The sequence below is a fragment of the Natator depressus genome, chromosome 7 (genome assembly GCF_965152275.1).
Source record: "Natator depressus isolate rNatDep1 chromosome 7, rNatDep2.hap1, whole genome shotgun sequence".
Lineage (NCBI taxonomy): Eukaryota > Metazoa > Chordata > Testudines > Cheloniidae > Natator > Natator depressus.
In genome coordinates, this window is record NC_134240.1 from 23,355,754 (window position 1) to 23,427,470 (window position 71,717).

Genomic DNA, 71,717 nt, shown 5'->3' on the forward strand with positions numbered 1-71,717 from the left:
GGTTGGATACAAATTTGTACGTCTGACCCAAGGCACCTGCCTTCCCTGAAGCTGTGGTTTCTTGTGGCCCCCTCAATGGAAGCACAGATTAAAGTGGATGTGGTTTTCACTATGTTGTTGAGGGTAAAAAGGCCACACTGTCAATGTTTGCAGGGTCTCTCAGATGACCATGAGCCAGACCTGAGGTTCAGATAAGCTTCTAGACATTTTGGTGTTTATCTATGGACCTTATTAAGTTCTCTGATTACTTTCCAAAATTGGGTCTTCTTGCTTCACCAGAAACACTCAGTTTTCATTTTTAAAAATTTTCTGCAGATGCACCTATCGTATGTATATTAAGCCATGGACTTGCAGATTTGGCCACATTCATCCTCTGTTGACTGTCTCTCTGCTTAAATGAGAAGAGTGCCAGGTGGCAAAATGAGTCCTGTCCTTTTATGTATATATTTTTACATCAAAAAGATTACATTGTTAAGAGTTCAGGTAGCCAGACGTCCACGTTGGGAAATTGTTTTTGTCCCTCCAAAGTTTGGTTATATGTTTCTTTATCCTTATCAGAGAGGTTTGTTCCATATCCAGGTATTGTTTAGAAGCCAGTATCGTTGCATGTTTTGGACCTAAGAAAAAGCCATCTGAATCTCCACCTTTTCTCTCACCCTTTTGCTGAGAGCCTTGATGATACCCTTCCAAAAACCTTTAACATCTAGCACAGTTCTGAGATATATATATCATGGATCGCGTCAGGAAATGGCATCTCCACCAGATCCAGCCAGAGGCTTGGGTCACATGTTTTGAGTTTAACGAGAATATTGAGTAAATTATATTGGAAGGAGAAATTAATGGAAATTGTTGACATTAGATATGGGTCAAAGCCCAAACCTTGAATCTGAGTATCACAGAATGGGGAACAAATTCAAATCTCCAGATCTGAACTCACCTCTGTAGTTTTGGTCCTGGGTTAGATCCTGTGCCAGTGCTAGCACATTGGAGGCCCTAAGAAGGAATATTCCTCCCCCTCTCCCCCAAATGCATACTAATAATTAATAAGGGGCCCCCTTGGCTGCTTGGGGCCCTAAGCAATTGCTTGGCCTGCTTAAACCTAGCGCTGGCTCTGGCTGGACCCCAAGTTGGAAGGAACCTGTTTTCCAGTTCAGATTCAGATGTAGAATAAATCTCATGAGAACAGCTATTCTCATGTGATTTCAGCCCCAAATGGTGGCAATCCCATGAAAACAGCTAATCCCATAAAATTTTCACCATTCAAATCTAAACCCAAAATCTAACCTTGATGTAGCCATTACTGAGTTGTGAAACAGTGACAGGAGTCCGTCATGAGCATCATGATAAAGTGTGTGTGTGACAGAAACAGTATGTAAGACGAGAAAACCAGGGAAAATATCACAGAGGTTCACTTTGTTCAGATAGGTGTCTGTCAGAGAACTTGTAACACAAATTCTGTGAGTCCAGGTACCATTGATTTATGATTCCTATATCATCTGAGAACTGGACCAGGAAAGACCACTAGGATCACCCACTATAATTCTCACACTTTCACCAGCACCATGCCTCCAATTAATCCATCATTCTTACAAATGTCATATCTGCCCTGTTCTTGAATGTCTGGAGTAATGGTGCCTTAATTGCCTCCCTAGGTTGTTGGCTCCATTTCCCAGTTGTAGGATTTTTTCTTAACCTCTCATCTAAACTCTAGTCCAAGGTTAAACTCCTTAGCTTTTGGCCACTGGTCCTTGTCCAAACATCTTCAGAAACAAAATAAATTCCCCTTCATACATATTGTTTCCTTAAAAGGAAGAAATGCCATCATGTCCTCCTGAATCTTCTCTTTTCTAAACTATATAAATTGTGCTCCATCCATCTCTGTACAAGTTACCCTCCAATCTGGCTTTATTGTAGTTATTTATAATGACAGGTTTCAGAGTAGTGGCCATGTTAGTATGTATTCGCAAAAAGAAAAGGAGTACTTGTGGCACCTTAGAGACTAACCAATTTATTTGAGCATAAGCTTTCGTGAGCTACAGCTCACTTCATCGGATGTCACCAGTACTCCTTTTCTTTTTGTAGTTATTTAGTTTTTCTACAATTAGATGCTCCTGAAATGTTTCAGTTCAGCAAAACGTCCAACTACAAAGGATGAGGCAGCGTCTGCGTGTCTATCCAAGTTACTCTACTCAGAATGAGGACAGATTTTCTTTAAGTCTCAACCCCATTAATCCCAGATGAGCCTGCACTACAGTTCGATGTGGGGTAAACACGGTCTCCTGGTCCCTTCCACATGGCCAAGTAAAAGGGCTCTAAAATTTGAGGACTGAATCACCAGAATAGATGCTGGAATGACCATTCTGAGTGCATGGAATGCTGCACAGAAACACAGCTTACAGTCAGAATCCATTCTAAATCTTCCTCAGCGTCCCAAATCCTCTTTTATATGAGTTCCACTCGAACACAAACAAATTAAAGAATTTCATCTTCTCCTAGTGTGGTGGGAAAGCCTGGACCCTCAGCTGTGGTCTCTGAAACTGTAATAAATGTCACCAGTATCTTCCCCAGCTGAGGGTCCTATTTGGCTCAGAATAACCAGTATCTTAGCACTGATGGGAGTTAATTGGTGCTGATGCCAACTGGCAGTGAGAGAAGAGTGAAACAGCACATTCTGTTACAAACAAGGCGAGTGCTCATCCTTGTCTTCTGCTCATCTGATTTGGTTTGTCTACATGACGTGGCAAAGTGCGCCAGAGGGGTGTGATTGGTAAAGCACGCTAACATGTTGCTCTCTATCTGCCCCATGTGGACCCTGCTGGCATTCTCTAAGAGGTACCTAATTCATGTTAGCATAGTCCTAACGTGACCCAGGGAACTTTTAGAGCATGCCAACAGAGTCTACACAGGGCAGTTAGCACACAAGACGTTACAAATCACACCTCTCCAGTGTGCTTTGCCAGCACTGTATAGGCAAGCCCTTGTGGCAGTTTGCAGAGATACCATTGTGGGTCATTGCACTTCTCTGATTAACTTATCTGCCTCAATTGACATTTGCTTCTTCTAGGCACAGTATTGATGACAACTTTCAAACTCAAGAAACAGCTGTTCTGATTAGCAACATGCCTGTAGGAACTGGAGCTTTGAGATACACTTTTCAGGGTTTTATCCCACGAATCACAACGGATTGAGTAGAATGCGGAGGTCTTTTAGCACATGCCTTAGCCAGACTTTATTTAGGTGACATTGCTCAGCCACCAGAACTAGTATCCTAATATCCTGCTGACTCACATTTTGCAAGTTAATGTCAACACCATTTGTCCCACTAGTGCAAATACGGCCTTGCCACATGTCTGCCAGTCTCCTTGTTGCATTGGGTCTGAAGCAGCCATTTTTTGTCAGTCCTTGACCAGAACAGATGGCTGAGCTTCGTGTCAGGATTCCAAAACCCTCTTGCGAGCTGAGAGACACAGGTGTTTTCTTTAACAATTGAATTAAGCTGTAGAAGGAATTTCCCTGAGAGCTTGTGTGATAGCTGGAGTAAAAATTATTCTCTTTCCCCATCTCTACCCCTCGGGACTCAGAATGCTCTCCAGAGATTCTTTAGGATCCATTTCTCCTTTCCTCTGCTCCCATTCTGGATTTGAGTTACTTTATGCCAAGAAAATCTGATGACATTTACCTCTCGAATGCTAATAAATGTTCCAAGTATGTCCAGCTAGACTTCGCCTGCTGGGTCATTAAGTGTACTGAGAACAACCCAGGTTAAATAGAGCAGTTGTACTGCGGAATGCTCCCGCTTTCTATGCTACCAAGTGTTCCAGGTACATCCCAGGTAGAAAGTGCTTGCCGCATTGCTGACCGTTGTTGTTGTTTATTGACTGATTTACATAGGATCCCAATCTGTTCTAGAAGTCTTGCAAGAATGTAAGAAAGCAGGTTCCTCCCTACAGAGCTTAAGTTCTAAAGACACAACATGCAGATTGGGGTGTGAAAAGAGGGGATTCAATGTGAACTGCTTAAGTAGCCTTTGGGCCAGACTCACAAAGGTATTTATGCGCCTATGTCTGCAATGGGAGTTAGGTGCCTAACCTGCTTAGGGGGTTCTGTGAGTCCCACTGGATGTGTGTCTGTATCTTTAGACAACTGAATGCCTTGGTAAATCTAACACTTTGACTCTTTATCACATTCTGTTGGTTTTCTTTGTCTATTTATTTGTATTGTGGTAACACCCGGGGGCACCAGTCAAGGACCAGCACCCCATTTTGCTAGGCACTGCACAAACACAGAACAACAACAACAAAAAAAAGAGTACTTGTGGCACCTTAGAGACTAATCAATTTATTTGAGCATAAGCTTTCGTGAGCTACAGCTCACTGCATCGGATGAAGTGAGCTGTAGCTCACGAAAGCTTATGCTCAAATAAATTTGTTCGTCTCTAAGGTGCCACAAGTACTCCTTTTCTTTTTGCGAATACAGACTAACATGGCTGTTACTCTGAAACAGAACAAAAAGACCCTTGCCTGCTTTTTCTCCCCCTCCCCCACCCTTTTCTTTAAATAGCCCTTGCCAGTTTTCTTTCTTTTTCCCCCCCTGTTCCTGACATATCCCAGGTACAACACCCCTACTGTGCTGCTGAAGGTACAATGTACATGCCAGGTGCAACATACCTGCTGGGCTATGTCGCTTGAGTCCGAGGTAGAATGCGTGCCACTCAGAAGGGGGTCTGGAGTTTGCATTCTGCTTCTCCACCCCCACATTAAGGTGATCCGTGTTTTGGGAGTGGTAAGTGTGTGATACAATGAATTGGAGAAGGCCAAATAAAGGTGAATTCAATGCCCTATAGCCATGTTGGACATACCATAAGAATACCTTTGCTTGCAGTATTTCAGTGGTTCCACTGGGGACATAAAGAGAGAGAGAGACACACAATTATAAAAACTACATTAAATAAAAGATTAAAAACATTGAGCATTAAATATCCTGGTTCAAGTTTTGAATGAAGATTCCCGCCCATTCTTGGGTGAACTAAGTCTATTCCTTAATATTTTGGAGAAAAATGCACCCTGTAGAAACAATAGTTTCTGGGCACCTTGATGCGTCTCAAATTCATTTTCTGGAATCTTAATTTTGTGGCAGATGGGTCTTCTCTCATTCTGCATTTCCAGGGCAAACTTCCATTGATATCAGTGGGAGCAGAATTTAGGTCCAAAGCTGTTATTTAATAATAGGACACAACGGTGCCTGACCTTTTCTTTTCTTTTTGTTTTGTTCTCCTGGGGTCCGAGCGTGTGTGCATCCCATCAGTTCTGTCCTCTCGGCTCCCAAGATGTCTCGCACGAATGACTTTATTTATTTTTTGTAAGAAAATATATTTTACTAGGCAGCTTTATGAGACCTGACAAAATGCCTCATAAATAACCCAGCAGGAAATATGGGGTAAATAAAATTTTTACAACTTTATGATAAACCTGAGAAGTCTTTGGTTCCTTTGCAAAAGAAATGAGCAGGGTATTGCATTAAGGAAAAGGACATGCTTGCTAAAGCCCAACAGTTACAGACATGATGCCTTTTAACCTGTAATTCAGTCAAACAGGTTTGGTGGAAGTGGAAAATGTAAAGGGTCCTGTTTTGACTTCTTGGGTCATGCTCCCCATGGATCTCTTTGTGCTGTAGATATTTTACACAGCGAGACTGATGCATTGATGCTTCTCACATATCTGCCCGCAAAACATCCAGAAACTACTAGGTCCAGATGAATCTCCTCAGATGCACTAAGAACAGAACTCAGAGTAACAGCCATGTTAGTCTGTATTCGCAAAAAGAAAAGGAGTACTTGTGGCACCTTAGAGACTAATTGGTTAGTCTCTAAGGTGCCATAAGTACGCCTTTTCTTTTTAAGAACAGAACCAGTTCTTTACCCAAAACCTGACACGAACCCTATTGCAGGTTCAAAAATTTTTGATCATTACAAAAATAATCATTCATTTTGCACAACTCTGTGCTTCCTGGTTTAGAAAAAATTGAAAGTGCCAAAATAACATGAGAAAAGTTTTCCTTGGAGTATAGCTGGTCAATCAGGAAGTCCCGGAGTTGTCATAAGAAAGCCTGTTGTCTCAAGAGTTGTGTCCTAGTGCTGCAGACCCAAGAAGTTTAGATCAGCCTCCAAACTATTAGGTATTCAAATATTAATAAAAATTGCATAGCCCCGCTTCAACATCTGAGCAGTGTTTGGCCAATAAGGTATTGGAATGCAAATGAGGATTTCCTTTTTTCTCCATTTGAGAGACCAGGACTAGACATAATATACAGTGACCACATCAGGTGGAATTCAACTGCAAAGGAAGCATCTCTGGTAGTAGGAAGTACACAGGAGCTGCTTCAGCTCATGGAGAATAGGTGGCAGATATTGTCTCAACAGAGTGTCTACACCAACACTCCTGCATGACAAAGCACTAGAGAAAAATCGTGCAGGGAAGAAATCTGCACTTTTGAGTGAAAGATTGCCAGGATAACGTAGCCTTTTCTATCTCTATAATTTCTATGGTTCTCTGATCCACCAAATTATTTCTGTAGTTTTGTTGAAAACTGGGAGAGAGAAAGGTGGGAACAGGAGGCTGCTGTTGAGTGGAAGGCTGTGTTTAGCAAAAGAATTAGAAAAATTAGTACTTGTTTGTTGTCATCAGTGTGTTCAGAGCTCCACACAGCTTAGGGTGGGGACTCTCACACTCTTCATAGAGAGATTGGACTATGGGTCACCTCACCCCCCATTCACTATTGCCTGGACCTCATCAATTCTCCCATTCCTGATCAGATGGCATCTCTGTGATAACTGCAGCAACTTCTTTAATGGAAAAGTGTTTAATGGAAGTGTTTGTAGCTGTCGTTAAAGTGATTTATTCAAGCCAGGTAGGAAGGATATACCATGGGTCTGGTCCAAAGTCCATTGAAGTCAGTGGGTCTACATGACCCACCAGTTCTCCATAGACCACCAGCAATTGCTCTCTGGGCCATGGTTTGGGAACCTCTGACATAAAGAAACACATAATCCTTGAACCAACGAGCTTGCAATCTAGTGGCCTGATCCTGAAAGACACTGAAAGCTCTCAGCTCTCATTGAAGCAGGGTTCAGCAAGACGTCACTGGGAGCGTTGACTGAATAAGGGCTTCAGGCTCTGGCCTGTGGTCCCGTAAAGCCTTTGGGGTTAAAGGCACTGTATAAAAGGAAGATGCAGTAATTATCCTCTTTCAGAAGGAAACTCCTTGTTCACACAAAGCATTACACTGTGATCACAATGATCTGCAGTCCTGTAGGAGCAGCCTGGGTTGTGTTAGGTTCTCCACACTCAGTCCCTGAAAGTGACTGACAGCATGTCAGGGGCAATTGGCTTTTTGGTGGTAAATGCTGCTTTAATGAAAGCCCATATGTTGCTGAGTTATCTGTTCTGAATCCCATGGTATTATCCCTGTGACTCTGTCACTGGCCCCCTTGATGCAGAGGTTAAATAAAATACCATTTTCTTCTGATTTAGCTTTTGTCTTTGGCAATCAAAATGCCCTTCAGGGCCCGGTGCATTCAACCTTCCAGTCAGAGCAGGACATGGGAAACCCCTTCCCAGGCATTTCACTGTAGATAATGTCCTGGCTGATTCACGAGATTATTCAAAGCACTGCCTTCTGCTGCGGCTGCTGCTGCAGCTGATGGTTCTTGGCTTGGGTGCTTTCTCCTTTTTCCCAACACCTCTTCTTCTTTTCAAATTGCCAAAGAGATTCTTGTCTGAGCAGTTTGGAAATTATAAGGACAATGCTCAAAATTTGCGGAAAAGAAGAGAGGAGCACTGCATGCTGCAGCCTGAGCCTGATCTGCGGGGTGGCGCACACAGCGTGAGATGGGAAAGCAGGGGAACTCTTTTAATGCTACAGGCTGGGCTGAACCAGGGAGACAGGGGAAAGCAGGGGAACTCTTTTAATGCTACAGGCTGGGCTGAACCAGGGAGACAGGGGAAAGCAGGGGAACTCTTTTAATGCTACAGGCTGGGCTGAACCAGGGAGACAGGGGAAAGCAGGGGAACTCTTTTAATGCTACAGGCTGGGCTGAACCAGGGAGACAGGAAATACGGGGAGCTACAGCACAAGTTTGAGCCACAAGAGAGGGAAAGCAGAGGTGCTCCTGTAATACAGCAGAGCCAGAAAATGGAGCATAACAAGAGACAGTAAAATAGATACATCCCCCATAAGTGATCTCCACCCATCACCATCAGCAATATGTGCTAAACATAGATCCCACTCACCAGACTAAGGGAACTGAAAATTCATCTTGTTTTCTTATAGACCCTGTGACATCCTGCCTCACCCAACCTGGAGACGCCAAAGCCGATGCGACATCCTAACACTCATCCTACTGGGAACATCAACACCCCCTATTGGAGCATGGGGCAGGCCTAGGAGCGTGGGGCAGGCCTAGGATGGATCAGGTACATCTCCTTTTACCATGAGCACACGGTTTTGCAACCTTGCCTTTCATTTGTGATTTCATGCCTTTTGGTGTCAAAAAAGAAGGTGAAAAAGATAACACAACAGAGTTGTTCAATCATATGTTGAAGATAGTAACCACATAACGTGTTTATTTGGACGTATGATGTGAAGCTCATATAATCTGATGGGGTCTATTAGCCAGCTTACTTATTTTTAAGTTTTCTGATGTACATAGGATCCGTGATGAAATAAAAGCTGCAGTGTCGGTGTTCAGATATCCAGAGCTTGCACACACAACCTCAGTACGGTAATAATGTGCATGCATTCAGATGACTACATTTCCACATGCACTTACCCATCTGCGCATACCATCACAGTATTTCGATATATAGATACCTGTTTGCACATATAGCTGAGACAATAGTGTGCATCTATAACCACACAAATCTGTACAAGGTTTACACATGCAAGTGACCCTCACCTGGGGTTTGCCATTTTATCTTGATAAAGTTATTAAAATCCAAGTTCTGACTTCAGATTGGATCTTGGTGAAAGATCATGCTATGTGGGAAGACAGGGTTTTTAATTATTCAATGGAAAGATGAAAATATCCCTGTAAATGGAGATATGTTGGAGAAAATTGCCAGCATGTTTGTAGTACTAGTCCTGAGAATGGGATCTCTTGGAATGGTACAGTTAGCATCAGAACTGCTGACTGGCTGCAACATCTTTCTTCTGGATACTGCCTTCCAGAAGAGGGACTTAAGAGGGTGACCCACTCATATCCTGGCTGTTCATCCTAGCCATGGGTGAGATGCAGGGAGGTCCTTGGGCATGGGGGCTGGCACCAGCTGGTTCTGGTTTTGACTGTAAAAACAATCCTTGACTTCTCCAGTGAAATGGAACCATTTTTCAATCTGATGAAAATAAAACTTTCAAAGTCAAGCTGAAGAGGAGAAGAAGGAGAGATCTGAGAATTGCAGGGCGAAAGAGGAGGCGGCAGGAATGAAAGGAAAGCCTCTCAAAGCTGGGAGGGAGGACAAAAGGCCAACACCCCAGCAGTGATCACAGCCCCTCATTGCCACATTAGCAACATTATTCCGTTTAGTAAACAGAGCCAGACCTGTTGGCACCTTCTCTCCTGGGACAATACAGCCAGTGCTTTGTTTTGGGTTGTGAGTCCCAAGCACACAGGGGGTGGCCTGAGGGTATGTCTGTTCATACAAAGACAGCAGTAGTATACAGAACACACCCACTGAATCCAGAAAGGGTACTGTCTTCTTCTCCTGTGAAAGGTTGGGTTTAACAGCTTCCATGTTCTGACAACTGTGTTTAATTTTCGCCTCTTTTTTTTTTTGCTAAAATAATACTTGATGATATTGCTATTGCACTGTCCAGCAAATAGGCCTGTATCAAGACCCTTAATCTGGAGCCAGACTTTATCTCTGTAATGGGCAGAAACAAAAGACCAGATCCAAACGCACTTGGCCTGAAGATTTATAATCCAAATTCAAACTTTCCTAAAGTTTGTGGAGTTTGAATCCTGGCCCACTATACAGCAAAACGCAGACTGTGAGTGGTTCTGATTCACTCCCATCTCCGCTGTTTCCTGGAGATCCGCTGGATCTCAAAGTGTGTTATCAAGGTTTATTATTATTATCTGCATTTTACAAATGGGGACACTGAGGTGGAGAAGAAAATCAGCTTGGCCAAGTGACAGCAAGGCCTGGATCCACTTAAAAGTTAGATTGATATAGCTAAGTCGATCAGAAGTGTGAAAAATACACACACCCTGAGCATACAGGGGGAGGGATAGCTCAGTGGTTTGAGCATTGGCCTGCTAAACACAGGGTTGTGAGTTCAATCCTTGAGGGGGCCATTTAGGGATCTGGGGCAAAAATTGGGGATTGGTCCTGCTTTGAGCAGGGGATTGGACTAGATGACCTCCTGAGCTCCCTTCTAACCCTGATATTCTATGATTCTATGTAGCTATGCTAACCTAACCCACAGTGTAGGTGCAGGTATGTTGACAGAAGAACACTTCCATTGACATAGCTACCATGAGTCACAGAGGTGGTGTTTCTACGCTGATGGAAAAACCCCTTCCATTGGTGTAGGCTGTGTCACTGCAGGGTTATGCCAGCATACTTACAGCGACCTAGCTATACCAGTGTAGTCTCCGTGGTGTAAACGTACCTTGAGTCAGTGACACAGATAAGAAGAAGTCCAGATCCTCTGTGGCCCATTGCTGTGCTTTAACCACTAGACAGTTCTTCCAAGACCCATTCCAAGCAGGACATATGCAAGATGTCTGATGGGAGTAATTCACCCCAGAGGACCTTTCCCTTCACCTAACCCTTCTAGATGTGAACGGACAGTGCAATTTCTTCTAAAGCAACTTCCATTGTTTTCCTTAATAACCTAACACTGTTTTACTGTGAGAACTCTGGGTAGCTAAGGCCCGGCGGTCCAGAGTCCATTGAGGTCAATGAAAAGACTTCTATTGACTTCTATAGGCTATGGATGCAGCCCTACACAGGGAGAGTTGCTCAGTGCTTGGGCCATGTGTCCATAGCTTGCCTTGATGCTGTCATTTCATGTTTAAGAACATAAGAACGGCCATAGTGGGTCAGACCAAAGGTCCATCTAGCCCAGTTCCTGTCTTCCAACAGTGGCCAATGCCAGGTGCCCCAGAGGGAATGAACAAAACAGATAATCATCAAGTGATCCATCCCCTGTCGCCCATTCCCAGCCTCGGGCAAACAGAGGCTAGGGACACCATCCCTGTCCATCCTGGCTAATAGCCATTGATGGACCTATCCTCCATGAACTTATCGAGTTCTTTTTTGAACTCTGTTATAGTCTTGGCCTTCAAGACAAGAAGTTCCTCTGGCAAGAAATTCCACAGGTTTCCTGTGCATTGTATGAAAAAATACTTTTGGTTGTTTTAAACCTGCTGCCTATTAATTTAATTTGGCAAAGCATAAGGCTGGGTAGCTTTGTGGATTGGTACTGGGGTACAAAGCCTTGCACCGCTAGGTCAGTGGATTGAAACCAGTCTGGATTGGTGGTGATGAAAGTCACAATAGTCTAACAACTATTTGTTGGCTTGTGTGAAATGCTTTGGGGGTCTCAGACCAGTTCCTAATGGAAACATGTCCGTACTACAAATGGCCTTACTTGTTTCGTTATTTTCATCTCTTCCTCTGACCTATTAACAGACCCATCTTCTACCTAGTGCTTCTGTTTCTTCTGATATATTTGTAAAAGGCCTCTCATTTTCCTTAATCCCTTTGGCTATAATTAACTCATTCTGCATTTTTGCTGCCCTTATCTTTTCCCTGCAAGCTTTAACTGACTGAATATTCTTGTTTGGTTGCCTCCCCTGTTCTCCATTTCCACTGAAGGTTTTCTTTTTAATCCTTAGATCTCTTAGCAGCCCTTGTGCTTTCTTATTTCTTGCATTCTTCTTCATTTTTTCCCTATCCAGCATAAATTATTGTGCCATTTAGGACTCCTGGCCTCCTCCTACACTGGTGGATTTCAGTACTTCCTCCCATTGCACTTTACTCATGAGATTTTTAATTCCCCATCATTTACTTTCCCTTATTCTGCTGTATTATGTGGTTTTTATTCTTTGCTATGCTGAATTCATGTAGTTCATGGTCTCTGGTTCCAAGCTTCCCTATTATTCTCACATTTTCAACCAATTCTTCTCTTTCACTAAAGTTCTTTTATTTTACATAAAATATCCAAGGTAAAAATGATAGGTTTTTTTCCATGAATCAGCCAGAAAAGAGGAGTGAATCTGAATCCAGTCATATTTCAGGAAGGACAAATTTGAATCCCTAGCTCCAAACCTACTCCTAGATAATACTTAGTCCTGCCATGAGTGCAAGAGACTGGACTAGAGGACCTCTCGAGGTCCCTTCCAGTCCTACAATGCGATTATTCTAGTAGTTCCCAGGAATTCCTTGTCCATCCAGGAACTCCCACAAGCCCTTTTCTGTGCTCTTCAGCACAACCAAACTTTTCTGCACCTTTTGAGAAAAGGCCACTTGGTTTAATTTGCATTCAGGGCAAAGGTTCAGTTTAGTTCTTCTTTTATCCCAGAGTGTTGTGTCCTTCACTTTAATAGCAGCGTTGCCTAGTGGTTAGAGCTCTTGGGGCCAGGGACTCCTCAGTGCTAAGCCCTGCAGCTCTGCTAGTGACTGGGTGGGCAGGGGCCAGTCACTTGACCTCTCTGGAAAATGGCTGTGTTATACTTAGGTCACTTATCTCACAGGAGGGTCGTGTGGATTAACTACCTAATGTGCGTGTTATGCTTTGAAAATGTAGGCTAGGCTTCTCTGAGCCACCTAGGTCCTAGGGGACGTGGACACCCGTTTCCATTCACTGGGCTATAGTGCTGTAAGAGCTATATCACTGTCACATTGTGCCCTGAGGTGTAACTCCCAACAAAGGCAATGAGGGTGCACTGCACATGGTACAGGGCAGGACTAAGCCAGTCCTTATGATGGTGTGGCTTGGTGTTAATGAACACTGAAACACCAGCAGGTGTAAACAAATGAGATTTTCCATCAGTGCCCACCAGGGCTCTCTCTCCTTTCCCTCCTATTTGCCTTCCTCCCACCCCTAGCTCTTCCTTGGCTTCCTGAGTAGGCTCCAAGGAGAGCAGGGCAGCAGCATGGGCCCTGCAGGTACACAGGGTAATTTGGTGGGTGGAGATAGTGATAAATAGTCCATTCTTTTGTCCCCATTATTTTGGTAACAGATGCTAAAAAGACCCCATTAAAGGTGAATTGCAGGTGACTGTGTCAGGCTGTTGGCAGCCAGAACCCTCCCTTAATTTCCCTCAAACAAGCCTTCTCCTTGTCAGGGTTGTAGGCCCACTAGCCTCTTGGGTTCCTGCTGTGTGAAAGGAAGGGGCTGTCTCCAGATGCAATGCCGATCCCTCCTGCCCACAAAGGAGCGGAGAGCGGCCCAGTTTCAGCCCACCCTGCACTTCGTTCTGCTCTCCCAGGCCCCATGTGAAAGGAGAACAGGCTTGTTCTCTGGTGTGAAGAGCAGAGAAAGGGAACTGAGTTTGGCACCTATTTTTTCCCCTTAATGTAATTATTCTACTCCGTGCTGAGCACTCAGCCCACTTATAAATATAAATGGAGGAAGAGAGAGCAGACAACTCCAGTCAGCCTTTGGAGCTGATGCACTAGGAGTTCAGGGGCTGAGCTGCTTAGACAGCAAGACTCTGGGTGAAAGAAATTATGTTTATGAATGAGTTGGTGTATGGTGCTGTTTCCCTCCCCTTCATCAAATTATATTCTCTCTTTCGTGATCTCTTTCTCACAGAGATCCACAATCACTTTGCTCCCATGTGATGATAATACTTAGCCCTTTTAATCTTCAAAGTACCTTACAAACATTAGCTAGTCCTCACTAGCCCCTTGGGAAGCAGGTTGGTACCATTATCCCCATTTAACAGATGGAGAAACAGAGGCACACAGAGATTCAGTGACTTGCCCAGGTCCATGCTAGGGCCAGAATTAGAAAGAATTCAGGAGCTCCTGGCTCCCTATTCTTTGTTCAAATCACTAGCCCATGCTCTGAGCTTAAAACTCACTTTAGGTCCACCAGTTACACACAGAAGAGGGTGGGAGAAGAGATTAACCCTTTATTTGATGGGGCGGGGGTGAAGTTGCTCTGACACTGAGCTGTCTGAGGTTATGTCTACACTTAAATGCTACAGTGGTCCAGCAGCAGCCATGCTGCCAGTGGTAGCACCTCAGTGTAGACACCACCTACAACAGTGGGAGGCGTTCTCCCTTCGGTCTACATAATCCACCTCCCTGAGAGGGGGGAGGTAGGTCAATGGAAGAATTCTTCTGTCGACTTAGTGCTATCTACATGGAGACTTAGGTCAGCTTGGCAATGCTGCTCAGGAGTGTGGATTATTCATACCCCTAACTGACGTAGCTAAACCGACTTCATTTTCCAGTGTAGACCAGGCCTCAGCTTGGTAGCTTTTCATGACGAGAAGGGTTATTTTATTTGCCACCCCTTGCAATAATTGCCCCTTTCAACCTCTAGGTTCATTTTTGCCTCTTTATAGACCCCTACTTCAGACGTTGTTGTCTGGCTCCTGCACTGTGGTTCATTAGTGGCAGAGCCGGGGAGGGAAGAAGGACGTGGGGGGTTGCTTTACAAACGCACATGAAAACGCAGTCATCTGGGGCCTGAGCATGTTGGTGGCTTCACGGCTTCTGCCGCCTGATCCACCTTTCCAGACACACATGAGGAGACTTCTGAGAAACTGCCCTGGGCTGGCCCACAGCCCTTTAATATAACCTCAGACACACATTCTCACATTTTCTCCCCCCCCCCCCGCCCCAGCTATATCACACTTTCACAAAAGACAGGTTTCAGAGTAACAGCCGTGTTAGTCTGTATTCGTAAAAAGAAAAGGAGTACTTGTGGCACCTTAGAGACTAACCAGTTTATTTGAGCATGAGCTTTCGTGAGCTACAGCTCACTTCAGCTGTAGCTCACGAAAGCTCATGCTCAAATAAACTGGTTAGTCTCTAAGGTGCCACAAGTACTCCTTTTCTTTTTTCTTTTCACAAAAGAGATTTCTTTCCTTAGCTGTGTGGGAGGAGGTGAGAGTTAGGGACCATAAGGCTGCAAATTCCTCAGCTAAATATCTTACCTCGCAGGAAGTTCCCTTTCCCCTCTTGTGTCCCAGCCTGCCAACCCTGCTGTCATTACCAAGGCTCCAAGCTGAAACTTGAACAGAAAGGACTAGGTCACCAGGTGCACCACAACAGCACTTGACACGCCTTGAGAAGGGGTCACACCACTTTTCCATTCATTGCACAGGCGCTGACTTTTGTTTTTGCTGGTGGGCGCTTTCGGAGCGGGAGCAGGAAGAGGTGGAGCAAGGGCAGGGCCTTGGGGGAAGAGGCGGAGCAGGGTCGGGAAGAGGCACAGTTTGGGCTGGGCCAGGGGGGGAAAAGTCAGATTGCAAGCAGGAGTGGGACCATAGGGAGGAGCACGGGCAGGGCCATGGTCCAGATGCCGGTGGCCCCCCCACTTCTCGGGAACTTCTGGCGGCGCCGCTCCAAAGGCAGTGGGCCAGCATGCCTCCAAAGGGAGCTGTGCTGCATCCAGCGTTTCTTGCTCCTTTGGGGGAGGCTTAGCCTCTCCAAACCTCCTTTACCCACTGCCCTTGCTGTGGCTCGTTGGTGCTGAGCACCCCCTATTGGTTTTTTTGGTGGGTGCTTGAGCCCTGGAGCACCCACAGGGTCGGCACCTATAATCTGTTAGCATTAGAGCAACCTCTGGGCTGCTCAAACTCTTGATGGCTGATAACTGCTCCCAAGGAGCCACTCCACTGCCAGGATCACTGGAGCATATTGTGCTCTGGCTCTACCACTGCTGCCCTGAAACTATCCCTCTCCTTGCCTCCAGCCATCCAGAGGAGCTGGCCCATAATTCTGTTGTGCGTTGCAGACTGTATTTGGTACTTAGAGGCCAATTCATATAGAATTAATGAATTGTGCAGTGTAGGTAGTGTATTATTCTTCCCACTGAAGAAATTAAAGATTCAGTTAAAATAGAGTCATACTTTGAAATTAACTACTCTGAAACTCTCCCAAACTAGTATTGTGTTGTTCCATGGTTATTTTCCGTCAGTGACTCCAGATTAAATGTGCTTAGTTTGCAAGTAATTTGATGGTGCTTCTAACCAGTTCTTACCAGCCCTGCTAACTCAGCCTAGGATTTCAAAGTCGAGCTGGATTTCTTGAGGGGGAGGGATAGCTCAGTGGTTTAAGCATTGGCCTGCTAAACCCAAAGTTGTGAGTTCAATCCATTTAGGGATCTGGGGCAAAAATTGGGGATTGGTCCTGCTTTGAGCAGGGGGTTGGACTAGATGACCTTCCAACCCTGATATTCTATGATGTAGGTGCAGGAAGAGAATCCAGCTCAGTCTCCCATTTCTGTGCATGGCACTGCAGGGATAGGGGGGCAGCACAAACCTACCTTAGTAAAGCAAGGAAAATAAGACTGAATGACAAACAGACTTTGTGCTAATCCAGGTGGGGGAGGGGCCAGTGTGCTAGAGTTCAGGACCTCGCGGCTGGAGCCCAAAACCTTTGGAAAGCATGTTTGCTTTTACAGAACATTTCCCAAGGCGTCCAAGGACTCACTGAAACCCACAAAGCCTCCTCTGAAACCACGACTTCTGACAAAAGAGGAAGAAAGAGTCCACAGCAGAGCTCGGAGAATATAAAATGCTTGCAAAATATATTTCTCTCTATATAGTCAGTTTTCTTCAAGGGCTTGTTTGGAGTCAGGCCTAAAAGTGAAAGTGGCCTCAGCCACGGCAGTGTGGAAGCAGTGAATTCAGACAGGAGTGGCAGCGGCTGGGCCACATTACGCTAGGGAGCAGAATACAAAGATGGGTTTGCAAAAAAAATGATCAGTCTTGCTAGGCCACATTCAGGTAAACATAGCTGGGAGTAAGGGAGGGCAAGTCCCCTACAAGCCACTGAGCCAAATTCAGCAGTGATGTGACCGGAGGCGTAAAACACGGGGAGTACATTGGCCAGACAATGGGTGCAAATGAGAGAGCAGCACGACTTGCAAGCATTTTATATTCGGAGAGTGCAAAAGGAGTATAACAAGGGAACTGAGGGGGGTAGCAGGAAAAGGAACTAAGCGGAGAGAAGTAAAGCACGCTTCCTGAACATTTGCTTGTGCCAGCACCACCATCTCCGGCCCTTTTGGGATGAAATTCAGCCCAGCACAACCGGGTACAACTGCTGTTGATTTCAGTAGGTGTGTTCATTTATATGGGGGCTGAGTTTGAGGCCTGCCTCTGTGAGTTGCAGAGTGCCTAGCCTTTCCTTTGATTAATTGGGAACTTGGAGTGCTCGGCACCTGAAAGGAGGCACACTAAGCATCACCCAGTCAGGCCCTTGCTCCCTACAAAATGCCAGATCAGAGCACTACTGTGCCATGTAACCACTTGTTATGGGATGGATTGTGTCTGGCCCTCCGTGGACTTGCAGAGGGACAAGAGAGTGCAAGAAGTCTGTGCCCTAACACAGTTCCTGTAGGAGTAAGTGCCTTGTTTGAAACAATCTGCTGGCCAGCAGGGTTGGAACAGACTTTAGTAACATCCATGTAGCACAGTGTGCAAGCTCAGCTATCTATTATGGCTGCTACAGTTACACAGCTTCAAGCTGAAATCCTTGGGACTTTACATTTTCAAAGCACTGCACTAACCTGAACTAACTAATTGGTACAACTCCCAGCAGGGAGAGGGGGTAGACGAGTATTGATTGTTCCCATTTTACAGAGGGGAAAAGCAGAGACGCTAAGTGGCTTGCCCAAGAAGCAAGACACTGGCAGAGCTGAGCTCTAGTCTAGATCACAGTAGAATCCCCTTTAGAATTGCTTTAGACTCTCTGAGACAATTAAATGAGCTGTTGATCTCTGCCATCATCCCATTTCTAATGAGCTAGGTGTCAACAACACAGGAAACACCCAGAGATTGCCGCAAACTCAGCAGGGAGGCCAACAGCTGATTGGGCCACGGAGACTGAACTCCCCTCTAGTTCTTAGTGAAGATCCCTCAAATGATGGGTTGAGGCATGTTGGCAAGAGGTAGTGTGTATGGGGAAACTTGCCCTGCTGTTGCCTGTGCTAGACCTGCTCTGGGGATAAACAGAGGACACCGATCTGCAGGTTTGCTAGTTCCTCGCCTTTCACCAACATAAAATTTGCTTTGAAACCATTAAAATAAAACTGTTACGGAGGAGAGGGCAAATAGAAAAAGCAACACATAGTGTAGAGATGGGGTCACGTCTTTATATCATTTGTAACTAGCGGGACTCAACTCGACGAGCATGCTCATTGCTGCAGGACCAAAGGCAGTTTCTGGCAATGCTGTCAGCAGCCCTCCCTCTTCAGGCTCCTTTGCCTTTCATTATGCCTCTGGAGAACAGGACCCCGGTTAAAATCCTGGATCTGCCCCTGATAACCAGCTCTACTGTTCACTACCCAGTGAATCGAGACTATCCCACAGGCTAGGGATGCCCTTTTGATCTATTATGAGTGGGGATATCTGTCATGAGATCAGTGCCTGCCCTTTTCCACATCCCAGTGGGACAACACCTGCCCACTAGAGAACAAAGGGGAAACCTGATGTGAGAGGAAAAAACAGAATTCTCCCCAGAGAGGCAGGGAATCCCCTTCTGATTGGAGAGCCTCTTCCTCTGCCCAGCTAGTTTGCCAGCCAGCCGTAAATTTATTGACTGTTAGTTAAAAAACAAACAAAAAACCATGTCAGTGCAAATGACAAAATCACTGAGAAACACATGTCTTGGGTCTGATTCTGCTCTCTGATATGCCCATGCAAACTAGAAGGACATCTGTTTAAATTGGCAAAGATACAGTGGTGAAAAAACAGTGTAAGCGAGAAGAGAATCTGCCTTTTATTTTTTACAGTCGTGTACTATTGTTTTAACAGTTTTGTACTATTATTATTATTATTTATATTACCATAGCATCTAGGAGGCCTAGTCAAGGACCAGAACCCCTTGTGCTAGGCGCTGCACAAACACAGAATAAAAAGATGGTTTCTGTCTCAAAGAGTTTACAATCTCAATATAAGACAAGAGACAACAGATGGATACAGACAGACAGGGGAGTTACAAGGAAACAATGAGACAACAGTGGGCAGCATGATAAGGTGTGATCTTGGCACACCAGCCACCTAACTGTTGTCAAGTTTTTTTTGTAGGCATCATGGCAAAGGAGAGTTTTAAGGAGGGATTTCAAACATAATGTAACTTTTGGCCAGTAATTCAAATGAATGCAAGAGGGCACCTGCAAAAGCTTGCCTAACCTCTCACTTCCCTCCCTCCACACGCCCCCCCCCCCCCCCGGCAATGTGCTATCCTCATCCCCCAGTGCACACGGCCATTTCCTGCACATTTTTCTCAGGCATCAAAGTTTGAAAATGTGGCATTCAGTGCAGAGATCCTGCGTGCATTTTATCTTTATCTTGGCATTTAGACAACACTCATTGCTCTGGGATTAGGGGACTTTATTCTGTGAATTAACATTTCCATTCCCTATATTTAACACTTTTCTTCTGAGGATGAGGTGGAGAAGCAATCTTCACATTCCTGACTGAACTGTAAGGACTCAAAATCCCCCATATTATATCCCTCTTCCCTTGAGGCCTCATGATAAAGCTTCCTCCAGTCCAGCTGAGGATTCAAGATGGATACCCTCCAAAGCCCCTCTATACCACCTCTTGCTAATCCAGACTTCTAGGAGACTTTCCTTTCTCTCCCCTGCCCATCAGCAGATGAGTGTACTTGCCTGTGTAGAACCCTCAGCCCCAACCCAGGGACAAGTCACCAGGACTGACCACTCGAACCCAGCTTTCCCACATGGTATTGCTAAACTTCAGGTCACGGCATGCCTTCCTTTTTTTTTTCCCTTTTTCAATCTTGATTTTGTGTGGCCCAGGCTGCTGATGGTTCTCCAGCCCAGTGGTGATTAGGACAGAGTGAAATCCCCATCTGAGTATGGGTATAGAGTAGACTACAGTGAGCAAGTAAAGGAGGTGTCCAGCTCCCAGCTGCCATGCCTGGTGTGTTTTTCCATTAACCCTGTCGGCAGTGTGCATGGCAGGGTTATATCTGAAGGAGGGATAACATGCACTCAGCTTTCTTCAGTCCTGGAGAAGAAAAGCAGATGGGATAGAGGGGTGTCTGTGTCCCAATATCTTTTGTGTTTTTGTGATGCTGAGGGAGTTGCGAATCTAGAATCTGAGCAAAGCTTAAACTTGATGGAGTCTAGCCTGTGTCCGGAAATTACCTCTTCAGTTTCAGTTAGAGACATTGTTCTTCATATTCCCCTCCTAAAAACCATTGCTGTGCAGTGTTCAAACAGCTGCCATGTTCCACCCCAGAGAGGGCTGTATTTCAATGGTGGGTAATGTGATCCCTACATATATAGTCTGTAAATCACTTCTGAATTCTTCCTGGAAAGAAAAAACTTCTATAAAAAAACATTTTTTTAAAATTATATGTGCCTAGGAAATGAAATAGCCTCCTTTCTCATTGATTGGGCTTGAGTTCAAAAACCCTTCCCACCCCTGTAGGCTGGAAACATCCCAATGCAGTCCCTGACACTGCTTTACTTTATCACCTCCATAGGAAGCAATATGCAGTCACTTCAATTCCAGTCACCTTTTTCTCCTCCTCCCCCTCTTCCTGGGTTCTTCCTCCCCCCCCTCCCCCCACCACTGAAGCCCAACATCTACCCATCTATTGTTCGTCACAGACATTAACCTCATCCCCTTTCTTGAAACAGTCTCAACTTAACCACAAGAGAAGCATAAAAGAGGCCCTTCCCCGAGCCACTCCCTCATCTGAAACCCTGAGTGTCCGTTTCAATAGATCACACACTTTGTCTGGCGTTGCTCCGGGCAGGCCTGAAAGGCACTGGGCCTTGGGTCTTGGCCTCCATCAGCTGAACTATTTCCTGTTGAAGGTTACTCACTTCCTGTTTTCTGTATTTAGACAATCTGAGTCTATAGGGAGGTTTTGATTTGTTGTAAACTTCAGCTGGTTTAAACGTTAAATTGGTGGGGGAGGGCGAGGCTGGAGACAAATTAGTGCTATTTAATAGTGATGCTGTTTTCGCTCAGGGTTTTATAGAGACCACCAGCTCATGTGAAAGGAAGGTCAAGGGATGACAGCATGGGAGATGGAGACAGGGCTACTTCACAATGGGCTTGGGCTGAAATATTTTACTGTGCGTGTTTGGAGCAGTTGGGGGGTCGGGTACGTGGGGTGGTGGAGGCTGACACACTCCAATGACTAATCGCTCTGATGTGTCACTTTTGCCACAGACAGCTGTACAGAAAGGCTAACGGCAGTACAGCAGTTATACGGGGAAGCATGGGAGGAGCCTGACTAGCCTAAGAATATTAATACTGGGCCCTTTTTTAGTGCCTGGCAGATGAATACCTCAAAGCGTCCTGTGGACTTTTATTTACTGTTTGTTTTCACTTGCTCAGAAGTAGGCTTAGACACTCAGACATATAAGAAGTCACTCACATACCTTGTGAGGTAGGTCATTATTAACATCCCTGTTTTACAAATGGGGAAACTGAAGCACAGAGGGGTGACGCAACTGCCCAAGCTCATACAGCAAGCCAGGGCTGGAGTCTGATAGAATCCAGGAGTTCTGACTCTGTCACCTGGACTAACCAGACAGCACGCTCTCTCCTAACATACATTAGTCATGAAAAGAGTTCTGCAATGAAAGCATTTATTCTGGCATGAGGAAAGCTGTATAAAGCTGCTCAGCTAAAGATGGACCCACTGATGCTGGGACATGTAGTTTCCCTGGACTGCACTCTAGGATGTCTTCAGTCTGCTCTATTTTATTCAATTTCACTGTAGCCCTTCTAGCTACTGGCCACTGTGGCCCTTAAAATGTGGATGCATTTATCATAGAACTATACAAGGTCATGAAAGGGAAAGAACAAAATTAAGGCCAATAATATATTATGGAGGTAGTAAATGATTCAAAATGTTAGAGTGAAACCATGCTAGGGATGAGCCTGGAAAGATTCCAGCAAAATATTCTGCTGGAATAGGGAGCAAAATGCCAGAGTGGCCAGGTGGGAGAATGGGTGAGATGGCTAAAGATAAAGATCTGATGGACAACCAGAACAGATAACCTAATCCCATTCTTCAACTCTCTATACCCCAGGGAAAGAAATCTGCCATAGGAGAGTCTCAGGCTTCTCCTCCGCAACCAGTATGCAAAGCAGAGTCAAACTCCAAAGCAGACTCGGGCATCACTAAAGAAGCTGAAGGAGACGCACGGTGAGGAGCAGAAATGTTTGGAAGAAACGAGCCAAAATTCATCCCTGGCATAAATGGGCCCAGCTCCTGTAGATTTAAATTTCCTTATGCCAGAGCTAACTGTTGTTCACGAAGTACACTACAGTGAAAAAAACCAAACCATGCAGAGAAAACATGTGCAGAATATATTTAGGTCACTGGTTTCTCATTTGTGTTGTCATACTGGGGTTTTTTTGATACTCTTCTAATTTTTCTCTTTTGTTTAGAAGCCCTAGTGGTACCAATCTTTTGTGGAATACTGGTTCCTGCTGTGGATCAGCTGCTCCGCAGCATGCAGGAGGCACTGGGGGAGGAGGGAAGGAGCAAGGCCACGGTGCACTTAGGGGAGGGGTGGAACGGGGTGGGAAGAGGCAGGATGGGGGCGGGGAGAGGTGGGGTGGGGCTTTGGAGGAAGAGGTGGAGTGGAGCTTGGGCCTGGGGCGGAGCTGGGGAAGGTGCACCCCCCAGCACATTAGAAAGTCGGTGCCTATGCCACCCAGGTAGACAGTGCTATGTCGGGGGGAGAGCATCTCCCGCCAACATAGCTACTGCCTCTCAGGGGGATGGATTAACTATGCTGATGAGAGAGCTCTCTCCCATCAATCTAGAGCATCTTCATTAACGTTCTACAGCAGCACAGCTGCACCAGTGCAGTGTTTTAAGTGTAGACTTGCCCTCACTTTTACTACACTAACTCATTGAAGTCTAGGGAAAAACTACATTTCATGTCAATAGGACCAAGATTTGGTCAATTGATGCTGATTTAACCACATGCAACTTACACCATCATTTAGGACACATCTCAGTTAGCTCTTTATGTTTTGCAAGTGCAATAATTGCATATACTGCCAGCACAGAAATGCATGCAAAATTTAGGTGCACAAGTGCATAACTGAACTTCTGGAAGGAAAAAATGTAGTTTTTTTTTTTCATTTCAGTACTTCCAGGATTGTCCTCAGTTTTATTGCCCTTCCCTGAATTCCCTCTTATTTCTTGATGTCTTTCTACCTCTTAGAAAGCAGGCCCACCGACTGCACCTAGAATACTGCATAAAGTTCTGGGAATCTCACTCCTGATTTAATTTGGTGTATCTCCAGTGAAGTGAATGGAGTTAAACCAGTGCAAAACTGGTGAGAATGAGATGAGAATCCAGCTCAAGGCTATTCAAAGTCAATGAAGTTCCTAAATAGGCACGGAACAGAAATCCTGATGCTGCGGTCAGAGCCATTAGATCCAGCACAATCTTGTTTTCAGTCATATCAATGTACTTAAAAAACGATCATTTAATGTCACTTAGAAATGTTTATTTGCAGGCACCAGATGGCTCAGGGAGTTGGTATAACAAAGTATTTCATTTCTAGGTCATGCATTCTAATCCAGTCCAGGCTGGTAATAAATGAACTTTATCACCTGATGGCTGTTTTGTATCCTGTGTCGGGGTTCTCAGCCCAGTTCCTAGTGAATAGGAATTCACCACAAAATCTATGCACACAGGTTGGCACTGACTGGCTCCCTTTTTGACAACACCAGCAGAGTGGCAGAGGTCTGAACGGACCATGGAAACTAAATTCCTTTCCTACCCCCCAGGTCAAGGTCACAGTGTGGGGGAAGTTTGTCCTGTCACTGGCCATGTGGAACCTGCTCTGTGGGCAGAGACGATTTCATTATTCAGGTCTGTCAGTCTGACACCTTTCACCAACATGAAATCCATTTTTAAAAATAAATAAATAGAGAAATGTTTAATTGTGATTGATATATACATGCTGTACGGTAGGAACTTTCCATACAATCACAGATAAGGACGTCAGACTTAATATCTGTTTCCTAGTTTTCTAGTTATAAGCGATAAATGTTTGGCAAGCCAGTAAATAATAAAATTCTCCTGTAGCCATCTACAGGTCACCAAGATACTTAAGAAGCTTGCATAACTTATACCATATTTGCCATTAAAGAATGAATATTAACCCTTTTGTGCTGCTGTAGGAAAACAGTGAAGTCATTTGGGGAAAGGAAAGTTTAAATCAAAGAAATGCTATCATTAAAAAAGCAATCTTTAAAAATAGAAAATGTTTGAGGCAAAAGCCTGAGCAGAAATCTCAAGAAGTAGGGTACCTTTTCCAGCTTCCATTCTATTTATTTTGTATTTTGACATTAAACACTCCCTGTAACCTAATCTCCTTGACTTTTGATGTGGCCATAGAGACATGACAATTAAGCACGGCTTAAAACAATAATCCCAACAATGGGAACCAAAGGCAAGTAATGTCAGGGCTCCCCATCAATGAGACGCTGTCCCCCAGTGTTCGGTTGAAATGAAATGAGTTTAAATCCAGATTTGTTGCCTTGATATCTGCTCTGTGTTTATACTTAGTATCTAACTTTACATATTTACTCAGTTTTCATTCCCTGCTATTTTGTTTTCTTCCACTGTGTAAAATATCTCAAGACATCATGGTACAGAAAGACATTTTGATCTTTCACAGATTAGTGCCACTTTATGGAAACAGGATTATTTATTATTTGTGTCACAGTCACAATCAAAGGCCCCAGTCAGGAGAAGGAGCCTCTTGTGCTATGCGCTTTACAAAATAGGAAACGTGGTCCCTCTCCTGAAGAGTTTACAATCAAGGCCTGGATTCTGCAAGCTGATCCATGAAGGCACGCACAGGGATTGGTTTGTGCAGAGTCAATTACTGAACCAGGCCCTAGTCTAAGGGCTGGTCTACGCTATTGGGTGGTGTCAAACTAAGTTACCCAACTTCACATAGCTGAAGTCGACGTACTTAGATCTACTTACCGCAGGGTCTTCACTGCCTTGTGTCGACGGGAGATGCTCTCCCGTCTATTCCCCTCGTGCTTCTCGTTGAGGTGGAGTACTGGAGTCGACAGTAGAGCGATCGGCGGTAAATTTATCGCATTTATGCTAGACACAATAAATCGACCCCCGCTGGATTGATCGCTGCCCATCAAGCCAGCCCATAGTGTAGACAAGTCCTAAGAAACAACAAGGGTATGTTCCAAACAATAGAAGCTAATAGCTCAGTGCTTCTAAATTGTAAAGTGTTGTTTTAAATAATATTAGCTCTTCCCATTCTCCCCTCAGCCTAACCATCATCAGCTGGCTGAATTCTTGCAGACATCAGAGCAAGATGAGTGTGTTATGGTTTCAAAGGTAAAAGCTTCTAGATATAACCCAGTTTTAGACCTGTTTTATGGTTGGCTTGTTTCATTTTAAAATAGAAGTTGCAAAGTAAACTTGAATTGTATCTGTGCCCGTAAACCACTTTTTATTGGTGTTTGCATTAACCCTTGCTAAGCAAGTTAGAAAAGTGACTAACACACTTGAAATGATGCAGGAAAGCCTTGTATCTGTTACTTTTGCTTGTCTAATTTTCCTAATTTAGTGTCTTTTTATCATCTGTCATTTTTTATTTACTAACATGGCCTCCCTGGGGAGCCAGAGGGGAGATTGCAGATTAAAAGAAGCATTGATGGGAAATATATGCATTTTAAAAAGGTTACTTTTCTTAAACTGTAAACAATTATACCCTAGCCTGTTTCCACTGAAAGTAGGGCCAAAAACTCCCCCAGCCTCAGCAGGAGCAGGAGCACATCTTTCATTTGGTTTTAACATTTTGCTTTACCTGGAGGGGTGCTGACCCCCTTGCCTCACCTACGGAAGTCAAGGGGGGTTGCAGACGCTCAGCCTGTCATGCTGTAAGGCCCCAGATGAGTGCCTTAGGTATGTCAGGATCAGCCAACTGGATTAGAACAGCCCTCAAAATTGTAACCTTGTGACAGCTGGTTGGTGGCCTGGGTGAAATGTGTTACTGCCTTAGTCCTAGTGCACGGGGGTGAGTCACACAAACCCAATCCTGCCTCCCAACACATCATCACAGCTGGTACTAACTGTGCCCCTGGTTAGCAATGTCCATAGACCGAACAGGCCGGAGGCTGAACTCCCCTGCCATCCCTAGTGGGGGCCTGCACCCCTGGGGCAGGGGTGAGGCACCGCGGCAGAGCAGTATCTCAGGGAAGCGTCCCCCTCTGTTGCCTGTTCTAGGGACGCAGAACTTCAGTATCTAGGGCTATCAAACTTAGGCCCCGCTTTTGCTCCCATTTAAGTCAATAGCAAAAGAACCAAACCAAACCATTGGATATCCTTGAAGCAAATTGCTGCCCTTCTTCAGCATCAATTTCACTTTTAAAAGGATTTATTATTTTAAACTTTAAAAATCAGTTTGTTGTTAGAAACACTGGTGTTGTGCTAAACTGGTTTAGAGTCTATAATACATTGAACTCCTTATGACAACATACAACCCTGAGAATGCTCCTTGGTATGTGAACATTCAAAAGTTTGTTTTTATTTCTCTAAACCCATTAGCTTTTAAAACATATTGATAATCTAGCCTCACAAATTTTAAACTAATCATTCCACTGGTCATAATCACCCTTGTAATATTTTAGCCCTTGTAATATTTTAGCCACACACACATACACACACACACACACCCAACTTGATTGCATGAAACGGCACAATTGCTTTCACAAAAAAGGTATTTTATTATTCTTAGCAGTATTCACCTTGAAGGAATATGAGGAAAGCATACACTTTTTACAGACAATATATAAACATGTTGTACATAATTAACAATAACTTAATTCACTAATCCAAAAATAAGCAAAATAAAAAATTAAGAATAAAAACAGAAAATACTGCAGAATTTTTATGCTGATACAAGTACAAAATAATTTAAATCTTGACTGCCGTTGTCTACGCTGCAGTGACTGACAATATATTGCACTTTGTCAACTGTATCAGTAACCCACTCCTTTTCCCCCCACTCATCACCCCCCAAATCCTGCAGAAATTTGAGCTGGGTACAAATAATGTACAACTGTACCATAGTAACAGGTAAAAAGTAAAAAGACCAAATTTTGACTCAGTAAATTAAAAATTCTTACAGCATCTCCCAACCAATTCCCCCCCCCACCCCATTCATTTATTTCCACTTTTACAAAGTGCACCTTACACAGACCAGAAAAAGGAGGAAAGCAGGATTTCCATGGCTGCTTGGTCCTTACTTCATTATCAAATATCTCAATTACCTATTTAGGAAAAAAATGTACATCCATTTTTATGTGGGTTCGTTTTTAAGCAGAACTTTTGCAGTAAGATACAATTGGCTTGATCAAAAAAAATGGAGAAAGAAAGAAAAAGAAAAAGCTTGTCACAGAATTAAGCTTACGCAGTTTACATTTTCGAACCCCTCTGCTCACTGGGGCATTTTCATCAGAAGTATAGCTAAATATGTACATCATATGTTATACTGGAGCTTGTTTTCATGAGAGTCATCAGGTCACAACAATCAATAGAATACACTTCACATTGGCAATAGCTGTTTTCAGTTGTTTACGTACAATATGGTTTAATAATGGGAGACTCATTTTTTATTTGTTTTTTTTTTTAGATATAAAATGCGCTATGGGAAATAGTTGTCCCCCTTGGAACGTTACCGTCCCTCAACGCCTCAGCTGTTGCTGCCTCTTGGATTTGAAGGGTATGTGAAGCTGAAACTGATTGTCTCTCTCTCTTTCTCTTGTCCAGTGATCTTAATCCACTTTCTGCCCTTCCTCACTCCCAGATGTGAACTGTGCCGTAGCCTGGATGCCTACAGACAGCACACGCTCTGGCTTTGCATGGATGTGGTAGCCAAACTACGGTGAGTTTACCAAAGCAGCTAGTCTGTGTCTTAAGCAACAGCTGCCCACAAGGCAGAACAAAATGCTTTAACCTCCAAAGGGTTTGAATGGGATTTTTTCTGCCTTGCCCTGGTTGCTGATAGACTCCTAGAAGTTAGATGGGACAGATGAATAAGACCTCCTCTAGCTACTTCCACCTGGCACAGAGTTGTTCCCTACAGTGTATTTTTTTTAGTGATTTGTCCTATTTCGCTGTTTGTGGAATAGCATTTTTTTTTAAATAAAATCTTTCATGTTAAGAAAAAGAATGCAGGCATTACGTCAAAATAATCCACATCTTGGGCCCATTACATTCCCATATTCCAGGTACATTTTTGCTTTGTTTTCCCCCCTCTCTCATCCCTTCCCTAACAGATCTTTTTGTATGTAACGTTGATGAAGACAATCAAGGGGTGGCTGGTTAGCGCACACTTCCCTCCCCCCCGTTATAAAGCTGTGTTTATTCTAGCAGGGTTGACACCCCACCCCCCAAAAAAGGCACAAAATCATGCAAGTCAGAAGGTTTGAGGCTCTTTGTGGAAAACAAGAGCAAAATAAATGATGACTTTCTGTGTCTGATTTCCTTTTAAAAATTAAGTTTTTATAAAGTTGTCCTGGTTTCCCACCCCTTCTCCCCCAGACAAAGTCCACCATAGAAATCCAGTATGGGTGGCTACCAGCCAGCTTGCTCCGCCTTTGGAGGCTGCTATCTCTTTACAATATTCACAGTAATAACAGAGAAAGGAGAGCCAGTTCCAGCATCCGTCTTCTGCTGCTTCTGCCACCTTTGCTTTCTGCTGGGCCAGCAGGTATTAAACAAGTGAGTTTTTCGTTTTCCTTATACCTGAGGGGCAAAGTGCATAACAGGCACCATTAAGCATTTCTGCAGCAGACTCATCATTGCAGGGTTTTAGTCCAACCCTAAGAGTTCAACCACATTGGCGCAAGGTCCCCTTTTTCCTTCCCTATGTTCTCCTCTTGGCAGAATCTTTCCTTACTCAGTGTCATCTTAGACAGAGCCCCGTGTTCTTATCTCTGTGTGGGTCTCTTGATACTCAGGTTCTATCCCATGGCTGTAACCATGCTGGATGGATGTGGATGTCCAAATGAGATGCTGGAAGATGGGTGAATGGGAGTAGGTGTTGGTAGGATGTGTCCAGAGTGGCTAAAAGGTGGCAAATGCCCCATTGGTGCCATGTGACTGGCGAGGGCAGCGGCACTGAATGGAGAGGATTTCTCCTGCATGCACTTGGACAGTTCCTCAAAACACTCAGAGCCTTTCTTGCTTTTCTTTGATTTGTTGGACATTTTCCTATTCCTGGTCTGAATTCCTTCCTTCTTCATGGTCAATGGCCTGTTCACCTGCAAGAAATGAGAAAATCAGGCTCATGCAGACAAAATGACCTTATTGTGCAAAAAGGAAAATATTTGGACAGCCCCCATGTGTTTTCCTGGACAGAGAACTTTTTCTGGCCAAACAAAATGGTGTTTCTCTCTTGTTTATATTGATTTGTTTAATGAAGCCACACACACAAACCCCAGACATGAAAACAAGTTGGACTGAATTTGGCAGCTGATGGCCATCCTTCCCTTATGCTTACCCTTTGCCCCCCATTCATTTCCTAATAGAAGAGATCAAACAAGGCAGCACACACTGACCTGAATTCACTTCTAAAATGGGAGTGGTCTCTTCCTAGGAAAGCTGCAACCTCAGTTACTTACATTTTAAATAATGTTCTAACGTGTCGAATGATTCCTGTTCCAAATTCATTCTTTTTTTTTTTTTTTTTAAATCTTTACTATTAAAAACAAACAAACAAAAAACTTGACAATTCTGCACAGAGGATACCTCCCCCCTGGGATTAACCTTTGCGCAGAATCCATTTCAAATGGCCTCTGCATTGCTGGAGAGAGAAAGCGCAAACATGCTTAGTTAAAACTAGTGTTGTAACTCTATTTTGCCTGATTTGCCCAAGCTTTAGAAGCCAAGCTAATACATTGTAATGTCAGTGAACTTAGCATCACTATGCCAACAAAGAATGGCTCTGAGTCCCCAGGGGAACCTGGGAGGGAGGAAAAAAAACCTGAAACCAATAAAAGGCCAGTGCATGCCATCCAGTTAAAGCATCAATCCCAGCTAAGCAAGCAGAGACACACAAGACAAGCAAATACTCACATTGTGCAATTTATAGTAAAGTCCACAGGCATTACAAACTGGGTCTCCGTTTGCATTACGTCGCCATAAGGTGGTGGTGGTTGTCTGGCAGTTGGCACAACAGGTCCCTGCTCTCCTAGCCGCTGACTAACCAAAAGAGAGGGAAAATTATTGCGTATACTTGGAACAAGCCCGTTTTAAAGGTCAATTTAGGTCCAATATGTAGGATTTGTAACTAATCCCAAATCTATTTACAAAACAGAAAGGTCAGAGAAGTGTTGCTTTGATTTTTTTTTCCCCCTTCGGGTTTTGCTTGTTTGTATTTAAATGGTCCCCCATTGTAACAGCCACCCAAATATTGGAACATTTGGCTACTGCATGAAAACCAGACAGTGAAGCTGAGTAGTCTATTTTCCTTGTCCAAGACAAAAATAATGCAAAAGCTAAACAGCACTAATAAGGGGCAGAGGGGAGTGGGGGAAATACATTTGTTTTTAAAAGCTTTCCCTTGTAATGCTCCACATAAATTCAAGATCACTTTGATTTTTAAAATATTCTTATTACGAATTTGTTAAGCGCCAACAGTGTTTATAGTACAAAACAAGAAAGGAGGACTTTTAGAAGATGATTTTTAAACTGATCGTGTCCCTGTAAAGGTGACCAGCAAGGAAAACCAGCTGCATTACTTAGATGGGTGCCGTATTTATCATAGCCATCACTAAAATTTCAGTTTCCATTTACAAGTGAAAGAGAAAACAGAACCAGCTCCAACTTTTGTTAAATATTTAGCAAACCTAGTCTCATGCCTTTCAGCAATGATTGTGCTGCCCCTGCTACTGCCTCTATCCCTATTCATTTTCTAGGCTGATAAGCCCCAAAAATATCCTCTCTTAAAATCTGATGCTTTTAATCAGATTGCTCTGCTGACCCGTGGCGGGGCAGAGGGAACCTTTCAGCCTTACCAAATGAGAACAGCAAGATAGGAAAAATGTAAATGCATGCAAAAGACCAATTGATTTCAGTATATGAACTTGAGTGAGAGACCCTACAATAACACATCCTTGGACAAGGGTGGCATTTCAGAAGATGTTAGGAGTAGACAAAATGCACCCCGTATTTTGGGGAGACATCCTTATTAGGAAGGTTCAAAGATGCTCTAGGAAATGTTTAGAATACATTCCATTTTGTACAACCCAGAGAATTCTGAGAATTAAATATTTATTTATAAAACACCTACATTGTGCTAATTTTCTGGGGGCCCTGCTCCCTAAGGATTTTTACAGTTGGCTACAAAAATCCTAGGGACAAGCTACTGCCCATCCCTTCCTGCACCCCAGCAATGCTCCTCTCAAGGCATTGAGCTTCTGGGAGAATCTACAACATAACATCCTAGAACATTGGGTTTTCTCTGTGATCAGGGCTTTATGCACCACGTAATGCATTTTCCTCTGCCCATCTGCTCTGCTGGAGAGTTGGCTAAATATCAAACCATAGATTGGTCCTGCTCTGAAGATTATGGCCCTGATCTTGCTCTTATTTATAGTACATGCTGGTGTAAATCAGAAGTAACTCCACTGAAGGCAGAGGAGTATTCAGTAAAGTGAGACTAGAATCAGGCCATGGAGATTTATTTATTTCAGTCCCCCTGCTAGCCTGCAAGAACAAAGCCAAAAGCCAGAGCTGAGGCAGTTTGTACCCCCTAGTGCATGCACATGTAAGCAAACCAAAACACAACTAACTTTAGGCCTTCAAGCCTTGACAATGTCATTTTGACATGCAATAAAAAAACTAATATTAATAAACCCGTAAATGAAGACAGTCTTCTTCCAGTCCCAACAAATGGAGTGAACCACAGGGGGAAAAAAATTATATATATATAACATTTAACAAAAACACAACTGAAAAAAATCTAGCTCCCCAAAACTCCTTTCAGTGAGCTAAGTCGGGCAATTTCCCAGCCCACTCGAAGGTGAAGAGCTATGTTTGCATATTTGAAATGGCTTATTGATACTAAACTATGCTGCTTAGCTCTGAGGCCTGTACCATTCAGTCTGGCAAGCACTTCAGATAATGTTACACTGTTGTCTTAACATTTTTCTGTATGTGTCAGTCACTGTAGAAGGAAAGCAAGTCATTAAGAAGCTTGCATAGTTGAAATTCTGGCTCACTACAGAAATCCTCTTTATCCCATCCCAGCATTATATCATTAAAACCAACTCTCCTTCCCTCCTCCCAGGCCAGTAAAATGTCCCCAAAATGGCCAAGAGATTTAGGGACTATAAATCACATGGCTCCAAAATATATATATTTATTATTCTTAGCATTTTACACATTATTTGTGGAGTAGAGTGTATTAGAAATTTCAAAACAGCAAGCATGACTGGCATGCCTTGCCTATAGAAACTCTCTAAAGCTTTTAGAGTCAGGAAACAGATACACAAAGTTTCCTTATCTTTAACGTACAGATATCCGGATAGGAAACTACTACCAGGAGCTTAGAAAGGACATTTTTTTTTAATCACTCAAATGAAAATACAAAGTATAGGTGACTCCATGGAAAAATAATAGGGTTAAAAAAAACACATTAGGGGATTGTCTGAGGAGGGAACCAATATTAGTATTGTCATGGAATAGAAGAGTGAAAATTACTTCATGGCCTTTATACAAATAATTATTAAGTAGGGAGCAGTGGGTTTGACTCATTTGATTTTTTTGTTTTGTTTTTTGGGCTGGAATTTTTTTTTTTTAGTACATGTTGGAGTCCAGTCACGCTTGTAACCCTTTCACTTCTGAACTGCCCCACGAGGCCAAATAAATGAGAAATCAAATGAAAGCTGTCATCTAAGGATCAAAGTGTGTGTTCATAAGGAGAAAGACAGCTACACATCGTGCCCCATATCTTCCAACAGGAACAGAGTGTAGGAATATAATCGAGATTGCTAGCCTACTTACATTCTATACCTTGGCATGTAGCTGCTATGGGTGGAGTCCCTGCAATCTGTCCTTAGGCTATGCCGTGACCTCTGAGTGACATGAGTCTCATGTACAATACAACATCTAGCATCCATGCGGGGTCTGAAGCACAGGAGATGAGTGAGACACACCATGGGTGGGTCTGCGTGTGGTCCCTTTGTATAATTTATCCCCAAACCCAGCAGAGACAGACACCTACCAGTCTTCGTTTAGGTTTAATGAGTGGTCGATTTTGACCGTTCATTTTGTGGTAGAGCCCGCAGGCGTTACACAGGTAATGCCCAGTGCCGTCTCTTCTCCAGAGAGGGGTGGCAGTAGCTCCACAGTTCACACACTCTCTGCCTTCTAAATGGAAACACGAAGAAACCGGATTTCTTTCTTTAAAAACAAATTCACAAAAGCTTTTTGCATTGTCCTTTAGGCATTTTCCAGAAGTCAAAACAGTGCATTATTCAAGCATAATTAGACAGCATTGATTATTTACAGTACATGTGGCAAGGCTCTTCTTAGTGTCTCTAATACAAACTAGCACTCTATGTTGTGATCAAAAACCAGTTGCTCTCTCTGCAAGGTGAGAAAGAGGGACACTCTTGTTGTGTCAAATGGCACTTGTATCATTTCGGTACAACAAGAGCTCCCTTACCATGTAATGTGCACCATTCCCCTGCCATATCTATTGCACCTCTATGGCTAGATCACATATATCCCGCCACACACACACAAAGCAAAAATTTTGAAGGAAAAGGGGTATCTGGGCCAAAAGACACTTTGCTGCAAGTGCCGCAATATCCTAAAATAAAGCAGGGCAGCTTGGAAGTGGATACAGCATCTAAATGGTTCAATCATTATTTTTATTTTAATTTAGCAAAACTGGTTGAAATGCAACACTTGAAAAAACTGTATCTAAGCAGGCACTCTGGAACTTATAAAAACAGCTTTTTTTCTGTACTTTACTTTTTAAGTGGAAAATTTTGATTTGGTGGAGAGGTTTATCTGACTCCTACTCTTTCCTCATTTGTTTTAATACTTTAATTTTTGGTGAGTGGCAACACTGGCCTGATTCTACAGTGGCCCAACTAGCATTTAAAAATACCCAAAATCCAATTAAAGATATTAGCTCACCCATCTTGTATCTCCAACTAGAATACCACATATAATCCCTTAGATATTTGCTGCCTTTTTTGTTGTTGTTGCTTTTTGTTTTGGCCTCAAAAAGCTATTTGCTTAAAGTTCACTGCCCCTGATGGTTTGAGGGCTGGTCTGCTTAATATAGGAAATTCTCTTAACACAGTTTATGCAAATTGTACAGTATTTAACTGCAGAGGAAACTATTTTTGCTAGTAACTGGAGCAGGCCTTGTCCAGTTCAGCAGGGCTTGTGTCTCCTTCCATCTAGGGAGTGGGTGGCTTTTAAACAACACAGTCTGCAGTGAAAAATGAGGGGAGTTCTGCGTTCCTAGCTTTTGTCCCTCCTAGGGCAGGAAGCTGCAGGAGTCGTCGTGTCGTGAGTCTTAGTTTCCCTACAAAAACAGTGAGTGGTCACGAACTTTCCCCAGTTCCATGCGCGGGGGCTCCCATCAAAACAAAACAAAAAAATCAAGATCACTCACTTCCCCCATCTAATAAAATCCTCGAGAACTAAGGGACCCAAAAAAGGCCATTAAGGATCCATTTCTCTGCAGTGACTCTTCGAGCTGTTTCTAAAAGCAGTCGGGGCGGGGGGGGGCAACTCTATTTTAAATTTTCTTTTCACGGTTTAAAAAAAGAAAAAACAGCAGCCGCATTTCAAACACTGGGGAAAAAATCCCTTAAAAGAGCAATTTGAAATAGAGCTGATATTGTAAAATGTCTGATCTTTTTGTTGCAAAATTCCTAAAAGAGATCAGGTTTCTTAATTAATGGCCGCTTTCAAAATAGCAGATAGAGGGGTGTGTGTGTACACATATTTAGTTTTGTTTAAAGGTGGCTTTAAAACGCTATCCCAAATATATACTTTTATTTTGTTCCACCGATGGGAAGACAAACGGGGAAGAGGATTTAGGTGAATAGAACAACATACAGTTGTCTTAATTCGTCTAGATATTCAGCTGGGGACACTTGAAAGTGAGATCAAAACTTGAGCCATCACTGAACGAGCTGGCTTCAGAAGACACTTTTAGGGAAAACTGGAGTGAAGAGGGGAATGCTCTGCGATCCGTTTTTAGCAAACAGGGTTGGGTCTGAGGCAGAGAACAATCATGTCCGATCGCATTTTCTAGTTTTTATTGAGTTGGTTTAAGTTGGCGTTTACTAGGTACCTTTGGTCCTCAGTACTGGTGTGTAAACTATTAAACTTTTGCTCCTTGTGTGATCTGAAAGAAATCAAGCCCTCTTCAGTTTTAAGCAACTGGCTTGGTAATTTCAATTGTGAATGTGTGCTCAATGCTAAAAGCGCACGACTGGCCTTTTCTCTTATTAATAAAGGTGCAAATTTATTGCAAGGAAACAGAAGTAAATTCCCCTCATGGAGTCAATGGGAGTTTCACCGAAGTAAAGAGTGCAGGATCTGGCCCAGAATTTCCAGTGACTAGAACCAGCCACTGTCTTTCTTTTTCTGTGTGAAATTTTGCCGTATAAACCGGTATTTGCATAATTTAGATCTGCCAGTTTTTTTTCTTGTAGGGATTACTGTGTCCCTTAGGCCCTGCCATGAGACTGATGCAGAGCAGAGAGCCAGTGACTAGACCTTTAAGGGAGGCTGCTTGCCCTACCAGCAGTTAATCACAGAAAAGCTAGGTCCATTTTTCAGAGCTGCCCCAACAACAGCGTGTTTAAAAAATCCAGGGGGATGAGATTAGGATGTATCTCGGTGCCAACAAAGTAAATCCACCCTAACCTCCTCGTCGGAGTGCATGTAAAAAGCTGTCCTCTTGGGGTTTTTTTCCAAACTAGAATCATGGTACACGCATTCCAGCCTTCCTCAAAAACACACATACACAAACCTGACCTACAACACCCCCCTACTGCCCGCGACATCAACCAACCCCCCAGGCAAACACCGCACAGGCGCTGCAGAGATCAAGGAGTGGCAGGGCTTACCTGAGCAGGATCTAGCTTTGCTCCTCTGCTTGGGGGTGAAGCTGGAGGCTGGGCCGCCGAGGAAACTGCCCGGGTGGAAGAGGCTGCTGCTGTACTCATGAGCAGCCGGCACATAGGAGGGGTAGGTGGGGATGGGGTGGTGGGTGGAGGGCTGGGCCCCCATGGAGGTTAAGCTGGTCCTCAGCGGGCTGGCACTCTCCATCTTCATCCCGTCCGACAAAGACACTTGGTACTTGATGGTCTCCTTCTCCTCCTGCCTGGCCCCGGCCGAGGAGGAGGAGGGCGAGGCTGCGCTGGTGGAGTTGGGGTCCGGGGACACCTCCTTGGGAGGGGTGGGTGGGAAGCCGAAAAGGTGGGAGCCGGAGTGCGAGGCCGGGGTGAGCGAGGAGACCGAGGCCGTGCTGGAGGTGCTGCTGCCCGGGTACACGGAGATGGCCCCGGGGGCTCCAGCGGCGGAAGGGTGCAGGGGCCCTTTGGTGAAGGGATTCACCGTCCACGGGTTGTGGTGATGGGCTGCCGAGAGCGCCGCTTTGCCGCTGTCCAGCCAGGGGATCCCGGGGCTGTGGATCAGGTGAGGCCGGCACATTTGACTCCCAGTCAGACGGGCTGTGGGGAGAGGGGAGTTTCACTATCACACAGGCCAGCCCGGCGAGGAAGACGGGCCCTGCAGAGCGCTGGGGGGCGCGGACAGAGGGCCTGCCCTGCGCAGAGGGGGCCGGGGAAGTGTCCAGCGGCGGCTCTCGGTTCAGCTCCGGTGCCCTCTGCGTGGGACGCGCCTAGAGCCAGATCGCCGGGGAGGGAGATCCAGCGCCCGCACAAGGACACCCGCCATCCCCAAGCCAACGGAGCAGCGCTGTGGCTGGGGTGAATGGTTCACAGCAGACGTGCCCTGACGAGACAGGGGGACAACGCAGGCTCCCCATGCCCGCCTCTCCTCTCCCTATCCAGGCGCCAGCAACACCCTGCAAGCCCCGAAAGGCTCCCAACCCACTTGCCCCTTGGATTTAACAGCAAAGAAAGCAGCAGCCACAGCCTGCGGAGCGACCAAAGCACAGTGTCGGGGGGAGCAGCCCCTCCCCCCCCCAAAAGAAAAAACCCACTAGCTCTGCAGGCTTGGGGAGCACTTTCTCAGCTGCTACTAATACCCCGGTCCCCCCAAAATAAAATCTACCCGTGATTTGAATTAGTTTGTATTTCATATCCGGGAAGTGCCCGTGTCTCGGGACTAGGAAGTTTCTTTGGTCTGTATGCGCGCACCCACCCACCCACCCTCTCAGTCTATTTCCCCTTCCTCCCCCTCCTCCCCCCATCGGTTATGTCTAGGGTTAAAGTCCACCCGGGCTTCCCTTTCGAGCCTCTTTTCTCGGCTCTCCCTTTCCAGTGATACTGAAGCAGCCCCCAGACAAACCTGGTCTCTAGTCACTCCGCGCCCGGCACAAGCCCACAGAGGACCCGGGGAGAAAGTAAACTGGGGGGGGGGGGAAGAGACCGGTGCAGATTTACCGTGAGCTTGGCTGTAGGACACCCTGGCCCTGGCATGGGCCGAGTTGGCATAGTAGGGGTTGCCCTGGGAGTCCAGGTGATTGAAGAAGACATCGACTTCATCCGGAGGTAGGAGCTGCGCCGGTTCCATGTAGTTATGAGCCAGTCCCGGATGGTGCGTCTCCGGGTGCTGCCCGTTCAGCACGGCGTGGTGAGCCATCCAGCGAGGCTGGTCGGTGGCGACTTCCATGCCGGCGCTGAATCCCCCAGCCCACCCCCCAGCCGGCACGGATTGGTGATGGGTCGGTTCTAAAACCAGAATGATACAAACGGCAGGTGGCTCGTGTTTGTCTCAGGACTGGCGGGGGCGGGGGGGAAAGCCAACGTGTCCCTCTCTCTTAGCTGGAAAGTTGTGGCGAGAGGCTCCCTGCGACACGCCCGGGACACCACCTGTAAGAGGAAAGGAGTGGTTAGTACTTTACATGGCTATTCAAGGGTGGCGCGTCACCCTCCGCATTTTCCATCTGGTTTGATCTAATTCCGCAATTCCCAACATGCAGCTGAGCGGGGGTAGGAGAAGTCCCTCTTTGTGCCCCCCCCTCCAAAAAGTCTCTCTTTGTGCTCCGTCGCCCCCACAAGTTCTTACCCTGGGTTCACCTCCCCCCGCCCCCCAAATAAACAGCATCTGTTTTCAAGAGCTTTTTTTAAAAAGGTTTCCTCTTTTCTACAAACGTCAATAAGAGTTTTTCCAGCTGCCTTGAGGGGGTGGGGGTGAAAAAGTAAAGCCAGCAGGTCTCATGTCACCTACTTATACCAACTCGAACTGACACAAAAGCAAAAGGGGAAAAGGAAAAGTGAAAGGAATGTTCAGAGAAGGAGAAGAAGAAAAAGCAGCAGCAGCTCAGAAGCAATTTCCCTGCAGAATAAACCCAGCTCTTCTTCCCCCCCCCCCCCAACATACTTACACAAAGTCCCTCCAAGTGGAGTGAATCTAATTCCAAATGTTTGCAGAGTTTCTTTCTGGGGTTGTAAGTTTAGAGGGTGGGAGAGGGGTGGTGATGGATGGTTGTTTGGAGGATGCGAATGCAGAAGAGAGTGAGTGAGAGAGAGAAGGAAGAGGAGGATTGGATGGAGGTTCTTACTCAGATGGCAAGCTCCACTTATTCTGGCCTTTTTTGTAACATCCCCAAAGCATCCTATGTCAGCCCTGGCGCCAGCTGGACTCAGTTCAGTAGACATGAACTAGGGGCGACGCGCAGGGCTAAGAACCTCCGCCCAGCCAATCAGCGTCCTAGCGCCCAGCCTCGCGCTGCCATTGGCCCCAGAACTCCACATTCCCCTAATTTACTCCAAACATCTTAAAAGAGCTGAACCCGCCAAGGACAGAAAAGACCCCCCCCTCCCCTCCGCCCACCTCCCACTATCCCCGCTTCCACTCTCCCCTCCCCGCAGCAGCATCCAGGTCCGCCTGTCTTGCAGAGCTGGTGTTTGTTTGCGGCTAACGTTAAATACCCCGCCACGCTCCAGAATAAAGTTATGAACAAATTATTCCAACCAGTTTCGGGGATCGAAATACATGCACCAAAGGAGTGAAAGGGGGGACACCTAAGTAGGTCAGGAGGCTCTCCCAGGAAAGATGCCCGGGCAGCAGCCTGTTAGAAGACGCTCACAAACCCGTTTTAACTGAGTTGCTAATTGCCTCACAAATCTATAAAAAAATTAAGGCAAAATTATGTTTATCTGTTTATTTGATTGGAATGTGAACCTCAATCGGGAGTACGCTGTAAAGACAGAATCGGATCGTGCAGGCTCTCCTTAGACAAAATCTCCCATTAAAGTGAATGGGTATTCTGTGTGAGTAAGGACGGTGGAACCGGCTCCTAAACAGAAAAGGTATTTGATAGGTAGAGATTTGATAAGAACATGCTCGTTTTCTTTCCTAAACGTTTAAGCGTGATGCGTTTGCCCCAGTGAACTCTGGCTGTTTGCTCGGAACGAATGCAGGTTATTTTAGCCAGTTGCATTAATACAGGACTCGTTTCTCATTTAACCAGGACTCTAGTTTTCCCGAAGCAGGACTTTAAATGTTCGAAAACCCCGGATTCGGGCCGTTAGCAGATGTCTGATTTGTCCCGGATTGTTACCGTCCTGTTCGTTCGAAAGAACTGAATCAGCAAAATAAAATAAGATTAAAATGAAAATAAACCCGCACAAGCCTGCTTGGAGCCCACCTGGGGTGGGCGTGTAAACTAGAGGGATTAGGAGCCCAAAAATCCATTTGAGTCATTCGTTTTATAGCTAGTCGTTGGTTGTCTATTTTCGGGCCCGATCCTGGCGACTTGTCTCTCGCGCAGAGCCCCCCTGGACTTCCCTGGGACCCTTCCCTGAAATCTCTTGAGTAATGCGGGCACTGGGCTCGCTGACTTGCCTGTGAGTTTGGGCTGCGCGCCGAAAGCATGGTCAGGCCCAAAGCGACATTACAGCGTTACAAATCTAGGAAACACCCAGATAATGAGAAAAAAACACCCTTGTTTAAGTAAGTGTATGTTTGTACTAGACAATAAACAGCCTGAAGCGCAGGGGACCAGTCCTGGCCCTCGGAGCCCGACAGTGCTATTTCATCCGGAACCTTTTTAAAACTCATTTTTATAAACCCTCTCTTTGTTTTGGGTTGGTTTTTTGACGTATTTCTGTCCGTTTGAAGCAGCGGAGGCTTTCAACCCGCCTGGTATAGGGCGGATGAGAAGTGCAGTCCGAATCAACAGGCTTTTTATGCAGGGAGCTAATTAATTTATCACAGTTTGAAGGTCCCACTTTTAACTGCCTGTGTACTTCGAAAAGCGGCTCCAGAGAAGGGGGAAAGAAGGGAGAGGCGGCAAAGAACAACAGGGCGACAGGAAAATACAACTAGGACTAACATGGTGTGGGCCAGGTCCCTACCTACCCCTAAAAATATTGTTATTAAAAAAGAACTAATTGACTGATAGGTTTTGGTTGGTTTTTTAAAAGCTGTTTTCATTTTATTGTAAATCCTCTTATCTCCTAGATGCAGGAAAATAATTGTTGACATGAATAGATTTCAATGGTGGAATCAAAGCAAGACAAATGCTTCTCTCTCCCATCCACCTCAGAAATGAAGACTATGCTAGGGAAGAAAAGTGGGTTCGGGGGACCCTGTGGAGATGTTTTTGAGATTGGCCCCAAGTCTTGTCACATTCCTTACTTTATGTGTAAGTTCCATACTTATTATTCCTTCTACCAACTCATTTCCAGGTCACAATGGAAGAGGTGGAGGATGGTGGCTGGTTTGGAGAGGTGTGTGTGTGTGTGATCTGGTTGTATCATTCTGGGTGGTGTACATCTCCTCACCTCCCCTACACTGTAGGGCAACATTTGGGTGCTTTGGGGGACAGGGAAGAGTTATGATCGGGTTATATCATGGGCTGGGGAGTCCCCCCACTCCACCAGGCCAGAGGGGTGTGTTGGGGGAGAGAGGGGAGATGTTGTGAGCAGGGTGTAATATGCTTGACAGGGAAGGAGGGTAGATCCTCCCCACTGTAAGGCAAAATTGATGTATGTGTGTTGGGGTGTGGGTTGTGATCAGGTTGTATTGTCCTGCGGGGATATCTGCCCCCTCGAGATTATTTGTTTAATTAGATCAAATTATATAATCCCCCATGGGGGTGGTGGTTAGGGGAGGATTGGGAGGGTGGTCAAGTTATATAATCCTACAACACCCACAATGTAGGGTGTCTTGTGGTGGGGGTGTTCAGACTATATAATCACACACACAATGTAAAGCAGGAGTGTGTTTTAGGGGGTGCTTTATATGATCACACACAGAGTGTAGGGCAGTGGTGATGGTGACCAGGTTTTATAACGCCCCCCCCCCAAAAAAAACAACACCACACCACACACGAGGATAGGGCAGGGCTGGGTGTGTTGGGGTGACCAGGCTATATAACCCCCCCCGCAGGGGCAGGGCTGGGTGTGCAGGGGAAGGTCTCCCTGCAGAGGGGAGGGGGGCCGGCTCGGAGGATTGACAGTCAGTAATTGGGTAATAGGAGGCTGCTTCTCCCCAGCCAGGCGGCCCCAGTCACTGAGACGCCGGGGCTCTGACGTCACCCGCCGCTGCCAAATTCGCCAGGAAATGAACTTTTTAATAATAATAATAATACAAGACAAACCCCTCTCTCCTCGAATCGGGGCGGGTTCTCCCTGGGAACTAGGGGTCCCGGACACCCCCAATTCCTGCCTTGCCCCCTCTGCTGCTCCTGCCTCCATCCCTGCCACCTTCCCACCCAGACAAAACAAGTCCAGATTTTCAAGGCAAGCGGGGGCCAGACACTGAACAGCCTCCCCCCTCCCCTTTTTTGGCATCTTCCTCTCCGCTGGCTGCAGGCTGGGCCGGGCTGCGGGGCAGGGGGCTGCGGGGACTGGGTGGGAAGGGGGCTAGGATTCCCCCCCCCCCGGCGGGCTTCCTTGCCCCTCTTGGAAAACTAAGGCGAGCCGGACTCCTGCGCCGCTAGCTCCGCTGCCAGGATCCCCAGGGCCCCGGCCCCGGCCCCAGCTTGTGCAGGCGGAGACCGGGAGGTGGGCGCCGCGCGGCCGTGGGGATCCGTGGGAGCTCAGCAAGCTCCGGTCCCGGGCTCTGCTCGGGGTCTTTAGGACCGGGAGCACCCGGGTCGGGGGAGCCGGGCTGAGGATGTGCCGCCGCCGGCCCCTGCGGGAGAGGGGAAGCCCTGCACTCCCCAGCCCCCCGGCGGGGTGGGAGCCGCAGAGCGATGCAGTTGCAGCCGGCTGGGCTGGCCCGGCCTCGGGAGGGGTCGGGGGTTGGAGACAGGAGGTCTGGCTGCGCCGGCCGGGACTGGGCTTGCTCGGAGCTAGCCGGGGCAACACAGCGCAGCCCCCCGCGGGCTCAGCCAGCCCAGCTCTGCTGGTGGGGAGGTGGGAGGGAGGAGGCGGGGGTTGCTGATGTCTGTGCCCCGGCTCTGAGCCAAGGCCGGCCGGGAGCTCGCCCCAAGCCTGCATCCTGTGCGACAACCCGGGCCCAGAATCCTGAACCTAGCCCCGTCTTCACACCACCACCTCCCCATGTCCTCGGATTCTCCCCCCTTCAGGGCTTCCCCTTGCCTGCCCGCGGTCCCCTGGCTTGGGACCTCCCCGAACCCCTCTCGCCCAGCCCGCCCTCCCCCCACTCACACACTTCCCGTTTCTTTTCAGCCAGTGAAAGGGATTAAAACAGGAGAGAAGGGATCGTACGAGTAAGTCTGTCAGCGTCCCCACACACACACTCTCCGGTGAAATCGGGGCCCGGGGAGACGTACCCTGACATAGATACAAACTGAATTAGAAGCTGCCACTGCAGCCCCCTATGCAGGATTTAGTACAGTATAGACCCAAAGATAAACTCGGCAGCATTAGAAATTCCTGGATGATTTATTCGGATTCTGGTGTAAGGGAGCTTTAGCAGATATGATCTTCCAGTATCAGACTGTATAGACCGCAGGCTCTGTACCAGGCCTGGAGTGTGAAGGAGGGAGAGAGGTGACAACCTCTTTAAAAAAATAATTAAAACTTATCTATATTTTTTCACACACCCAAATCGATCTGTTCAATGAAAATAAGGCGATTTCAGATCAGGTATTTTTACTTCCAAGTATCAAACTGCAAACAACAGACGGGAACAACAAATCTCACCGCGTTTGTTTACTAGAAATAAATGCTCTCCTGCCCCCGTTTGCAAAATTAACCGGGAGGGGGCTGCTGGGAGAATGTTTTAACAGATCCGAACAAACATTTCACACTGAAAAATCACAGATCATCCAGCAGCTCCCCGCAGAACGTGATTGCAAAAGCTCCCGCGAAAGTGTGGGGAAGAATCCGAGTTCGCCGCAATGGCTGGGCTGTTAATGCGATCGTATTAACACCGGCTTTAATGCGCTCCGAATGCATTCTTACTAATTAATACCAACCTTTTTAATTATTTCCCCGCTGCAATGGGCAAGGCGGCGTTGGGGGGGGGCTGTTTGTTTTAGGCAGGTGATAAAATCGCAGTTAACGAGCTGATAATTCGTTCATGTTTGTTTTAAAAGACAAATTGTAAAGATTAATCAGGCTGCTTGATTTATGGAGCTACAGACCCCAAAACTGCTTGGGAAACTCTCCCTGAAGCCCCCGTGTCAGATTACCCTGCAGCCGGCCCTTGCCACTTCCCTGCAGCCAGGGGAGCTCGCTGCTTCCTCTGCAGATCTTGCCTACAACATCCACATGCCGGCAAGGAGCGGGAGGGGAAAAACCCAACCCGTCCGCGGGGCATTGGGGAGACACTGGAGGTGGGGAAATACACGGTGCCGCTTCCTCCGCAGACATGAAAATACAAAATCCAGCCGAATGCCCTGCCTGTCCGTCCCCGCCGCCGCCTCTCTCTGGGACTGGATCGTGTCGCTAACAGAAATCCTTCACTGGCTTCCTTTGCCACCAATGGTTTCGGGGTATTTCTGACACTCTTACTGACCTCGCCCAGGCTTCTGGGCACCTTCTTCCTAGCCTCTTATTTTCCTGAAAAGTCACAGTCTCCCATCGGCCGGTTCTTATTATTAATGAGTGTCTCTATGTATTATTAAGTTTCATTATGTCTTCTGAGCAGCTGCAGGGTCACTGCTCCCATGCACTACTTTCCGCCGCCTTGGGATGACCCCTCAATCGCGCTTTCCAGCTCTTCTCTTTAAACTCCTGACAATAAACAGCGAATAAAATCGTCCTCCCTTTTAAAAAAACCCTTTTAAAAATACCCCTTCCCCGTGGGATACAGGAGTTCAAAGGCGGTTTAATTCTTTCCAGTGAAATCGCTCGACACAGCGTAGAACTCCTGCCTGTATTACAGATCCACCTCCACCGATACTTACTTGAGCGCAGGGCGGGTGTGTGGAAATTGTGCTTAATAGATCATTATGAATTCGATTCCAAACGTGTTTTGAGAACTCCAGGTTCAGTGATCTCCGCGCCTCTGATTTACAAAGTGCTTGTTCAGCTCGTGGCAGTTCAGTGCTTCGGTCTTGTTTGTTAGGGTGGGTTTGTTATTAAATGCCCCCACTGCAGCAACACCGTGGGGGCAAAGGAGCAAAGCTGCATGCTGGGGACGTTTATTTAATTAATGCACTCATCGGAACATAAACTAACCCGCACAAGGACCTTCGGCGCAGAAGCTTAACTAATCTTCTGGAGCTGAGATTCAGCCTGTTTCACACGGCTGGTTAAACAACTATTCTGTCAATTTTATTAAAGTCCTCTCTGGAGAGAATCTGCCTGAACGGGCGGTGAGCTGCAGGACTGCAGCCAGCCGGCTCCGGTCCCTGAAGTCACTCCGTGGGCCCTGCATTCCCCCATCTCTATTCCATAGCCTCTTCCAATAGATTGCTAGATTTATTGGCTGTTATATGCAAACACAAGGTACGCCAAATGCATTACAAATCGCCCTCCTTCTTTGCACATACCATAGTCTGCAGGGTATGGCAACTGAGAAAAGAAAAGAAAGAATTGTGTCAGGATGAACTCCAAACATCAAATCCCACCTTTTATTTTCAAGTGTCTCTCTGTATATTTTCCAGACAAGCCGATAAATCAGCTATCTGTGCTTTCTGATAGATAGATAGGTAGATTAGATAGATAGATAGATCTGTGTGGATTTATCTAGTGAGAGCGAAAACTGGTAAAACAGAAATGCCTCTTATGAGTTATAAAGTTTTCTCCTCAGACTGGCTGTCTATCTCTCAGGGCTGGCTTTTTTATCTCTTTTTATACAACAGTTTTACTAACCTTAATTTTTTGTTGTAATTTTTAAAGGGAGATCTTCCAGATCTGGAAGCACAGCTGGTTATTTTAATTTGATTGACAAGTGATGTCATCTCCTTAAGGGGGGGATGGAACATGTTTTAGCAACAGTTAGTGGGGCCATTTGATGTAGCAAGACACCTGTGTCTGTGATCAAAGCGCAAATATATTGGAAGGCAGAAAACATATGTGCCCAGACCTACACGCAGACTGTTTATTTACATGCCCTCAAGGTTTGCCCCTGTTTTATTTGACGAAATCTCAATTTAAGAGACCTTATGCCAGACTCTAAAAACAACAAGAAGTGGGCAAAGGTTCAACAGGGAAATAACCAAATCCCCATGCTCTGCTGTAACAGAATGTGGACACTGAACGTTTGGGGAGGAAAGCGGTGGCGGAGCTAATTGATAATCCCTGGCCTGTCCGTGCGGATGGGGAGCGGTTCGGTACCCGGGAACATTCAGCCTTGCCCTTTGTGACAGTTTTCTTTTTGGCAGTTTTGGACTTTTCCTATCATTTATCTTGTTAATTAGGCGAGGAGGGAACTCCGGCCGTCTCCTACCTCCTTTCACGCCTTTGATATAGATATGACAACGGATAATAATTATCGCAATCTGTAAACTCTTCACGGGCAAGGTTCCTCATCAGACCACGCCGCCGCGAAGTAAATACAAGAAATCTCTCGCCCCAACTCCGCCCCAGCCATCAGAGCTGCAATCTCTGTGCCCCGATCCTGCTTCACGGGGGTGAAGTGCTAGGTACAGTGGCGTACACTAACATGTCATCTAACATACCACAGCACAGACTATGATTTAGCATAAATTCCTAGCCTCGCCTTGTCGCTCTCTCATTCAGATGTATTGTTCGAATTGCAACCGCATCGACTTTCCTCTTTGTTTCAACTTCACTCACCCTGACTGCAAACCCCAGGGGCAGCAGAAGTTTTTCCTCTCTTTGTAACCCTATTCTTCTCGTCCTTTCCTCTGTGCAACTAATTGGTGCAGCCATCAAAAACGGAGGAAAGAGCGAGCGAGCGAGAGGCGCACTTAATTAACCCCTACAGGGTCTGAGATAAGAGGGGCTGCACACTGCACGAGCCATGTCGGAGGGCACGCAGGCTTCGGGGGCGCCTTTGCGTCTCCGTGCAGACCTTGGCGGAGCACAATGCAAGGTACTCACTGCTGAGAGGGCCGCTGGTGGTCTCCCGCGACGCCCGTCCCCTGCAGCAGCAGCAGGAGCCAGATCCTCAGTGCCAGCAGCATGAGGTGCAGAGTGGGATGTGTCTGTGTATGGGGGGGGGGGGGAGGCAGAGGAAGCCGGCTGCGCTGGAGCTGGGGGGGGGGGAGAAGCAGGCCTGTGGATGTAACGCACAGCCGCCTCGCTGCTCGCCGGGGCTGCTGCAACCCCGAGTCTTCCAGCAATCTGGCTAAGTCAGGTACAGAAATAGAAACACGTATGACTGGCGTCAGAAAGGCACACACACACACACACACTCTTCCGGGTTAGCCCTCGAGCCAGCAGCCCCGCAGCCTGCTGCGGCAGGTACAGAGCCCGCCAGAGCCTTTCTCCCCGCGGCCCGGGGAAGTGGGGGACCCTGCCCGCGCGCACACGCAGCCCGGGCGGTGGCGGTCCTGCCGGATCGGCTCCGCACCCCGGGGAGGGGGAACCGAGAGTCTGCCAGGCAGAGCAAGGCACCGCCGCGTTTGTTACTGTCATGATTATGTCCTCTGCTGTTAGTTAAAATACTAATCATTGTTCAGAGCCTAGCCGCTACAGGGAGTCTTTGGTTAGAAATACGAGCAGTCACTTTCCAGCCCTTCTCTCCAGACTTTTCCCAGTGTTCCTCTTCCTTTCGTTTTCTTTCCTGCTTTCTTTCTTAAAATACGACCTGCATGACTAGTACATTTTTAATGCTGGCTAAGAAGGTTATAAAATGACACAGTTACCTCTTAACCGCAAGCCCCCATTTAAGCTGCATAAAAACAGAGCGATTTAGGGAATAAATCACCGACCACGTACTCTTCTTAACTACTGTAAAAGCCTTGCCTAGATCTGCCCCCCTCCTCCCCCAAGCCAGGTGATTCAGATCGGATATTTTGCCCATTGCTCCATGGGAGTTTTCACTCCCCACTGGGTCACCCCTCGTGGCTCTTGTTTTCCCTCCTGGCTTTTTTGGTTGTTTGGATCCTGTTCTCTCGAAGCGCCTGACAACTTGTAAATTCGTTTTGTTCCCCTGCAATTTGTTTGCAATTTGTCCATCCCGGTAAAGTTCCCCAGCCCTGGAACCTTTGTGTGGCTTCCCTGGTCGCCTCACTGGCTCCCCAGTTCTCCTCACCCCGGGCGCTGGGCACAACGATCTGTAGGGCATCCCTTACTTGAGCCACCTTGTTTAATACTGTGTATGCTCCAGCCCAGAGTCTGTTGCCCCAGACCTGGTCGTGCCAGGCAGCCCCAAACCCCAGCACCACCCCACGGCTTTGGAAATTGCCAAACCTACTTCTGCTCAAAATGCAGCAACTGCAGCGATAACGAGGATAGTACTACTAATAATTAATACGTGCAATTAATAACTGCTTCCCCGATTGTAATGGTAGACGGTCTATGGGACTCTCATACCAAAGATTTCGTTGCAGGGTTCGATTTTCTGGACGCATATTTCGATGTCAATTCGGGTGTCAGATATTTGGGGCCCGATCCTGCAGTTCTTGCTCAGGCAACAACACTTCCATGGAGAAATCGCCTGAGTTAAGGCTGCAAGATCGGGCCCTGGAAGAGAACGATTCGATGTCAGTTTCAGACCCAGATATTTAGTTTTTGGTACAATTAGCTGTCTGCGACAACTGATTATCTATCTATCTATCTATCTATCTAAAATAACTAATCATTGGAATGATACTATGTATTTGGGCAGCTGCTTTACTTGCCAGTTTCTTTGGACATGGCCAAATCTGAGTTAAAAAAATTAATAAAGATGTTACTCTTGTTTCAGCTTCTCGCTCTCCAACCAAACAAGCCAACCCTGGCTCCAAATCCTGCACCCGAACTATTCTTATTGAAATCGCCTCAAAGCCATTCAGTCTCCAGGGTGGATTTCTCTCCCAGTCTCTGCACCCCACAGCAAAAGGAGAATAAAGGGGGTGGGGTGGGGGTGGAAGAGCTGCCTTGGGAAAAAAACGCGGTTGAAGCCTATAGTTGGGTAATTTTAAAACATGCAAAGCTGTGTAAATCTGCTGCACGGGACTGGGGCTGCAAAGGCTCCCTGGTTAGGCAGGTGCAAACGGAGCAGAACCCAGGGCCGGCGGAGATGCGGGGCTTTCCAGGGGAGAACAAACCCTCGCATCTTTTTATTAACAAATCTGACAACAATGAGAGAGGGGGGATAGGACGGGGCCAGGCGTGTGGGGGGAGGGTCAATTTAACATTGCACCCCCCATTGGTGAAAAGAAATAAAGGTTCCGAAGTGGAGCTGTTTTTTTAAAAAAATGATAAGCCATAAAGACACATACTTAATCCTGGGAGATTCACTGCTATTAATTCACGGTGGTTTGGTTTAGTTTGTTTATTGGGCCATCGCAATAATCCGTGTTCTTCCCTCTTTGCGAAAGGAATAGTTTGGCAGGATGATGTGGCGTTTAAAACGCTCTCATTCTTTAGCTGTAATAGGGCCAGTCTATTAGAAGAGAAAGTATCTGGGAATTCTAAAGTGACTGCGAGTTTAAGAATGAAAAAACACTGTTCATTAGAAATCAGTTTCCGACCTAGATCCATCTAATATATAAATATACCAGCAAAGCAGTTTGAATCTTTGATCGCTTCTTTCATACCTGAGTTGCAAGATAATTTGGGGACACAAGGTTTACATTATAAACAGAAAACTACCCGCTCTTTCCCAGTTTCCAACCCTCTTGGTTTATTTTAATCTCTGAGCCTGCTATTCGCTAGGGGTGAAATGTTTTTCAAAACAGATAAAAACCACCCATTTCCAGTGTGAATGAGAACAAGATTATTTCATAGGAGCTTACTCTTCCGCGCTGTATGTCTCTAGATTTTCTTTGAAGCATCGCTTCATTTGGTCAGTAAATTTGGTCTGTAAATTATTAAATTTTCTAAGGATGGCTTTACCTGTTTGCAGCTAGTTCAAATAAGAAACCAGCCGTGTTATAAAGCAACCATGCAACGCGAACGATTTTTCCCCCACCAGATATGTAGTAGATCTGCACATTTTTAGAAATAAATTCTGTGATTTGTTCTGGAAGAGGAAAAACTACCCCAAGAAATGCCCTAAATCATCTGCAAAGACAAGACTGGTTTATTTAAAACACCGAGCACTAGTTCTTTATTTGACACGCCAAGCTGTTCTCTGTCACTGGGCAGTGGCCGCTCTTTAGATAGACGGGTCCCTCATGGAGTGGCTTGGGAACAGCACCCAAAATATTCTGCATTTCCATCCAAGCGGCCAGTGACAAATGCATAGGGGCTGTTTAGGGGAGAGTCTGTAATAAACAACGCTCCATCTCCCCTTGCTAAGAACACCTGGCTGCAAGGACAATCTCTCCCTGTCCAAGTGCACTGTCTCCCTGGGAGCCCCGCTGTGTCCACTTTCTCCAGTTCATCACAGCCCCGGCGAGGAAGAGTTGCAGTAAGCTCCCCACATCCGCAGCCAAAGCTCTCTGTTTCAATTGGCATTTCCCCCCTCTGCCGAAATGAAAGGTTTTTAATCTACAGCCCGAGGAAGCAGAGCCCCAGCCCCGTTTCTCAGGGCACTTTCTCACGCGTTTATTATTTGTAATACCCTTACCTTTTCCCTACAGTGACTTTTCTTCTCCTGCTTCTTGATCTCCTTCCACTGCGTTCTTTGCTGGGGGGCTGGGGGTCTTCTTCTCTCTTCCTGGGCTCATTGACAGCGGCGCAGGCACATCTGGAGCCGCTAATAGTGACCACACTTTCGCCTCTGCCTAGCTCGCCTTCATGTATGTGAATAAAGAGGAAGGAAAGGGTCTAAATGGCTGGTGAATGCATAAGCAGGCCAGCAGAGGGGTTGCCAGGGGTAGGCAGTTTAAACCTGGCAGCAATTTTCGAGCTGGTCTTTTTCCCCCGTTCCCTCCCCTTCTCCCTCTCCCTCTCCTGCATTCACGGATGGCACAGCGAGCCGGTGTGTATTTATGTACATAATAAGGCAGCTCGTCCCCTCAACTTCATTTGCATCATTACAATATCTGTACAAGCACATCCCATTGTCTGCCGCTTGCACCTTTTGTTGCGTTCGCTGTCACAGTCTACGCGACTTGACTTTCATATTTTTAAATGAATTGATATTAACACCAACAACACACACACACACAAAGACACTACAGTCTCCTAAGAAATATGGGATTCAGATTTAAGGTCTATATAGCTGCAGTCTCTCTTTATTTGCTCCTTTATTTCCTATTTCTCTCAAGAAAGGAGAACAGTTTGTATTCTTTTCCCTTCCTGGTGAGGGGAGTAAATCTTGCATTTAACATGCTGGCCTTTTATAATCGTTCTTATTTTTCTCTCCATAATTTTAATCTGCTGGACTATGCACCTGAACGTAATATCAGCTGTGTGTGTGGGGAGGGGGCTGGAGGAAGGAATTAAAAAGCAGATACCAACCAGCGAGTCGTTGTGCTCAAAGAAAGAAATGTTAAAATGCATCTATCCCAGCCCATTAGGCAAGTCAGCCAGAACTAATGTGTTTGAAAATGTTTGCAAGCAGCTAGACTCAGCGCAAGGCTGGAAATCTTCACCTTTGCTCTTTATTTTCTTATTGGTTTATAGGGAGTTTCACCTTGTCCCCCCTCACTTCCCCCACCCTCCATAGTATAGCTAGCAAAATAACTTCTTTGGTACATTACACAGCAAGGGCTGTGTCTAAACTGTATATCCGCTCTTCAGGCAAAAGGCAGCGTGTGAGAGAGAATATTGCCCTTCGGTTAGGAAAGGATGGGATACAATACCAACACTTCAAATATTTTAAATTCCTTTTGGGGGCAAGGGGAACCCCACTTTCCCAATTTAAATGATTACACTAACGTAAAAAAAATCCCGGGGGGGAGGGGAGGGAGAAATGCTTTTCAAGAAGGAAGCAGAAAAGTTTCATTGGAGAAGAATTATCATAATGGCTGTAAAAAATATGTGAGCAACAAAAACAACTAAAAATCCTATTTTGCTGGCATTTTCTGTCTGTCTTTGTGATATGATTCTGGGCTGGGGGGGGGAAGGTCCTTGATATGCTAAAGATAATTCTTATCAGCCCCCAGCAGCCCATTTCCAAAGTAACTGTTTTAATTACTCGCCTGTATCACCCTTCGTCCTAAGAGATGAGATACAGAACCAGATTTATTCAGGGTAAAAAAAAAAAAAAAAAAAAAAGAAAGGCTGTATTATTTTTTAAAAAGTGCTCATATTTTAAAGGCAAAAGCCAGGCGCTATTGCAAATCCAGATATTCGAATTAAAAAAAAAAGTCCCCTAACCTGGAAGGTCCTGTGTAATTCAAAGGGTTAGTAGCCGTGGGGTTCTTACGCATGCATTTTAATAGAGATGGGGATTTGAACCCAGAGGCGCTGTGTGTGTGTGTGTGTGGTGTTTTTGCTTTAATTTTGTAGAAAGGTCAGAGTTTCGGATAAATGTCTATTCTTTGAGAACTGCATTGCTATCTGCCCGGCTGGTCAGATGTCTGTACGGAGTAATCCCCAAACTCCACCGTGACCCAATACAGGTTTTAAAAATGTATTTTGCTGAATGCTTAGTATAGGCTAATGAGGGTTTATTCTGCCTGCACCAGTTAGGTTTCATGCTAAAGATGTCATTTTAAAGTCTGAGGGTAAGGGGATGAAAACCCCGCACCGTTTTCTTCCACTGTAACAACCACATTCTGCATATTGAAAAAATATGATAGACAGTGAGTAGGTTTAACAAATCGCCCAACCCTTTCAATATCGATTTAACAGAAAAGAGAGGGAGAGAATTTAAAGGCAGTAGTAGCAGCGGAGAGAATATAGGCTCCACTACTCTAGAGGTTCTCCTCCTTATTACTATCCAGGGGTAATTTTTCATCTCTGCTAGCTAATCTTTGTTCCTTGTGAAGATAATGAATAGCCCAATCCTTATCTCCTGGGCTCCTGGAGGCTGCTGGAGAATGGGGTTGAACAGGGTTGAAAATTGGTTCCAAAGTGCTGCTGAATAAATGGTGTTCCTTATCTCTCGCTTCCAGATTATCAGGACCCTTTCAAAACTCACACAACAAATACAGCCACCGCATCTAATGCATCATTTACCAGAGCAGATCTCCGCGTTTGATCGGCAGATAGGCAAAATCTATGTATTCTTTGCTTGACTTAGCATGCATGCATGCTTGTGTGTGAGCCCTGCATGTGTGTGCCCAGCCAGCGATTGTCTAGAAATACACACGTGTGTGTATGTGTGTGTGCAATGCATGGGCTATTCGTGAGGCTGGTATCTTTAACAGCTCATATTTTGTTAGTACTCCTCCTTTATTCACTGTTATATTCGTTGTGTAACAAAGTGCGCTCCTACCATCTCTGACACTGGCGAGAAAAATGGCACAAGAATATGGGGGGGGGGGGACACACACACGTTGTAACGACTCCTTTAGATTTGGTTGGACCACTTAGGAGATGGCAAACTTGCCTGAATAAATATATAGCTAACGGCACACACAGACCCTCCCCACCCCAAGGGTGTGATCATAGGGAGAGAGATCGTTACCTTACGTTTATATCTATACACAGGTGGGTGTGGGAGAGGTTGTTTTTCGGTAGGAAACCAAATGAAGACAAACAGTTGTGATCTGTTTCAGAGTAGCAGCCGTGTTAGTCTGTATTCGCAAAAAGAAAAGGAGTACTTGTGGCACCTTAGAGACTAACCAATTTATCTGAGCATAAGTACTCCTTTTCTCGTTGTGATCTGGTCCCCCTTTCTGTGACTGGGAGGTGCCCAGCCTCTGCGCAGGGGCTGCCTCCAGTCCGGACATGCTGGGGATCCCCTGCCCGGGAGAAATAAGCAGCTTTGCTTGCTTGCCTTCAGACCAGCTCCGAAACCGAAGTCTGGCTCGGGGCGGTTGTTGTGCCCTGGCCTGGGGTCGCTGGCGCCAGGCAGCTGGAGGGCTGTTGATTGAGGACAGTCCGGCACCAAATTGCCCCCGCTAGGATCTGGCACTCATTGGTTCGCCCCTTTTCTTCCCCAAACCCTCCAGCCTCAGCTTCCCCGCTCCGGGAAGCCATCTCGCTTTCCGAGGCGCTGCCAGCACAGGGCGCCCCGCGCTGGCCCGAGGCAGCGAAGGGGTTAACTCCCCGGCAGAGCCCAGCACACCAGCTCCGGGTTAGGGCGCTAAGTGGCTGAGGAGCAGGTCGCGGCCGCCTGGGCATTTATCGGCTAGTGCTGGGTCAATAATCCCCAGCCAGCCCCTCTGCTGCGCTCAACAGCTCCCGCGCGGGGCTGGGTTGTCCCGTCCCCAAGCGATTAGCTCCGGATTTGTCGCTTTTAGATTGATTCGGATTCGTTCCGGAGCGCCCCGTGCCCTGGGTTCTGCCGCGGGGACGCGCGGGCTGCTGGGGCAGAGGCACCCGGCTGACCCCGGGGCAGGTAGGCGTGGGGAACCCTGCCTCATTCCCTCCTCTCCCCGGGGGGCCGGGCGAGGCGGTTCGGGACAAGTGTGAACGGGGGCAGGTAGGCCGGGCTCCCCTTGGGGTTCCCGTGCGAGCTGGAGGCTAGGTGGGCGCCGGGGCTGATCGCGGGAGCAGATCGCATCCCCGCTGCCCCCGGTCGCGGTTGGGGGCCTGGCTCAATGTCCCGGGCTCAGGCAGGCAGCATTCACCCCGCAGCCCTGGCCCCCCAGACAGCCCGCTCCGGCGGGGAGCCCAGAGCAGGGGTATTTTGTTGTCCGCACCGTTTCGCAGGAGATGGGGTCTTGCCCCGGGTACAGCGCCGTGTGACTGCGCTTCCCTCCAGCCCGGGACACGGGCACCAGCAGCCCGAGCTTTTGCGAACATCTGCCTAAGGAAAATGCCTCCTGCACAGTGACTTGACTCCCCAGAGCGGGGCCTGCCACGTGCCCCTGCAAGGGTCGCCCCGCCCCAGCACCCTGGCCCCAAAGCCCAGGCAGAGCAGGGAGAGTTTGCTCTGCTCTGCCCCCAGCTCCAATTTCCAGGGAGGTGCGGGGGAAGGGAAACTATCCCTTCACCTGGAGAGACATGTTGGCTCTCCTTTGCTGTTCTCCGCCATCAATCCTTGCATCTTGTTTTCTTTCTTTGCAGTCTGTTACTTTAATTTGCTGCCTGGGTTTTTTTTAAAAAAAATGTAAAAGGAGAACAATTCTAGCCGAGAAATATTTCTTAAAGCCTTTTCCCCCCTTAGGTCTTAACCCAGCACAAAGACGTGGCCAACGTGCAGTATGAGTCACCTTGGCAGCCTTGTGCTGAAGCAGCTATGTGAGACCCACACCACCTTCTAGTCCCATTGGCTTCCATGCCAGTACAAGACAAAGAGGAGGGGAGGCGTGCGATCTTTGCCTTGTTGAATAGGTGGGCTCCATTCCTGTATTCCTTCGCTTTCCCTCAAGGGAGGAACGAAAACTTTGGTGGAAACTTGAGGGAAATAATAGCTCAGAAAAACCAGCCCAATGGCTTCTGCCCCTATGAAAGAGTTTTGCAAATGTCCAACTTGTACTAATTTTTTTTTTACAGCTGCATTCACTGCTGTTCCCTGCAAAAAGTGGACCTGTTAGTTTATTAATAACCTAAACATTAGGTATTAAAGACCTATGAGTGACACAGGATGACAAAAAGCTGTATTTTTCCAATATACACAAGCACACATTTAATAACCTTCTATTGCATCTCAGCTAGGCCTTCTCTCTGATGGTTCCCATGGCAACTGAGATAAAAAAGCAGCCATTTTCCATATCTCTATGAAAGTCTATTATATTGCAGGATTAGTTCATCTTCTGCTAAGGTCAAACACAAAGTCATACAACCTGAAATATTTAGAATCCATGTACGTTCATTTTTTTTATATGCCCTTTCATTTTCCACCAGAGTGGGCTCCTCTGAGGTTTTATTCCCCAGAAAATGCAAAGCAAAGCAATAAAAAAACATGATTAGCCGTTGATGAAAAGTTCTTTTCTTTTTTTTTTAAACTATTGTTACATAGATAGTGTATTACCCATTTATCTCTATCAACAGCAATGATTTCTAGTGATATTGAACAGCTAATTGGGCTCTTTGAGATTTGCAGGCGAAGGCCGCCACCTTCTGGCCAGCATTGGCGAAGCATCCGAGTTTCCTAAGCAAAAGCTTTTGGTTTGTTTATAGTGCAGTAGGTCCCAGAAGTTAAGCGCGGGAAGGAGAACCCATTTCATGGCCAACTAGGCTAGAAAGCTGCACTTAACGTTGTTCTGCTACAGCATCATGTGCCAGAAAGCCAAGAGACCAGCTCCTGGATTGGAAAGGTAAGGCCCATTTTCTGTGGCTGGGATTATTTAGCCTTCTCACTTTCAAAATGACCCACGTTCAGGTGCAGTCAGGCTAGCCAGTGGCTGTAATATTTATTGCACTAGCTAGTGGATTTGATCAGTGTAAAATAAAGATTCTTCTTTATCTTGCATAAAAAGTAGATGTGTCCTGTCCCTTCTTTTTTGGTTGATCCACTTCATGATAACTGTGGATTCAAGGAAAGGCCACGAGCAACAGACCTGCCTAGCACTTCACTCACTCTGTTGGGGAAAAGCAAAAACGGGGCTGAATTATGAGCTAAAGTAGGAAGAAATTAGATCAACCTTATTAGGGGATAAATCCTCACCATCCTGCTGCCTTTCACAGTCATAGCACTAGACATGCACAGTTTCGCAAGAGATGAGACCTTAAGCACGTAAGAATGGCCACATTGGGTCAGACCAAGGATCTGTCTCACCCAGTATCCTGTCTTCCAACAAAAAGAAAAGGAGTACTTTTGGCACCTTAGAGACTAACCAATTTATTTGAGCATGAGCTTTCGTGAGCTACAGCTCACTTCACCGGATGCTGTAGCTCACGAAAGCTCATGCTCAAATAAATTGGTTAGTCTCTAAGGTGCCACAAGTCCTCCTTTTCTTTTTGCGAATACAGACTAACACAGCTGTTACTCTGAAACCTGTCTTCCAACAGTGGCTGGGTGCCAGATGTGTCAGAGGAAGTGAACAGAACCGGGCAGTTTGAATCATCTATTGCCTGTTGTCCAGTCCCAGCATCTAGCAGTCAGAGGTTTAGGGACACCCAGAGCATGGGGTTGCATCCCTGACCGTCTTGGCTAAAAGCCAGCAATGGACCTCTCCGCCATGAACTTATCTGATTCTTTTTTTAAACCCAGTTATACTTTTGGCCTTCACAACATCCTTGGCACCGAGTTCCACAGGCTGATGGCATTGTGAGAAGAAGTACTTCCTTATGTTTGTTTTAAACCTGCTGCCTATCCATTTCATTGGGTGACCCCTGGTTCGTGTGCTATGTGAAAGGGTAACTAACGCTTCCTTATTCACTTTCTCCACACCATTATTGATTTTATACACCTCTATCAAATCTCCCCTCAGTCCTCTCTTTTCCAAGCTGGACAGTCCCTATCGTTTTAATCTCTCCTCCTATGGAAGCTGTTCCATACCCCTAATCATTTTTGTTGCCCTTCTCTGTGCTTTTCCCAATTCTAATGTATCTTTTTTGAGATGGGGCGACCAGAACTGCATGCAGAATTCAAGGTGTGGGTGTACCATGGATTTATGTAGTGGCATTATGATGTTTTCTGTCTTATCACCTATCCCTTTCCTAATGGTTCCAAACATTCTGTTAGCTTTTTCAACAGCCTTCTCTATAGTGTTCTATATAACCATTAATATGTGTTAGTAATGAGCCTTAAGAACTATGCCCCAGTTCAGAAGTTCATCTCTATTCAGCAAAGCACTTCAGCACACGCTTAAAGTTAAGCATATGTTTAAATCCCATTCAGGTCAACCAGATTTAAATATGCAGCTAGAGTTAATCATGGGTTTAAATCCTTGGGTGTATTGAAGCCTGATTATCTCAGTGAACTCTCTATAACTTCCTATTGGCTAGGAAATTTTGCAGAGGGTCTCTGATCACCAAACAGAGCAGACCCCCGCACAGTAATGGCACAGAGTAAATAAATGTTTTTTTGATTTCACAACGGTGATCTCTCTACCGCTTCTCATAATATGCTAAAGATCAACTTCACATTTTCCAGTGCTTATGGCTCACTACGCGTTTACCTTTGCAACGATTGGTATCCACGTTCTATTTATTTATTTACATGGTGGTTTTGCTGTGAAGACTGCAGGTTTCTGCTAAATACGTATTTTTAAAAAAAAAAAAAAAAAAAAAAGCCTTGTGTTATATACACACCACCATTTTCCAAGCTGACAGATTTGAATTGCTGCAACTAAACCACCCGGCCCAGGCTGGCATAAAGAAGTAAAACAAAGTCACTTGTTATCAAGCAGGTGTGGGGGAGGGGTTTGGTGACCCCTGGAAATGCCATAAAATAAAACCTGGGCAGGCTTTAGACAGTTTGGTGGCAAATATGTTCTCTCTACAACATGAAGAACTACAGCTCTTCCCTCCTCCAAGGTCACTGCTGAGAGCCTGGTGGAGAGGGAAGGAGTGTGTGCGCACACGCATATATGAGCTCATGATGTACAAAAAGCCTGGTTTGTTGTCTGGAACCATGATGTTTTGTGCACTTGGAGGGGCTGTTCTTGAGATTATTCTGGAATATTTAAATATGGGAATATCTGTGTGGGAAACCAACAGTAGCAACAGCAGCTGGAGAACAGTCAGAGAGGAGAAGTAAGAATTGTTTTTCTATTTCTTCCCCCCTCCCCCAACCTTTCCCAGCCCCCTTGTTATGGGTGTCCGTTCTCTTCAGGAGATAGCGGTGATAGTAGTGACACTGGGCGGCAGGCAGCCCTGGAAGCAGCAACAGAAGGTGGGAATGGCTAGGAGGTGGACAGCAGCGTATTGGAGGCCAGGCAGCAGGCTTTCGGCACAGACTCGGAACACCAGCCTAGTAACATTACAGTATCTCCACTGTGCTGTGTCACTGCTTTTGTGCTCTGAGTGTGTGTCACTTACCTCTTTGAAATGAAATTTTTAGATCTCTCTGGCCTGAAATGGAGTAATAGTTGTTTGTGTGGGCCTCCACAGGGCCAGCGTCTGGTCTCATTTACAACTGCATTAGTTTCTAGTACTTGTGGTTGCAGAGAAAAGCTGGAGAATCTGATCTGCATGCACCCTGAAGGCTCCAAAAGAGAGAGGCAGACTAAGTGAACACCATAGTTAGTATTTTTTTTAAAAAGTCTCATGGGATTGTTTAGCCACTGCCATGATTTTGGGGATCGGCTCGTGATTTTTTGAACCCTTGGGTTCAAAGCTGTAGGAAGGAGCCTTAAAAATACTGTTATTGCTCAGGTTTTAGTGGCTTGGGAATGAATTTCTCTCCTTTTGACTTAGTTATGTTTCATGCTCATGTGGTGAAGCACCACAAAGCTTGGCCTGGAGCTGCGTAAGTCCAGAAGAAGAGTGGTAACAAAAATAACTATGGAATACTTTGAGGATCAGAGCTCCTCTCTTGTTAAAAGAAAAGGAGTACTTGTGGCACCTTAGAGACTAACCAATTTATTTGAGCATGAGCTTTCGTGAGCTACAGCTCACTTCATCGGATGCTGTAGCTCACGAAAGCTTATGCTCAAATAAATTGGTTAGTCTCTAAGGTGCCACAAGTACTCCTTTTCTTTTTGCGAATACAGACTAACACGGCTGCTACTCTGAAACCTCTCTTGTTAAAGTTCACCCTGTCATTAGAGCCTGGGTATTAAAGCATATGTTTCTATCTATCTAGCTGATTACTAGCACTGATATGGTGCTCATCACCATAGTATCTGAGAGAACTAGATAAGGCTTAAGTTGGCAGAAAAACATTTCCCATGTATAGGGAGCAAATACCCCTAGGCCTCCCCGCTCCATGACATGATTGGAAAGGATAGAGATGATGAGGATGCTGACAATGGGTGGATCATAATGGAAATTGAGCTGACACTTAGGGGAAAGCCTGGACCAATAGGTAAGTCTTACAGTATTTTCTCATTGTAATTCGTCTTGGGCTTTGGCAAACTCCTAGAGTCAATAGCTGCCAGAAGGAAAGGTCTGCTAATGGGAATGCCCTGAGCCCAGCACCCTTGAGACATTTGGCTTAAGCATTCTGCCTGAAAGCAGGCTGTGTGCCAGGATGGAGAGCAAGAAATGGTAGTTGGGCCCAGCCTAGCTCTTTGAATGTCCCCGCCAAGCGGGTTTCTAGCAGCCAGTGCAGGATATGGAGCATGCGCATTCTGTGCTCTTGCTGCCCCTGCCTGGCTGCAGCCACATTCTGCATTAGCTGATGTTTCTCAGCTCGGGGGAACTGCAGGTCCTGAGTGTCTGTCGCAATGCCTTTGCAAGCTAGCATGGAGAGTTTAGGTTGATTTTTGTTTTTGGTGGTGGTATATCATGGCCTGGCACCAGCTTGGTAACAGACGCTTGGGACTCAAGCTTTTACACTAATTACAGAGGGTGCTTATTTATTGGTTGGGGAAAGCTCCGGGATGGTTAGGGGCTGCTCGTGCACAGCTCTTGCCCAGGAGCAATACACCTGAAAGGCAGCAGGAAATAGGTGGAACCATGATGGGAGGCAAACCCACAGCCAAGCGTGGGCTACTCGCACAGGTGCCTCTCCAACAGAGCTGAGCTGAGTCACCACGCAGGCAAGAAGCCTGGACCCAGTTGCACTGACGTACCCTTCCCACAATGCCTGTAGTGACCCAGCCTTCAGGCATGTGGCAACAGCCTATGGCTGAGCCGAGCCTGGGTCAGATGACCCTCAGGCCCAGGTATTTCTCCAACCCCACTAGAGCTGCAGATCCGTTTTTGCAACGGTGTTATCTGGCCCGGAACCTTCCTCCCGGTGTATCAGACTCTCCAGGCTCCCAGCCTGTTCTTGATCCTGCTCCAGCCTCAGCCTTGTCTGTGCTCTGTTACTGACTCACTCCAGCCCTGTTACTGACCCAATCCAGCCTTGCCTCCACTTCTTGACCCTTCGTGGACCCTTGGACTCTGACTACCCAGCTTTGAACTTCGGCCTGTATTTGCCCCAGCTACCATACTGATTTGGCTTGTCCCTGGATTCTGACTGCCTGGCTTCGACCTCTAGCTTGCACATGGACTCCGGCTGTGGTACTGATTTTGGCTTGTCTATGAACTCTGATCTCTGTTCTGACCCCAGCCTGTCACCAGATTCTAGTGCTACCCTCAGGCCAGTCCCAACCTTAAGTCAGGCTTATACCTCTGCTCTGACCATTAGGCATGACTACCATGGGGCAGCACTTGACAAATGGCTCCACCCCATCTCCTGTCGCTCAGCTGAGCTACCTGGCTGTGCAAGCAGGAGAACTACATCTCCGAAAGAGAGCAGCAAATTGCTTGGCACCCGGGGTGACCTAGGCCTTCCAAGAGGCATTCTGCCCCTGTTGGGCGTGGGAGGGTATGGCTCCATGATGTGCTGGATGCAGCACTGTGGCTAAATGCCACAGGTTAGTCCTCCAGTTGTTTCTCTGTCTCAGTGGCATCTGGCACTTTACACATAGTTCCCAGGAAGAGGCCCAGCTGGAGGATGGTAGCGTACGATGAAAGGCATCAACCTCACTATTAAAAAGCCTCAGAAAACAAAGTCTCTGTAAGATAAATGCCACAGAAGCTGAGTCTCTCAGTTCCACTTCTCCTCCGACTGCTAGTTATTCATATTTAGTATATATGGGGTACTTAACTTCTTTCTGTAATTCACCTGTGTCTGAAAACTCACCTAGACTTGCAGACAAGATAAGTCCTATTAGTCCTGCCATGATTTCATAGAGCCCTGAGATTCTCTCACAATGATGCCATGCAGCGCTGAGACTTTCAATTTATTACCTATCGCATCATACCATCATGATACTCTTAATCAGTCACACCATGGTACCACACAGTCATGCTACTCTGAATGATCTCAAGTTGAACCCAATTCCGCTCTAAGTTACCCAGGTAAATCTAAAGTAACTCCATTGACTTTAGTAGCATCATTCCAGATTTATATCAGTATAACAGAGCAGAATATGATCCACTGAATGTAAATAGAAGTTCCCTATTTTACAGTAATAACAATATATATTTAACAAGAGAATTCCATCCTTGGGTTTTGCTGAGTTGAGCTTCAGTCTCAGATTTATGATGTTACAGTAGTCCTATAATGGAAAGGTCTCCTATTACGTGATCTACTATTTATCTACTATTCTAATAGGAAAATGGGGAAATATAGTAATTTCACCATTCAGAATAGGAATAATAGCATGGCTTACATTTAAAGATGAATGAATTCTATAAATAATCTTGATTTGTTTGGCTGTGATCAAATATTATGAATTTAGCACCTGAGATGTCTTTTCTAACAGGGAGTGGGACAATTATCCTCTCTTGGGGGGGGGGGGCGCGGTGTGGGGATGACTTAATTTTAAAAGGCCTATTTTTGCAATGTCTGTGAACCTGCTAGGCAAACATTGAGTTGGGAATGGTAGCATTTGTAGCCAGCATAAAGACAGAGAGGAAGCTAAGGGGTGCAGTAGGATAATGCACTAGCCTCTCCATAGTGGAGAACTTGGTTTGTGTGTAGATGATATCACACGTGAAATCTGTTTTGGGAGGTATGAATCTTACTCCTAGTGCATGTGTCCACATCACAAACACACTAACTAGTTTGGCAGAATTGAGTATGTGCTTCCCAGTCTCTGCTCAGAAGAGCTCTAGCACTGGTATAAAAGGAGGGCTTGCTGGATCAGGCTGGAGGGACTTCAGCAGAACTCTATCACAGGCTTAGGACTGGAACAGCAGGGGAGGGGAGGACCTGCTGATCAGGCTTGTGATGTATTGGCAGAACTATGTGGGACAGCGGGAACAGTGCCTGTCTGCCCTAAGCAGCTAGTGCCCATCTTCCCTTATGCCTGACCAGAGAGCTCTGTCCCCCACTCCCACCCTCATTCACTGAGTTGTACTTACATAAATGTAAAAAGACCAAGACTGACCAATACATTGGCTGGCTGAAAACCAATAAATCAGCCTAGGTTGTGTCTGCTTGTGTTTATACCTTCCCCACTTATTACCCCACCTCCCAGGAGGAGCAGCCCTGACTTTGTCCTGAGGAATGTTGAGTTAGCAGAGTGCTGACAGCAATCATTCACCCATTACATAGCTACCGAGAATGGAGTTTGTTAGCAACCACCAGGAGCTAATGATTTAAATGACTGCCTCAAAGTGAACAAGCAGTAACTATTGACTTTGAACAAGGTGCTCTCATTGTTTGGGGGTGATGTTTTCCAGTTCATGTACTAGGCAGCTGCCTGCAGAGATGACTTTGGTTTGGTTACCATAGGGCTGGTAGGCAGCAGGTTCACAAAATGCATTGTGCTTTCTAAAAGCTATGGGCACAGAACACTGACATCAAATAACTTTCTGAGCTGTTGAGTCAAGAGCTTTGCCTACCAAAAGGCTAAATCTCCTCTATTGCACCCACTAGACATGGCCATTCCAAACCTAAGGCTGCGTCTACACTACCCATTTTGCCTAACATTTCGCACTGGTTCAGCTCCATGGGTGATTGCAATGGTGGGAGCCTTAGTGTAGACACAGATCTCTTGGTAGCTGGCATTTTAACACCATGTCAGCTAACCCTGCTCAGAGAAGTTTAGATCACATGGTGCTGGATGCCAGCGCTATCCACACGGTCACTCCCACCATTGCTACAACCAGAGGTAGCAATGATAGGCAATTGTGTGGGAAATATTTAGTGTAAATGCTGCCTGAGGCTCCAGAGTTCAAGTTAAACAGCTGGTCTCTTCTCACAGGTGGTCCTACGTTGAACCTGAAAATACTTGCATCTACCGGCTAACAGGTCCTCTAGTTGTGTTGAATCCTACCTTTGGATGAAGCTGTAAATTGTCCAGAGTGGGTGGAAGGTGGCAGAGAGATCGCTGTCATCTATAAACATGTTACATTAAATTATTGTTCAAAGAAAGCACAGAACAGAACCAAAGGAGTATGTGAAGTGAGCTTGTCTGAATTGAAAGAGCTGGTGATTAGGGCATTCCCAGGCTCCTGTGAGCCTATGGAATTGTTATAGCAACACACTAAAAATCCCTTAAGGTTAGAGGAAGTGTCCCCAGATGTGAGCATCAGATTCTTGGTTTGATGGGACATGCTTGCTGCCTCCTTTGAGACATTTCCTTCCTGGGCGCACTTGGCAAATTGCTTGTGCATGGCCAGAAGTATCAACCAGCATTGTCCTCATGGCTGTCACCATCCCAAACACTGGGAGGCACCGGGGATTTATCTCCTGGACCTGAAAGATGTTCTGACCAGAAAGGAGAGGAAGGGTACCAGACAACATCACTGTCTCCAAGGCTGTGTCCTCAGCAACTCTTGAGAGATGTATGTAAGGTTCCTTCCATTAGCCCATCCCCAGTGAGTAACCTTCCTCCTCATTCTATTTTCCACCTACCTCTTTTTTTTTTTTCTTCTCTCTCTCTCTCTCTCTCTCTGTTTGCCCTCTGTTTGGCAGCAGTCCTAGCAACTGGTTGACACTCCACTCTGACCAAATGGCAAGCGAATCCCAATGCCTGAGCAGCTGACTGGTAAGGCCCTGTTTTAATAGGCAAAAAGGGTGTATTTTCAGTCATGTTAGCTCATTTTGAATGAAAAGCACACTCCTTTGCCTTGTCTAGACCAGGAAAATGGTGCTTTCTTCAGCTGAATTAGCTGAAACTCCCACTTTAGTTTAAAATACCACATAACAGCAATGTGGATGCAGTTTAATGACTTGATATAGTAGAGCGAGTTATAGCCTAGGCCTGCTCAAGACAGGGCCTGAGGCCTGGTCTAGCTGAGGAGTTAACTAATATATTTTAAAAGCATAGGCATGCTGCCTTGAACATCTACTAAACTGGTTGCTTTAAAGCCTATAGGGAGGCTTAGGTTTAACATGAGCAGTTTAGCCATGATACTCTCCCTCTCTCTCTCTCTATATATATAAAGTCACATGCCTTGTCCACACTAGCAATCCAGAATTCTTTCCACGATTACAGACATTACAAGGACAAGGAGAAAACTGGTCACACTTTTTTTTTTTTTTTAAAGGCCATCTTTTTAACAATCCCGTTTATTCCCTCGTCCTCTATTCCTATAGAGCAGGGGTAGTCAATTTTTTTTTTTTTTTTTTTGTCAAGATCAAATTTCCTGGTCAAGGTATAGTCAAGGCCCAGACTCCACAGAAAATAATAATAAGAAGTAAGTAAAAAGCATCTGGCAGTCTGCATTTGGCCCACGTTCTGCCTATTGACTACCCCAATATAAACGTTTAAAGGGGGAAATAGAGGAAGAGGGAATAAGTGGGATTGTTAAAAATAAGATGGTCTTTTAAAAAATGGTTGACCAGTTTTTTATCTTGTCCTTTTAATGTGTGTAACGGTGAAAAAAATTTTTACTTGCACGTGTACAAGTGAAACCAAGACCTTCACTACAAAGCCCTAAACCCAAGTAAATTTGAGTGTTGTGGCAGTGAGAAAAGTAACAAATAAGGTAACTCTCTAACCTCCTAACCCCCGATCCAATCCTCACAACAATTTACACGTGCACATGGCCTGATCCATCTCTCTTTTGCACTGGTGCTAATCAGGAGTTAACTTTAGTGAAGTCAATGTGCCCGATTCACCATTACCCTGCACCTTGTGGAGTCATTTACTCTGGTGCAACGTGACCTTTCCGATTTACACTGACTGGGTCAGCACAACAGAGAATCCGGCCTCATGTTTAACAGCCTCGGGCAAGAAGCAGTCCAGATTCAGGTTAGTGGAGGTATTGCCATTCAGGATTGAAGTGCTGTGGTAGAGCTGAATGGGAAGACCAGGACTGGAATAGCAGGGGCTGGTGTGGGTCTGGATGGAGGTGTATGGACAAAGCTGTGTGTACGGGAGCCCAGGGCTGGAATATCTGAGTAGCGGGGGGCTGCCTGCAGGTTAGAAATGTGGTGCATTGGCAAAGCTGAATGTATGAGAGCCCAGGCCTGAACTAGCAGGTGGTGCTGCAGATCAGGACTGAGATGCGCTGGCAAAGCTGTATCTGTATGAAGCTTGCTTAGCACCTGCCTGCATTATAGAGCAGCATTAAGTTTGTACACAAACACACTTGAAATACAAAAGAAAGAAACGTATGGGGTCACAGTCCCACTAAAAGCATAACCAACTTGATGCTTAGCCATCTTCTAACACCTTCAAAAGACCCTCTGTATTTATTTTAATTCCATGGGAAAATCCTAGGGACCTCTCAGCCTGTGTCATGGGGTGATGCCCCTGTAAATGCTGCCGCTGCCACGAGAAGGGATACGTGGGAGGAGGGGAAGCACAGCAGCAAGTGGGGGGCATTAGCTGACTTGTCTTCCCTTTGTGACTCTGTGTTTGCCTCACGCTGAGCGAAGTGAATCATCTCTTCAGATATCCTAGCAAAGCACAAAGTCATTTACCGAGAGAGAGAGAGAGACATAAGCATTGCCACGCTGGATCAGACATGATGTCAATCTAGCCCAGTAGCCTATCTCGGCCAGCGGCCAGTGCCAGATGCTTCAGAGGAAGGTGTAAGAATCCCTCAGTTGTCCGGTGTGAGATCATCTGTCCCCCATGTTGGGTGTCATCTTGATCTTTAAGAGGGCTATGATCCCTCATATTTTTACAGTGTCTAGGTGACTGCACAAGGGGCAGGGTAATGAAGAACTGGTCTTATTCTGATGTTAACTCCTGATTCTCCCCAATTCAAGAGCGAGGAGAATCAGGCCCTGTGCTGAATTATGCCAAGCCACGTATTTGAAAGATAATGCCAACCAGCCAAATGTTAACGTCTCTTAGGATATGATTTGTGTTTCCATATTTCAGTATATTTGGTCCTACCGTATAGTTTAATAGACACTTTTCAAGGACATTCTAGCTTCCACCTCTTTCATTCACTTTCAGACCTATTTTAAATATGCGTGGATGCCTTGTTATGAAAAGCACACCCCGTTCACAGAAGCGATACGCTGTTTCTGCATGGCCGATAAAAGTGGCTTTTCGTTATAACCCAAAACTGCCATTTCCAATGTGACAGGCACATCACTGGAAAAGTCAGTTCAGCTCAATAAATTCTATGAAGTCTGGCTGACACTGATGCTCCCTGATAAGGCAGACTCAAGACAAGACAGGCTTGTCAAGTGAGCTGGGCCAGCCAGCCCGTTGCTCATCTCGTCCAGACAAAATCAGGTAAAATGGCCTGGTGCGTGGCATGGGATGGGCAGGAATATGAGCTCTGGTAAAGTTCATCCTTGACCTTTTACTCCTGACTCTCAGTGACCAGTCAGTTCTCCAGATTCCTAAATAAATAACCAGTTTTTCTTTAATTTAGCAATGTGATGCAAACGTAAAATTTTCAGCCATGCAGAGAAACCCGCACATGACATGCTCGCACAGAGACTAATATCCACGCAGAGATTCATGCTCATACACACACATCACACAGACAAACACACTTGCATAGAGACCCACGCAGTCCAAGATACAGACACAAGCAGAGATAAGTATTCCTGCAGAGAGAGAGAGAAAAAAATGTGTTTGCAAACACAGAGAGATCACCCCTTACACACCCAGAGGCAAACACTCTCCCAAACATGCTTTTACTTACATATAGTATTCACAACACACACAGCCACATTAATATAAATACATCTACACACACACACACATCACACCACAGATGCACATAGACACACACTCTATCTATCCTCATAGAACTTATACACAGTCAGACAAAGACATGCACACTCGTACACACACAGGTACGTATACCCCGCTGGCCAGCACAAGGTGTGTACAGGCTAGAAAATGCTGTTTTAGCTTAATAGACAAAGTTCATAAATAATTTTTTCACCAAATAAAAGTCCAAACCTTTTGTAAGAGCTTGTCATATCAGCCTGGACAGGGCCCATTATTAATGTTTTCCAGCCACCCCTTGTCCTGGAATCAAACCTCCTCTTTAAAATCCTGTCATGTTAAAAATTGACACGTGTTGATTTTGGCAGTGAGAAGCTGAACGCTGGTTGAAGGTAGGAACTCTGTATGTTTAGTCTGGCTTACGCTTTATTTTTTCCTTTCATCAAATTAGTTCAGCTGTATTTTAAAAAAAAAAAAAAAAAAAGAAAAAAACTATTTGACAATCTGAGACTCTGGGTTAAAATTGCAGCGTTGCTTTAAAACAACAAAAAATAGCTTACAAATGTAATACCATGTGTGTCAGGGCAAGAATGGGGCTTCACCAGCCACAATAGCATGTAAACACTGCCTTTGCGGATGAGTGCGAGAGACTCCACTTGTAATTTCAGAACCCTTATTGTTTATCTGTTTAATTTATTCCAGTTTGGGTATTTACATTCTACCTCCCTAAAATGATTCCCCCTGCAGTGCTGATTGGATCCAGGATTCTTCTTCGCTTCCTGTCTTAAACTCTTGTGTAGCATTGCTGTGCACTGTTAAATACCTGATAGGTTCCACCCTAGAGTGGGCTGCATTTCAGCAGCGGATGAACAGATCGACATAAAGTCTGTAAAGGGTGGAATGGTCAAAAGGAGTTCACTTCCTAACTTCTATTTAGGTGCCTAACTTCCACTGATTTCAACAGAAGTTAGTTAGGAGGCAAACTCCTTTTGACCATTCCACCCAAGAGTGCTTTGGAATCTTGCAGAATGGAAGGTGATAGAGAAACATTTTATTTACTTTGATGTCCCTGTCTATGCATATTTAGCAAGACCCTCATTCCCTCCTCCTGCCCCTATTCTATCCATCCATCCTGTCATGTCATGTCAATCACTGTAGTACCTGACCCCCACAATGTCACAGACTAGATGGAGTCAGACTGTAGAGGGGATATTTCATTCTAACTACCATTGTTTGACTCTATTACTATAGGCCCCAACTCAGCAAGGTACTTAAGCACATGCCCAAGGAGACTACTCACATGCTTAAAGCTTGGTGAAATAGGGCCCTAGAGACTATGAAATCCCTTCCCCAGGGTTAGCAGCTGCAGAGGTGAATTTTATCTGGATAATTATTACAATTGACTAAATAAGTTTGTCAGAGAGGGGCCCCAGCTGCAAAATTGGGAGGTGAAGTTTGAACACCCCAGAGCTGAGAGGTGTTTGGCTCATGGCCCATCTTTAATAGTGAGCTGACGATAATCTAAAATAGAGACTGCAGAATCTCGCTTTACATGCATTCATGCAATTATTGAATGCCAGGTATCAACTGATCATTAACAGCCTTTTTATAGAGGACTGACTTGTGCTATTCAGTCGTTACACTGCACGAACAGTTTCATGAATCATGCAGTGAGATTTACGCAGCATACAGCACGTTCCCCGTGCAAGACTGATCATGTCAGTGAAAACTGGTAGGTTACTGGCCACTGTTTCAGAGCCAAATGGAGCTGAGTTTATGAAACTTCAGGAAATTAATAACATGCTCATGTCATCATCTTGCCTTTTTCAAATTGAATCCCTCTGTGCTGTGATCGGGGGAGATGAGAGATTCCATCACAGAAACCAGAGTTGGAAATAATAATGGAAAACCCCAAAGAGTATACGACCTTGGAAGAAGAGTCAGGCCAGAATTCAGATGCTGCCTGCTAATCATGTAATCACAGGTACATGTATATGCCCAGACAAAGACGCTGGGGCCTGCCATGGCCCAAAGATAGAAGCAAGATACAGGGTTCCCTTGTTTGATCAGAAACCCCAAATGAGGAAGAGAACAAAAATAGCCAGGGCAGGGCATGGAAGTATTATATTTCTGTGGCCCCATTTATTCTGTAGTGCTTCATGGCTTGTACAATACAGAGGGGTCATTTCACCCACCTCTGAAAGGCAGCCACTCTGCGTGACATCAACACGATACAGCCATGAGGAAAGGAAATGATGCCAAATCCCATGTCCACTTGAAGTTACAAGGCAGAAGTTAGTTAGACAGGGAGGACAATTACCCAAAGTGGAGATTGGCCAGGACACTGGGGCTAAGACCCTTTCTCTTACAAAAAATGCCATGGAATCCAGATCACCTTACATGGACCTTGGTTTTGTAACTCATCTTAATCCAATGACACTCCTTGCTTCAGTACAATTCTCCTAACACTGTGCTGATGTGTTGGGCTAAGAATAGTGGTTCAAAGGGAGGAGTCCTATATGGCTAGGAATCAGCATATTATAGGGCAGCAAACATCCTGCCATCTTGTGTAACCTGCATAATGTGTATATTCCCAGGTGTTGTCTCTGTAGGGCCAGGCCTCTCTATATGTATATTTCTGGTGTCAGACAGTCTTTGTGGTCTGTCCTGCAATGTGTGCTTCTTCCTTGCTCCAGACTGCATGACGTTGCGTGATATCAGCAACGCTGCTTTAGGACTCAAGGGTAGAAGGGTCATCATGTTCATGGAACTTCTCTGAGGCTGAAATGACATTCCTGACAGTGAAATGAAGCCTGTGTTGAACAGGTAAGAAAGTGACAAAATTAATGCAACAAATCTGTGGCCTCCTGGGATCTTCACAGCCCCAGCAAGGTGAGAATTCAGATCCTCCTGCTCCAAAAGGACAAACCTCCTGCTACTTGAACTAGAGGAAACTCTCCATTAGCTACTAGCTATATAAGGCCTATGTACACAGTTGAATGGTTCTAACCCTATCTTGCAGAGGGCAGTGGCACATACCCGCACTCCAGTTTGTTGACATGATCCCCACCCTAGACACAGTGAACTAGCTGTGCCAGGCCTCATCTGCCCATCTCTGTTGTGGAAAGTGGCTTCATTTCCCTCTATGGTGTTCCCTGTGCCTCAGAAACATTCTTTCACTGAAGGTTTGCAGGACCGTCTCATAGGAGATATGGACCCTCTGTCTAGACAGAATCTGGGCTGCCCACTCCCCCTCCTCCAGCTTCCAGTGTCTTCAGTTACCGTCTGTGTGCAGCCTGGTGACAGACTCCATGATTCTGGGGTAGCAGGACCCAGGAGTCTCTTCACTGGGTTAACCGCCCCTTTAAGGTTTACAAGATGTTCTGGAATGGTGTAGTCAAACCTTCACTTGACACCCCCTGCCCCCACCCTTCTCTCCCATTCCCGTGGACTCCTGGACTGGTCAGTGTACTGTGAGATCATGATACTGGCACCCCAGTGCCAGCTCGTCAGCTGTCTGTTCAGAGCCAAGGCAGGTGTGTTTCTTCGCCTGTCAAACTACGACTGTTGTTTCAGATTGTGGGATGCCTGTTTCCCGATAAAGCTGTAATTAAATAGTCAGATTGTGCCCTCAGGGAGGGGGTGCTGAGTGAGATTTGGCACCCAGGCTTTTAATTTCTGCAATCGTTGATTCCTTTTGGAAAGCTGACATGCATCAGGAGTGAGTCCCTCACGGGAGGTGGGGGGGGGGGGAGGGAAGGTTTGAAATATTTTCTAACAGCTACTTTTGTAACTTTAGTAAAATCAAAGCAAAGCGTGTCAAAGTTCCCATTAAGACACATTTAACTTCCCTTATTTCAAGACAAAGTGTCTTTGCCTGGAGGCAGGTTTTGAGTTTGCTGCTGAGGCCAGGAGAGACTATTGGATTACAGGGCAGAACAGAGCCTGAGTCGGCTCTCTTTGGGGGTAAGGCCTTTTCTAATCAGGATCAGCTTAGTTCTGTCGTCTGAATTATTAGTCTTGCCCCATCTACTGCCTGAGGAGGAACAAGAGGAGGGAAAAGAGCAATTGTTGCGGGGCCAAGGGTGGATAGCTCGACAGACCAACCTGTGGTGTGATGATCGTGCTGTGTGAATGATGGAACACTATACACACAGTTTGGGGGTTTCCTCAGGCT

General features: G+C 45.9%; 1 protein-coding gene across 5 annotated transcripts; it reads right to left on the reverse strand.

The window, feature by feature from the left end:
• Positions 1-27,431: 27,431 nt before the first annotated feature.
• Positions 27,432-50,781, reverse strand: GATA2 (GATA binding protein 2). Of its 5 annotated transcripts, none has more exons than XM_074957657.1 (6): positions 50,467-50,781; positions 37,857-38,285; positions 36,354-36,959; positions 33,476-33,654; positions 30,325-30,450; positions 27,432-29,510 (listed from the first exon to the last, which is right to left on the reverse strand). In XM_074957657.1, exons 2-6 carry the CDS (start codon positions 38,083-38,085, stop codon positions 29,211-29,213), a joined length of 1,440 nt encoding a protein of 479 aa, XP_074813758.1. In that variant the 5' UTR covers positions 38,086-38,285; positions 50,467-50,781; the 3' UTR covers positions 27,432-29,210. The 5 variants fall into 5 exon arrangements, with proteins under 5 accessions (XP_074813758.1, XP_074813760.1, XP_074813761.1 ...); XM_074957659.1 differs by lacking the exon at positions 50,467-50,781 and adding an exon at positions 46,848-46,952; XM_074957660.1 differs by lacking the exon at positions 50,467-50,781 and adding an exon at positions 38,978-39,074.
• Positions 50,782-71,717: the final 20,936 nt, after the last annotated feature.

Excerpts from the sequence above, each read along its gene's own strand:
- GATA2 (XM_074957657.1), bottom strand. The coding sequence starts at position 38,085 with ATGGAAGTCGCCACCGACCAGCCTCGCTGGATGGCTCACCACGCCGTG. Across the intron at positions 30,451-33,475 it reads TTAAACCTAAACGAAGACTG|TCAGCGGCTAGGAGAGCAGG; the intron begins GTAGGTGTCTGT and ends TCTTTTGGTTAG. Across the intron at positions 29,511-30,324 it reads TTTACTATAAATTGCACAAT|GTGAACAGGCCATTGACCAT; the intron begins GTGAGTATTTGC and ends CATTTCTTGCAG.